General features: G+C 48.7%; 2 protein-coding genes across 2 annotated transcripts in view; one reads left to right on the forward strand and one right to left on the reverse strand.

The window, feature by feature from the left end:
- Positions 1–26,887: 26,887 nt before the first annotated feature.
- EN1 (engrailed homeobox 1) lies at positions 26,888–31,098 on the reverse strand. The gene is made up of 2 exons (XM_040070006.1): positions 30,429–31,098; positions 26,888–27,785 (listed from the first exon to the last, which is right to left on the reverse strand). The coding sequence occupies exons 1-2, from the start codon at positions 31,096–31,098 to the stop codon at positions 27,469–27,471; spliced, it is 987 nt and encodes a 328-aa protein (XP_039925940.1). The 3' UTR covers positions 26,888–27,468.
- Positions 31,099–65,879: 34,781 nt separating this feature from the next.
- The window catches only part of MARCO (macrophage receptor with collagenous structure), a 9,330-nt gene continuing 4,512 nt past the window's right edge, over positions 65,880–70,697 (forward strand). The window contains exons 1-6 of the mRNA XM_040070064.1: positions 65,880–65,994; positions 67,036–67,137; positions 67,528–67,764; positions 68,160–68,195; positions 69,112–69,147; positions 69,514–69,621. Coding sequence (XP_039925998.1) covers positions 65,880–65,994; positions 67,036–67,137; positions 67,528–67,764; positions 68,160–68,195; positions 69,112–69,147; positions 69,514–69,621 — 634 coding nt within the window. The remainder of the gene's footprint in view (positions 65,995–67,035; positions 67,138–67,527; positions 67,765–68,159; positions 68,196–69,111; positions 69,148–69,513; positions 69,622–70,697) is intronic.

Below are 70,697 nucleotides of genomic sequence, written 5' to 3' on the forward strand. Positions count from 1 at the left end.
TGAAAAGCCATTACCAGGCAGCATTTTTTCACCTGACACCGTTTGTGCGCACTCAAAGATCTTGTATCATTTACTTCACTTGATCTCATTTTTTGTCTTCCTCCTCTGCTTCACGCTGCCATCTCTGCTTGACCGACTTAGGTTGGCCGCTCTGAGTCCCCGTTTCAGCGCGGCTCAGAAATCCACAGGCTGCTAACGCTAGCACATCAGGGCAGAGCCTGGGAAGACAAGAGACGTTTGCAAAGATGAGTAACAAGAAGCAAATGGCGCCTCAAAGTCTCCCTTTATAAATTCTTTAATGAGATACAGTGCTTTTTTTTTTTTTTTTTTTTCATTCTTTTCTTGGGTTAATGCCTAGTGTGTACCAACCACTGGGCCACATTTTTAGGAAACATCTAAATCAAAAGTCAGAAGATTACACAGGGACATAAGAAAATCTTAAGATGGCAGGAGGCCAGGAAGCCCAGCTAGGCCTATCCTTTCCTTCGGTTAACAGTTGTTCTCCATAATATACTGTTTTTCTCCCCCTCTCTCTCCATATGCTTCTTGCTCTATTTGAAATCTGGTCAGATCGGTTGCTTCTAGAGCAGCATCTGGTAGTTTATAATATATACCCTCTGGAAAAAAAAAATGTATTACATTTGTACGGTGCAAGACCTCGCTGGAGCCGTGTCCCTCGTCCTCATATTTGACATTAGCTCTAATAACTGCAGCACTGCTCCCTGCAGTTCCCCCCAGAGTCCTTCACAGCTCCGCCAGGTCCCCTCTTAATCTTTTCTCTGTGCGAGGGATACAGACCTAGTTTCACTCAGCATTTTGGAGTCCCCAGTCTCGAAGTCATTATGGGACTCTGTTGTACCATTTCCATTTCTGCAATATCCCTTCTGTAATTAGGTAATCAAGACTGTGCATCTTTCCCATGTGGCCTTTTGAGGTCGATTTTATTTATCAGTTTATTTATCTCCTGTTACACATTTTAAAAAAGTCTGGTTGCAGCACCATCAGCTGGGCACATTGCTGGTCTTCACAGCTGTCTGCTTGCTATCGTAATTTCCTTTTTCCTCTTGCCCATCACTCATTTGCTCCTTCTGTCTGAATTTTGCAGCTGTTCATATTAATAAAGGATGTTACAAGTGTTTGAATGCATGGTGAATTTCATGAATAGTCTCCTATAGACACCAAGGGCAGCATGGCAGGGACTGACATGTGGCTGAAGGTGTTGGTGGGGCTGGTTTAACGTGAGTACTTCTGGACAGGGATAGTCCCTGGTTATGGGGTTAGATGATACCTCATCCAGAGAAGTCCTGCCCCTGGTTTTGGATGTCAGCAAAACCAGGCTGGAGATGCAACACACTGCTGTACAGCTGATTTCACATAGACAGGAGCTGCCAAGATTATATTAACACCATAAAGAACCTTCCCAAGGCAGCTGACTATAGCCTGGACTGTGGTGCAGCAGTAAAAGTCTCACTTCTTGTTTCCACTGCAGTAAAATTACTGCCTTTGTCTTATAAATACCTATCTGTACATCCAGGTCTTTCCTATCAACTATAAAAAAACACTCTTAAACCCTTTTCTTCATTACTCCTTGGAGCAATACAACTGGTAGCTGAGAAAAAGTTCTGTTTGTTTCCACACCTCTTATAATCTTATACCTAAATCTCACCTTCCAGTTTTCTGTAGACTCTGCCCTTTTCTGGGTGACCCTTTCTACTCCAGAGATTAGGGTCAAGCTCAAGCTCTAGTTTGATAACAAACTTCCTCTCTGTGCCTCTCCTTCCTGCTGCTCAAGACTGTCACAGTAAGAAACACCAAGTTCTGGCCCATGTGTGTCTGCATGTTTCCTGGGGACACCTGTGGAGATGACACTGCTGCACCAGGTCATTCTGGGCCACCCTCAGCCCTCATGGCACTCACCAGGCCATGGCACATCGCCTTGGGATAAAGGGAGGTTGAAAATCTACAGGGGTCCTTCTTCTGCAAGCATTTTACTGATGAGACACAAAAACTTGGGGATCAGGAACAAAATACTGCTGCGTATTGATGCCCTTTTTAAATGTTATCATTTTAAGCCTTTCTCTGCCTGTTTCCAAAGTGAGATAGTGCATAAGAGAAGGAGTCTTGGCAACATCAACAAAGGCTTCAACCAGAACCAGACACGGATAGCTCTGAGGCTTAAAAAAGTTTAATTTCTTGTTTGTTTTATCATTGCTCCTTCAGTGTTTCATGCTCCTTCTCGCAGTGGGCTGAATCAGAGCACAGGTGCCCCATACACTGCAATACCCTTGAAGGAAGATCCACTCAAAAATGCCCACTCTTGTGAAATTTTCAGTCTTCACTTGTTGACCCATGAGATTTAAACAACTGCATTTTATAAGGACAAAATAAATTGAGTCCAGACTTCACAGCATTTTATATCCCCCTGTGAGTGGCTTCAGTGTTTGTTAGCTCTTCAAATTTTAGCTTTCTGTGTGTTACAAACCCCATCTTCTGGCAGTTTATCAGGTGCCTCCAGTATTGCTTTCAAAATAGATATTAAATACTGCTCCCTCACCTTGTAGCTGCAGTCATTTCCGAATGTACTGAACAGCTTTTCTGCTTTCCAGCCGTCAAAGATTATACAGAGAGAATAAATTACTCAGCTGGGTGCGTTGTTTGTAGGCAAACCCAGGCAGTGACAGTATCAGTAGTCCCTGTGTTTAAAAGCATGTAAAACACTTTCTCTTTTTCTGCGCTTTACATTGTGGCTCAGATAGATTCCTGCACAAACAAGGATGCTGCTAAAGATGTGCTGAGATATCACAGCCGTCAGCCCATTTCCTCACCCTTTTGGCTGTGGATGGAATCCCTGGCATGGCAGCAGTAGCCTAGTAGGGGTGGGGTGCTCCAGAGGACATGGGGGACACCTGGCTGCCACCCCAGACTGAGGAGCTGTCCCCATTTCATTCCCCTGAGCTCTTTTTGAGTGGTGTTTCACCGATCACGACAACTTAGATTCCTTTTGCCTTCTTTTTCTTTTCCCAAGAGGACTATCATGCTTGCTAAGTAATTAATGTTTCCAGCATCAAACAGATTTCTGATATTTCCTTTTATTTCTTATTTATTTTTATTTTTCCTTTTGTAATTTCTTGTCACAAGACCTACACTGCCAACTGCAACTGTGTATAGCACTGCTGTCCTTCAATGTCAATGTAATTTCCTTTGAATTGTTGAAGTTCACAAGACTATTCACAAACCTAGCACCAAACCAGAAACCAGGCCAGAGATTATTTTATCTTTCCTTTCCACAACCCAGGCTTCCTAGGATATTTCCATACAAATGCTCCCAAACAGTGAATTTTGACCTAAAGTTGAAAACAATTTCGTCAAGTGTTGAAATTTGGCTGGGAAAGAAGCAGCACAGTTCATAAATACTCCATCAGTTTGTTGAGGACCAAAAACTGTATCTGAATTAATGTGACCAGTCACAAGATATCTCAGATATCTTTAATCATCAAAATTTTAGGCTCCAAGCCTGCAAGAGTTTTTCTATAGATAATAGAAAGGCACATACAAAGGAATTCACACTTTCTTCATCCTCAGAGGATGAAGCACATTTTTTGAAACACTGATTCCTATCCTTTGGTAACACAAGGTGCTCAGAAGATGAGTTTAGGTATATTCATAACTTTTAGCTACAGCAAATATCTTGCTATGGACGACTCACAAATCATCCATAATTCAAATACATTTCCAGGAACAATTTGTCTAATCATTTTGACAGAATGAATTTGAAGGGGGAAAAAATCTGCTTGCAGGCAAACTGCAAGCATAAAAGATGACTACATTCCTTTAATTAAAAAATCAGTGTAAATAGTACTCTTGTTGATATTAAGTACCTTTGTGAAGCAGAAGTAGCTTAAATCAAAACTTACATATAATAAGTACAGGGACAGGTTTCTCACTGCGCATATGATGCCTTCATTATCTCTAAATGTAAAACTGATTATTCATCTTTGAGTAGTAAGCATTGGAGAACCGTTGTTTTCTTTTTATTTTAATGCATCCTAAAAGTCAAGAAACAGGAATTTTCTTCTACTGCTTTGTCTAACTCTCTATTTCATGAGTCCTTTGGATATTCTTGATTCTGCCCAATACCCAAGACAACCTCCCAGGGTAGGAGTGGGGGAGATGTTGCATCCTCATTTGCTCTTGTTCTGTCCTGTAGCAGCTGTGGTTCTCCATTGCTTTATTATCTGCAGCAGATCAGAAGGAGAACAGAACTGACTGGCATGAGGTGCTACATCTTCCCTGATAGGTCAGGCATAAGAATAAGGAAACTCCCTCTCTTCAAGGAAAGTTTCCTCTTTGTAAGTGTTCCCTATGTTTCTTGAGGACACAAACACTTTTTGCAGGTCTCTCATGTCGCCACTGATCAGTGGTAGCTCGGCTTCTTGGAGAAAGGTCAGAACACTTTCAGGGAGAGAAATGACAGTATGCATGGATGGTTTGCCCTTTTTTAGTCCTTTCCTTTGCAGCTCAGCCTAAGAAGAAACCCAGTACTGCACTGCTGTCATGACTTATCTTAAATTTAGAGCAAAGGGATCCATTAAAGGTTTGTGGCTTCAACATTCACTATCAGTTTGTTCTCATTCATGTGAATACTGGAGATGTGAGGAGAGAAGTCCCTTGAAATATAGTGTTCCAAGTGGTGTCTCAAATATAGATGCTGCCATTTTTATTAGCAAAGTACAGAAGAAAGGGCAATAAAAAAATAAATTTAGAAAAAACACTCAGGTCATCAAATACTATTGAGAAATCCACTAAGAGTGGTCTAAGCTTAAAACACAGATCTGAGTTTAAGATATTTTGAAATCTTACATGGCAGAACAAATTCTCTTTCTCATATTAGTTGCTGTCTCTGTCTGTCTGTCAGCTCAGAGTTCAATCACATATTCACAGTAAAGTATGGGTCAAGTCCCCGAATGTCTGTCTTATACTCTTATTCTTGGCTGACAAGTGCTACATCTAAATCAGTGTATAGCATTAAGTTATAGCCTGAAAGCGGGCTGGAGTGGTAAGACCAGTTCAGATGACAAATTCTTCTTGCTCCCCCCCAACCTTCCACCTCTCTCAGGCCACTGTTGCTCAAAGACACAACTTCCAGTACCACTTATCTAATTGTAATTCTACAAGTGAAAGCAAAGCTCCATAGCAATACTGTAAGGGACTTACTTGGGCAAGTTACTATCATCTGGCCTGAGTCAAAAGACTACACACCAGTAATAGAAATTTATTCAGAGCAGAGATATCCTGGCATAATAAGACCATCTTGCTTCATGTAATTATAATTCATGCATCCAGAGACAGCTGTCCATCAGATATATTGTATTAGCTAGCTTTGATTTCTATAATGAGTTTTATTAGTATATTTATGAGGAAGAACAGTGGCATATAAAGAAGTTATGAATAAGTTATTATGTGTGCACAACCAACATTTGGGAATCTCTGAGTCTTGCAGAGAAGCTAAAGTCTGAATGGATACAGACTCCCAAAACATGATTCATGAAGATCCGTTTCATAATATATGGCATCGACACTGCCCATTGTTTTCTTTCACAGCCATGAGATCATGGCAAAATCATTCCATTATGCAAACAAGAAATCTAAAGGCGTCTGAAAGAAACAAAACTGTAAACAAGAATGTCAAGTTTAATTTCCCTTTAATATTAAATTAATGTGATATAAAAGGAATTTTTTTTAATATGAGAACTGGTACTGTTGGCCCTGGTTTCCCACATGCAGGAGCATTCAGGCTGAACTAGATGAGATACATTGAATTTAGAGAGTTTCAAGAGATGACTGTTGATTTGTCCAGCAAAAACTGTGGAAAAGGATGGAAATGTGGGACCAAAGTGAAAGTCACTGTTTATGGAGATGAAGAGAAAGTATCAACAGGAAGTGATGCAATAAAATGATGCAGAGCAAATAAAAGGGAGCAAGCAGTATCTCAGCAGCTCTGGAGACACATAGCAATGGAGACAATGTTCTCTAAGTCCAACACAAAACCACAGAATCATTGCAAAATCTATTAGATAGATAACTACAGCTAGCAGGTTTGAAGCCTGAAGTGAGACAGCTGATTTTGAAAATGTTTTTCCTGTAACAGGACAGGCTCGAGACTGTACCTGCTGATATCTGTAACCCTCTACCTGTCCTTCCTCAAGGGTTTCACAGTTCTGTCTTCTGCAAAGATAAATTGTCCGCCTCCTTGTCCCCCAGGTCCTCAGGCCATGCCCACACCATCCTTGTCAAAAACTTTTGGGAGACTTCTGACAACTGAAGCCAGATGTTGCAAGATCTAAGGGAATATTAACTCCCATGCCAACACTTCCTGGCAAAGAAGGTCCTGTTACCCAATTGTACCTCATCAAAGCAGTTTGACCAAATCCCTTGGTTTTCCTCAGCTACCAGACAGAAGACCAGATCTCTTGTGAGGCTGAAGACTGGACCCCACACTACCAAACTTCAGCTTTTCAAATTGCACCACCAAGAGCCAGTGCAGTATATTCCGCATGAAATGTTATCGCCTAGGCCAGCACATCACACATTCCTCACAAACCCTGGAGAGATAAAAAGATTGATCCTCATAAAAACTCTCTTTTTAAGGAGAAAAATATATAGGCAATCAAGGTGTGAATAACAGAGTGCCTGGCTTGCACAAGTAACAAGAACAAATGGATACTTCAAAAGCCCAAAAGCTCTTCTGTGTCCCCTAAATAGTCTCCACTAAGCAAGAAAGGAGATCAGGTAAAAGTCTTCAGTTGAGCTGCAAAATTAGCCAACCTCCTCTGGGCTAACCCACACTGACAAGTCCATCTACCACCTGTGTGTGTGTATCCAGCACCATATTTTACTGCCATGAGCTGACCACATTTGCTGTGGTGATGGCTGAGGGTGACATGTCCACTCATGTTTAGATTTTAGAACCAGTTTCTGCCTTGCTGGCCAAAAATGCCACATAGACTGAAGAGGAGTTCAGCATGCAAGAGCAGCTCTGTGTCACCATTACAGTTCAGGTTAGCCTGTCAGTGTCAGGGAGAAACGAAGCAGAGTCAAAAGCTATCCAATTATTTTGCTACAATCTTCTCAAAAGTCTTCCTTAAAGCTGAGAATTTTCAAGAAGGCAGGAAAAGTTGGTTAGGAAGGCTTTAACAACTCCTTCTTTCAAATAAAATCTTGAGTTTCTGGCAAGTGTTGGGTCCTGCATGATACCTGCACATATCTCACAGGAGTCTTAGTGTCCCAAGTATTGCATGACCTCCTGCAGGACCTACGGTCTAAAACGGCAGCAAAGATTGCATTTGATCTTCAAGAACTTATTCCACTTCCAGAAAGAAAGTAAAAGCCAGTGTGATGCTAATGATCCTGTCAGGACTGTAATTGGAAAAATCCCCACAGTAAGAGAAGCTCAAGTGTCACGGTTTGTGAAGAGCCTTGATGAGCCAGGTTGTTTACTGCTCACAACCCTTGTGCTACTCACGACTTGGCTGACACTCTGCTGAAGGGCACCGCAGCCCTTCTTGGCCTCGTTCCGAAGCACAACGTATTGTTTCCAGAGCCCTTTGTGCTACTATCACTCCAATTAGGAACTAGAGTGCCTTCACAAATGTTCTGTCCTCCCACTTTGTCAGACAGAGATGATCTGAATACCACAAAAAGTTTTGAGAAGGGGAAAATCACAGACGAGGGCGTTTAGGGATCATAATGGCAATGAGTGGCAAGAAGAGATGATTACAGAACTTCATAAATTTTAATCAAAATATCAAAAGAGGGTTCTGTCAGTGCAAAGATATCCTTCTCCTAATGAGACAACAAACTAAAGCAGTAGCTTTATAACATCCTTTGATGCCCTAGGATAGCAGGACCCCCGGAGTTGACTGTTGTGTCCCACAATAGTTCATTAGTATTGAAATTCCTAATTCCCTTTATTGGATCTGAGTTTTGGCTTCTGAGGTCTGACCCCTGAAGAGCCAGAAACTTCAGACTGCTTTTTGCTACACATTTCCTCACTTTGGGCATTTAACTCCACACTTTTACAAATACCACATGCTTTTGCCACAGTGAAGAGAAAATAATAACCTGTTGTCTTTTAGCAAGATATTCTTAGTATCACTCAGGTAAAGGCCTCTTCCACCAAATCATCCCTTACATTGCTGTTCTCTTGTAACTGTGGGAAAATATGTCTGTATTAGAGCTGAAAATTAAAGGCAGGAGGATGGAATTTATGTCTTCTCCTTCTGGCCATGCATTTGATTCAAAATTTTGTGAACATACTGTTCAAGTACCTGCCTAGAAGCAGGTATCAGCACAAGCCCACTGGTCCAATCAGCCACTCAGTCCTTGCATGCTGTTTATTTTTGCCTCACATTTCTCAATCCACCATCTCGTGGAAACTCACAAAGAAAGCCACTAAATTTTTTAAAAGTTGAAAAAGTTATTAATTTACTTTCCTCTTTTTTTTTTTTTTTTTTTTTTTTTTTTTACACACAAGCCCTCAATCCTCAGACAAAGAAAGAATAAGGAGATCTACCCATATATCCCTTAAAACCGGGACAATGTAGTGCACTTGGAAGAGAAGATGAGAAAGGGAAGAGTTAACTGGGTTTATAATTGTTTCCAGAGAGCAATTATTCAGTCCCTAAAAATGTTGGTAGAAAAAGAAAATGGAAAATGAACATGGTCCCAACAGACAAATGATTAATATTTAGGGAAGAACTATAGCAGGGTTTGATCCAAAAGAAATGGAAAAGAGCATTTTAATGAGATTGGTATTCAGACTGTACAAACTCATTAGATTTGGGTTTTGCCATCTCATAAGAAAAATGAAGGATGTTTTGAAGGCAGGTTTCGTGTTTGCACTCCCTTTCCCACCACCGGTGTCTGTGAGGAGGTGCCCACCAAGCATCGGCAGCCCCGGGCAGCCTCACGACCCCAAAGCAGAAACACAACCTGGAGCAAGAGCCAGGCGAATAACTGGGAACCAAACATGCAGCTGATTAATGCTGCCAGACAATCTTTATAGAGAATGTTGTTTTTCTTTCATTTTCCTTTCCCTGAGCAGCTTTCCTCAGAGCAATATCTGTGAGTAATCTCCTCTCTCCAGCTGATCAGGGTGCAGCTCCCTGCGTGCAGCTAATATTGGCACGGTGACATTTCGGCTGTTTTCGGTGGACACGAGCAGGTGCAAAGCAGAACCCGTGGGGGCAGCACAGCCTGGCCCTGCAAGGAGGATGTGGAAGTGCTGGGGAGAGTTCCTGACCACACCACGGCCCGCCTTTGGCCAGGACCGATAGCTCCTGCCCGTGCCGTGTACATCGGCTTCCACGTTTAATAAAGTTGTGGACTCTTGGCTTCACCACAGCACGGCTCCCAGTTTTATTTCCCAAGGGTTCATAGCAACAGTAACACACTGTAGTTATAATGTGTCATAAAATAAATATCAGCAAAAGCACACTGAGCCTCCCCCAGTTTGGAATTTGCTTGGCATCACACGTCCCCTAAAGCACGCCTCCAAAAGCCAAAGTTGCCTGCTGCTGGAGGAGGTTTGTTTGTTTGCCTCAGTTCTGCTTTTTCCCTCAGCTGGCTGGACTTACGCCACTGTCACAGATAATAAAGGTAAGCACTGTACAGCGCTACCTTGTGCCTTGCCCTAATCACATGGCTCTTGAAATTAAGTCTGTCAGCGCTTCTGCTGTAAACCCGTATTGAGAGAGCTTAATAACTCCACTGTGAACAAAAGAAAATTACTTCTAGACTCAAAACCAGTGTGCAAGATTTCTGCCTATGGGGCGACATTTTATTTGTTGCTGGGAATATAAACAGCGTGCCCAAAATGGTTCGATAGATCAAACACAGGAGCAGAAACACGATGTGTGTGTGCAGCACACACACACACCGACAAACGTACACACACGTGTAAGTAACCTCGTGTGATATATTTTACAAGCTCTGCTTGCACAGGGAAGAAATAAAACCATCAGGAGCATCAATTTCCTCAGTTTTAGACAAATCTCAGCCTCTACTTCTTTTTCAAGGGTTTTTTTTTTTTTTCCTTTCTTCTAGAATAACAAATTTACACTCAATCACCACACAACATGCTGGCCTGAAGCTGAGGCAGCCAAGGTGAAACTCCATCCTAGAGCAGTAGCCAGATTTTTTATGTATCAAAGTGTCCCATCTTTGAAGTTGAGTCTTAATAATGTCTTGCAGGAAAGCCCCAGGGCAGAGCCTTTCTCTGCCGCAGGTTTCTTGTGTTACTTTGAGCAAATCATTTAGCTCTCCTATTCCTCAGCTCCACTGCTGAAAAATGGGAATAATTAAATTGCTCTACTTCATCAAACACCTGTAGTGATGAATACACTACAAAATGCACTGAAGTGCCTGTGATGAGTATTACCTGCTGGAGAGAGACATACAGAGATAGAAAAGGGAGTCTTGTGCCCCTCTAAATTCATGGTGTTTTGAAGTCCAGAAGTGCTGTTCTAAACCAGTTTTAAAGCTTGTTTCCTTAAAAACACAGTGATCAAATAGATTTCTCTATACAAACACTACATTTTTCTTTTCTGTTTTCTCTTTTCTTATTTATTTCCTGTTAAATAATAATATAGACCACATGTGTGGTACAACACACATCTTTGACCACAGAGTTGGGAATGGCCATGCTGGACCTGATGGGGCTCCTGTGATGGCTTTGAACAGCACAATTGGAGACGTTTTGCTCTGTCAGGTCAAGATTACCATTGGGTAATACCTGTACTCCCAATTCAGATACTGTCACACGAAAGTTGTCCACCCTCGTAAGGAGTGGCAGGAAATAACTGCCTGTGGCTCCTGACCCCACCACCAGGATGTCTGTCTTCATCCTCATCCTCATGTCACCAGGGAGGCTCTGGTCCCAGGGCACGAGAAAGGGAAGGGAGGGCGTCATGCAATAGGGTACAGGCCTGGAAGTTCACCCTGTCCCTCAGATGGCTCCTGCACCAGGAGATGACCCCCTCAGTGACCACAGCTGTGGGAGTGCAAGAGAGCCTGTGGAAATGGGCACTGCCAGGGGCAAAGGATCTCTCTGTGGAAAGTGCAGGGGAAATTACATGATGCTGCAGCAGATGCCATGGACAGAGGGAAAGAAAATGGCCAGTGCTGGATTAAAAAGAAATTAAGCAAAACATCAGCACATGGTGCAGTTGAGCTCAGAGGAGTGACCATCACAAAGGGATGAGCTGTCCCAACAGTAAACAGTCACCAGTTCAGATTTTAGCCATCAAATCTTCTGCTCCCTCATGTTCCCTTTGCCTCATCTCCTTTCTTGTGTGGCTCAAATTCTGAGCCCAGGGAGAACTCATAGCATTTATCCTCTCACTGCTGTGTGCAAATCCTACCTCCCTCCATCACCAGCTCCCTTTGGGACCCCATGCAAAAAGCAGTAATGTTGGGATCAGCCAGAAAGGGTTCCCACGGCTCCCTTGGCTCCATTTTGGCTGAGGACAGCCACAGCAGAGCTGTGTGGTCTGATGGTGCCCATGGAGTGACACGCCTGTGTTTGCTGTGCTGGCCATGTATGGGGCACCAGCTGGGAAAGCCTGGGGTGCCAGGGCAGGGTCTCCCAGGAGCTGGCTCCTATGAGTCCTCCACCCATCAATCTTAGAGCAGTATGCCGTCATGGATAAACAGCAGCTGTCGCAGTAAGCTCATCAGATAACAGGCACATATATTAAAGTACCTTTAGCACACTTACTAAAACATATATTTAGCTAGGGAAAATAATCTCGCCCTGCCTATAAAAGTCAAAGTTTGCCTTTATAAATAACTCCTGGAACCCTGCACGCATCTCAGGAAATGGCAACGGCGTTCATGCTCAGCCTCCTGCCCTGAAAAGATCTCTGAATAAAATATAAACACGCTGAAATATAAAGAACATTTTGGTGAAGATTATGAAATCTAGTGAAGCCAGTAATTTACTCTGTAAATCATATAGCTACTTCCTCCTTGCAGTTGCCTGCCCTGATTTACATCATGAACCTTATATCCGAGTTTCTCCCCGCCTTACCGCAAGCATGGGAGCACAGAGTAAAGCATCTGTGTGTCTTTGTGGCAGGTAAAAAAGCATTTATTTATACTTGTGAAATGTTCCGCTCTAAATATGCCAGTATAAGTGTGTTGGCTTGACATACTTGTTTCTCCAGCCTTCTCTGAGAACCCAGGTCTTCCTGAGAAGGGAAGAAAAAGCAGGCAACCTAAAATGCCTGTTTTGCACCCATTCTTGTCACAGCAGCTGGGAATGGGGGTGATCTGAGTGCTGTGTTGGTACTGGTTACGGGGAGCTGCCCCCCGAATCTCCCCCCTCTCCCCGCCGACAGTCTCCAGCATCATGTGGCCCTTTCCCATTTTATTCATGGCATAAACCCTCTTCCCATTAGCATGCAAAGGCTTTGAACTTTGGAGTTTTCCAGTACTGCACAGAATATCTTGAGAAGGGGCTGGAAATAATTTGGTGCTATCGCTTCCAAAACAGCACCGCGTACACTTGAGCGTGTGGAAACCCAAAGTGGCACGGAACACGCAGGGGCAGGCAGAGTGCCACAGAGCTGCTGCACAGGGCTTAGCCCCAGCCTCATTCCTCATTCACGGCTCTCCTTTAAGTCTAACAGCTCTGAGGTGAGGCTGAATCTCTGGGAATTCAAGTGGGTTTCTCTCCCGGTGTGTGCCTGTATATTAGGGAGGCGTAGGCATCGCTCTGGCTGACTCTGTGCAGGAATAGAGACTGCAGGGAAAAAATTATATCTAGATGAGTCTTTATGATGTGTGTTCCTTCACTATTAAGATCTCTTCAGGCCTTGTGTATCTGGTAATATTGCTCTCATTTTAAATTCTTCTAGTAATAATTTTAAGGGAAAATTCTTTGTGACAACTGCCGTTGATTTAAAACTAATGTTTAGCCAGTAATGGGTAATTGTATTAGACTAAAAAAAGCTGCTGTAAAGTCGACCCCAGTCTGATTTTTAATTTACTGCATCATCAGCTACTTTTATGATACTATTTAATCTGCGGAAATAAAACTATTGCTCTATGAATATCTCTAACGTTCAAGAAAAATTGTTTTTAGCTGTTCTGCTCTTGGGGCTGAGGAGTTGTTAATTATTATATGAATAACTTCTGTGAATACATTTATTTATATTTGTTTTAATCGTCACAACGCTCCGAGAAGTTGCATGTTCTATTTCGCTATGAACTCCCTTTTAACCCCTAAACAAGGAAAAGGAAAATGCCCATCATGACTTCGCAGATGTTTGGAGCTCACAAAATGCATTCTGCATTTCCATGGGGCAGAAGGAGGGCGGGGAGGAAGCAAAAAAACTTCCCTTTTTTTTTTTTATTTTTTTTCCTCCGTAAGAACCTGCATCTCCCTCAGCCGGGACGATCGTGCTCGCAGCTGCGCTCAGCACAGCAGCTGCAGGAGCGGGCACGGCTGCTCTCACCACCAGCCTGGTTTGCATTTCCAGGACCCTTTCCCACCCCGTGGCAGCCCAGGAGCCTGATCCTGCTCTCTCCTGCCCAGAGCTGTGCCCCTGATGAGCGCAGCTGTGTCACAGCCCTAGGTTTGCCTCTTGCAGAGTCAAGAAATCAGCCCCACAGGGCCTCTTCCAGCCCCCCAGCACTGCTAGAAAGACCCCCACTGAATCCAGAGGGCTTTGGATGGGTCCCCACAGCCTCTGCATGGGTACAAAAGAGGCTAGTGAGCTTTATACAAATCACAAAAACTAGCATTACAAGAGGGCATTTCTATGTTTTTTCTTGCTTATTAACGTCCTGCCGAAACAGCGCGCATCGGGGTCATGCAAAACAGCTTTCTGTCTATGCCCAGCATCGGTGACCTTCTCAAAACAATACACAGCCAGATTAAAACAGCGTCGAAAATATTGTGCTGCTCCTTTTCAGATGGGAAAGAAATCTTCATTGGGGAAAAAAAGAAAAAAAAGTCCATCACAACAAACAACCTGCACTAGTGAAAACCACATTTTTTTAAAATTTGTTACTCTTTTTAATAAATGCCAGCCTCTCGTAAAGATTACCTAAAAGATAAATTGGTCTGTTGGAAGAACAAAGATTCGGAGTGTGACCAAAAATCTGTGGCACATGAGTTGCTGATTTTTAATGTTACATTTATATTGTAGCTTTAGGTTTTTTTACCCTGATAAATACTTGATTACCTGCCTGCAACCACAGCGGGAGAAGGCTGTTGTCAAATCTGTTCTAATATGATCAAGTAATGGTTACAAGATAAAGTAAGGTAAAACAAATAATTCTTAATGCTGCGCAACCACCTATTATTTTATCCAAACAACTTCTGTTATCTCCTTATGGTCGAATGCCTATTCCCTAGAAAGAGAGAAGAAGTCTCTTTTTACCTCAGTAATTAGCTTGTTTGAAAGCTCCCACAAATTCTTCCTATCATAAATTTTGCATTGCTTCATGCACAATAATGCACATAAAATTAAATAAACAGTTTAATTAATTTAATTAAAATTAAATATTAAACATATTGTGTATAAGAAGCCCATGTCTGTGATTTAATTGGGCAGGAGTACCCAAAGCAGTTTGGGTAACAGTGAAAAATAATTAAAAACAACAAGTACAGTAGCCTCTGGGTACGGAGAGTAGTTGGGAGCTTTCTCCTGAGAAAGGTTTATTTAATTAAAACCAAACTAATCTTTGGAAAACACTTGATAAGCATTTCATAATACAAATCATAATCCAAAAATGAAGCTTATACTTCGTCTACATGACACTGGAAAATAATATTAAATAATTCAATTCTGCCATGAGCTACTTCCCCAGCACACACAGAATAATTCAGCAGACAGCATGTTTACCACCTTTAAATTTTCAGTAACATTTAGTTCATCTAGATAAATATTGGTAAATTATATGAAGGCATAATGGATCCGTAAGCGATAAGGCTGAGAATTAATGCTTTATTTAGACTGTTTATTGCTTCTTGTAGATATTATGCCAGACAAGGAAAGCACAGCTAACTTAGGGGGCAAGCTGTGCCTGTGTTGGCAGGTAAGCCTTTTGTCTGTGTTCACGTTTTCTAGCCTATTCTTCAACACCTTTCATTCATAATGAAGAATATAATTTCCAAGATCCCTTATAACTGAAGGTGGAATAGATTATTTATAGGATGGTGTCTCTATCTATACTCCATGTTGCCAAATGCTTGTATTTCTATACTGTCCGGTGATAATTTCAGCTCCCTGAAAAACTTGGACCCTGCCCAAGGTCGCAAACTATCCGCCTGGACATCAAACAGTCTGCCTTGCACAACGGCTCGCAAGCTGGATTGCAAATGCTGACAGGCTTTATAGGTCATTTCAAAAACAAATGCTTCATTTTAACACCTTAGACTGCAGCAGCTCCTACAACAAGCTGCTGATGCCAACTGGCTTTTTCAAAAGTGAATGTATCCAAAGAGATCCTAATTGACACTTTCAGGCAAGTGCCCAGCATAACTGAATATTACTCAGGTTTCTGCAGAGCAGTTTTAAAGTGACCATATAATTTAAGTGACCTTTGAATATAATTTAAAGTGCTACTGTAAAGCCCAGTTCCTCTCTCACTGAATGGGCTCCATCAATGGGGAAACTCCCATTGATGTTAATGAGGGCAGGAGCGGGTACTTCCCCACTGGCTCCCATTGAATTATCCAGGTTCTTTTTTTTTTTTTTTTTTTTTTTTTTGATACATTCCTGGGAAGATCCTGTTAACTGACTTGGAGTTACTCTGGTTCATATCATACCCATAGCTTTTTAGCAGAGAACCCAGATATTTAACAGAGATTTCTGTCTTTCTGTCGAGCAGAGGTACAATAGAGCCCTTTACAGGGTGTGGGAATTTCCCGCATGTTGATTAACTTCATACTGTAAAAGACCATAGGCCAAATCCTTCAGTCCTCACGCAGACAAAAGTCCACATTGACTTATCCGAAACCTGCCTGCAAACGCTCATTAAAGTCAATGGCATTTTGCTTTGCTAAGGGCCGGGGATTTGGCCCGCTGGTTGTCTTTGCGATTGGGCATCACCAGGAGAAGGGGATTACCCCGGCACCGAGCCTGCAGCAGGGTCTGCCCTGCCCCAGACCTCGGGCACTACCCTCCCTTCAGCCCCAAAAGCTCGTGGTAAAACCCCACTTTCAGTGCCAGCCCCATGTTACAGCGTGCAGTGCTGAGGGATGTTCAGCATCACCGCTTGGGCCACCACCCTGGTGTCTTCACAAAGCCACCCCAGGTCCCTGCCTTTTGCCCCATGGAGGCCACTGACCCACAGGGCTCCTGTCCTCCCCACTGCAGCTACTACCCAAAAACAGTCTGCCTTATGTGCCTTCCAGGAAAAGGTAGCCAATATTTTAGAACCACCTTAAAGGAGGGTACCTCTATCCAGAAAATAATAAATATATATATATTTAAAAAAAAAAAAAAAGTAGGCTGCTTTCTATTTGTTTGTTTTAGCCGTATCATAGCTCAGACCTTCCTTGCTATTGTGGTTCAATATTTACTGATCAAAAATATAGACTAGCTTCAGGTCACAGCATTTGCCAGAAAGAACGATTATCATCAGAAAGAAATGGGCATTAAAAGAACAGCTCTTCTATTTCCAGAATATAAAACAGACATTCAGAAGAACAAACAGAGCAGAGAAGAAATGATGGTCATTTGCAAGTAAAATATTACTAAACAATATAACATTGGATTAACTGTTTCATGTATTTATTGTGGAAGAATATATAGAACTTTACATGAGAAACTATCAGTACAAGCAAGAAACAATGCAGCCTTTTAAACAGCTTGCTTTTAAGTTTAATGCTTCTGCACGTAGAGCACACGAGCTTGCTCGCACTGAAGCCCATGCAATAGCTCCTGTTCAGCTCAAAGGGGTCAGGATCAGGCCCTGAGGTTTTCAACTTTTCTCCTGCAATGTCCCTTTCAGCAATATTGCAGCCCCCCTGCTCCGAATGTGCTCGGGGTGTATTTATGGTGGGGAATGTGCAGTACAGCCAAGAGGCACCGTAAGATGCAATTTGGGAGGGGCTGATCCTGAAAACTGTGGAGGGACTTTTTCTTTTTACATACACTTAGAAAGAAAAGGAGGGGACAGAGGGGCAGGATAAAGAAAAAAAAAAAAAAAAAAGAAAAAAAAGAGCAGGCACATATTGAGTCCAGTCCTGCATTTGACTGAAGCAAACCATTGAGCACAGTAGAGAGGGCTGACTGGACCGGACAAAACCTGACTCCATTTATTGTCTTTTGTTGTGGTGTGCCAGGAATGCAGGAGCTGTAGTTATTCTGAATTAGGGCTGGCTCTGGGGATGGCTTTGTACTCTCAGGACCTGTGCATTGCTGAAAATTGGTGCAGCTCTGATCTCTGGCTTTAGAGACTTTTCTTCCTTCCAGGACTATTTAAAATAGTCATGTAACAATTTCAGTAACTCTGTGGCAATTAATTTTGTGAATTTGTAATTAGTTTGCTACTCCTACATAAACTTAAATTGGATTAATTTTATACTCTCTTACCCAAAATACAGTTCAAAAGAAGGATTTCTAATAAATTTGATATGCAAGTCTGTTCTAGTACTTGTCTTAGTTTACCCAGAAATCATTCTAAATTATTTACCATTCAATGCATGCTTAGCACTGACAAAAATGAGAACCAAGTTAATTCTATTATTTAACTAAATATTAAAGAGCTACTGGAATTCCTACCCCACTTTTTTTTTTTTTTTTTTAATCTATCTGACAAAAAAGTCAGTTTAACACACAAATATTTTCCTGCAACTTCTAAAAGAAAGAATCTTTGCAGAAACAGAAACATAAAAATAATTGCAGTGGTACAGTTGATGACAGCTTTCCTGGCAAGCACAATAACTGCCTATTGAGATAATTAAGGCACCAGTAGAGATGCATAAGATAAAAATGGAGTTTAGGGCTGGATTAGTACAACCTTTACGTTGTGTGATGCAAAGGTTGGGTCAGATGTCTCATGAAATTGTCTCCAAGTCCATCTTCTTTCATTCAATACATAGGGAAGAGCAGTATTTATTTTTAGTGCTTGAGCTTTCCTTTCAAGTTCACTCCATCCAAATTAAATAAAAACCTTAAGACTATTTTGAATTGCTTGGAAATGGATCTTGAAGCCCTGATTTAGCTTCATACACACAGAATTCCTGGTGATTTCAAGGATGACTTTGCCAGACATGAAAAAAATGCTAAGTTCAATTCTCAGTCACTACTGCTGTAAGTGTGGATTTAGGAAGAATCCAAAACAAAGGAATCCTTAAAAAAATAAACAAAACCGCAATCAAATTGGGCCCCTAATATGCATTAATAACAATAGTGATGTCATGTTCGATCATTTACATGTTCTCATAAATAATTTTTAATAATTTATTGGACCTAAAGAGGAGCTTGAAGTGTGACAAGCCACTTAATTTTAAATAAAGCTTACAAGTAGCTTTTCAGGCTCAGGGTAGTAAAACCTACTGACTGAGCAATGTGTATCCAAGTACAAAAACCCCTCAGCAGAGGTAGAAGCCTTCCTGAAAGGCAGAGCTGGGTGCTCTTTGCTCAGCATCAGCACTGCAGGGACCAATGTGGAGCTGGTGCAAGCCAGCGTGCAGGGGAAGGGAACCCACGCTGTCTGCATCCACCTTGTCACACAGCCGTGGAACCTGCAGGGCTAAACCACTTTAAACCAGCCCTCCATCCAGGACACTGCCTTCACAGCAATTCTGGGATGGGTTTGGGGAGCAGCAAGGGGAGCACTCAGGAGTTTCAGGGCAGTGATCAAGAGTTAGTAGATTAAAGAGGATCTGCAGGACCCTGAAGCTTTCCACAGCACCTTGGGTTTCACTCTTTTGGGGAAAAAATCTTTCATCTTTGCTACTGAACTCCCTGGGAAGTTAGAGCTTGTTGCTGACTTGTGACTGACCACACTGCACAACCATTTCACCGGGGCTCAGCAATCCCACGTGGAATCAGGGCTCAGGAATGTCCTCAGGTGGGAGGAGCAGGTGCTTGGCACTATGGACAGTAATTTTACCATCTCCTGGATATTCAGAAAGCTACAATATGCAAGGCAGAGAGGAATGCTGTACTTTCTTCTGGCATTGCTAAGTGCCTCTTATTTTTGCCAAGATTTATCCCACCTACAGCAATATTCAGGGCACTAGTCTATTGTTGTAGCTCAGGCTGAGCTGATGCTCATTTTTAAATTAAACCTCAGGTGAAAGCTGCAAATCCACACATGCAGATGGTTTGTCTGTGCTTGCAATCCTGCACGAGTGCATCTTAGCACAGCGCAGCTCCCTTGACCTCTGGCTGCTGGGGTTTTATTCCTGACAGGCTAGATGTGAATAAAATCATATGGAATTGTGTTTTTACAGTTCAGCCTTCTGAGTCCCATCCTGCTGCCATTGAAATCAATGGCAAAACTCCCAACTTCCTTAGTCATATCAGATTAGCTTTGTTCCACGGACTGAAACAATCTAATAGATACCAGGTGTCCTCCACAGAGCTTGTGTGGTCTACAAGTAAGTGGAACATATTTTAAAAAGTCAAATATGAAACAGCTACATCACAGAACCTGTAATAACCTCCAACTGATATTATTATCTATGGAGGACATGATCAGTATCTAAAATGTGACTCATTATATATTTATATGATGCATCCTATAACAGACATTCTGGGGTAAATTCAGCTGCCTGTTAAACCACTACAGAAATGGATCCATATTTGTGTTCATTTCCACAAGAAAGCAAGGGTCTCGTGTGTTTTTACTTAAGGGAGGGAGCCTTAAACAACCTTACATTAATCCAGAAATCCACTTTAAATATATAGCCCTGCATGTAAGAAGACCTATAGAAGTGAAAGGCTGCAAGTGAAACCAGTAGGTTGCTACTCCAACATCTCTTCCTGCTCATAGCTATAAACCTCCACCATGAAATTCCATACCTGCTTTTCTAGAGTTGGACCCAGAAAAGGACCTTCACCAGCTCCTTCATCTCCATGGAGATCACACAGTGCTATAAATGTCCAGACCTGGGCTGCACCAAGACATCCATCACTGAGCTAAGGGTGTAGCTGGAAAATGCGCAAGGAATTTCCTTGTGTTATCTCCTGGTGTGTAGGTGGCCCAGGAGCCTTGCCTGGAACAGCTGAAATTCTCAGTGCCCTGCCACTCTGCCCACTCCAGGGCCTGACCCTGATTCACACCACCTGCAGAGAGGAGCCTCAGTGCAGCTTCTCCTTGTCTATCTCAAGGGAGGACCAGCTTTTCCAGCCAAGGACCCATCACACAGGTACAGCCAAGTTAATAACTTAGAAACACAAAAATGCTATGATTCCAAGGGAAAAAAAAAAAAAAAAAAAAAAAAAAAAAAAAAAAAAAAAAAAAAAAAAACTTTTTCTTGGGAACAACAAAATAAAATATATTGGTCATTTTTCTAGTCCAATTAAGGGTCTTCAGATGTGCCAAGGTCTGCCCTGGTTCCTTAGCCAGGAGGATACACCTGGGGCCAGCTCTTGGGGCTGTTTGTGTGCAGGTGCTCAAGTCTGCTGCTCTGCTCCTGCCTTCCAATTCCATGTCTCCGGGGCAGATTCCATGGATGTCCCTGATTACAAAATTGGCCCGGGGCTATTGTGGGCATCTGATGGATGGGGGGCCAGAGTCAGAAAGCTTCAGAACACTTTCCACTCCCTTTCTGAAAGCTGGGGAAGCCTCACATCTGGCAAGCCTCCCTCTTCTATCCAAACCACTGACTGTTGTCTCCTAAGGGTTGAGGGGCAGCATGGGCTCTCCCCAGCCTGGCCTAATGGGAAACACCTCCTCAGTTGGGGTCCAGCTACTGCTGCAGCAGCCCTGCAGGAGAAGAGCACTGCAATAACCAAGGTGTGATATTCCCGGGCAATATTCTAGGCAGCAGAAGCTGCCTGTGGAAAGGGCCAAGCTGACAGTGCTCCTCAGCAAAACTGCTGCTGGAGTCGGTGTTTGGCCCCTGAAGGAAAAGGAGACAGCTTTAATTTTATTTTTTTTTAAGTGGCACCAGGAATACATCAAACCCCATTAAAAGGCGTGATCCAATCAGTATTTTATTTGTATCTGAATATCTAGTGCTATCTCTAGTCTTATCTTTCACCAGTCACCCTCTTTCGTTATGGTCTCCTTAAGAGGCTTACATACTTGTACTTTTCCAATAAAGATCTTGGAAAGTACGTTCAAGGGTAGCTTACTTTAACATTCATCACATTTAACAAGACTTTTACCAGAGCAGAGAGAACGCGTAACTAATTGTTGGAAGATCTGGTCAAGTTTATTGTGACGGGTAACTGTCGGGCAATTATGATTTATTTATTCAGGGGGAGATAAGGAACGCATTGTTCTCTCAAAGGAAAAAAAAAAAAAAATGGGGCTGATCTTAAAGTTAATATTATTTCCCATGCCTTCTTCCATCTTTTCATAACTGAAGGTACCCACCAGAGCACAGTCCTCATTGGAGCCATTTGCTCCAAATTTTGGGGTTTAAGCTCAGCTTCTCCCCCAACGTGTCCTGGGCCCGGCGAGGCCGTGCAGGTGCAGCTCCTCCACCACCTATTTCTTAAAAGATCTGTTGGCTTGAGGGGACCCCTGAGGGAGCCGATGTCTCCACAGGGTCCCCGAGCCTCGCTCCCCGCTGGGAGAGCCTGTGATGGACGGGGGCAGGGTAACAAGTGGGGTGTCCTTTTCATCAGGCCATCACAGAAAGGGAGAGGAGATGAAAATGCCCCATTGCTGCCACCGTTTCTGGGGTCCCTGCGGTGTTTTCTCGAGTGGCAGCATGCCCTCGCAAACAGAGGCGTTGGGGAGCGGGCGGGGAGCGTCTCCATCGGCACTGGGAGGCACGGCAGGGACCGGCACTAGGAGGACAGGGACCAGCCCCACTGCCCCACCCTAACCCTAACCCTAATTCTTTCCCACACCCCACCCGCGCCGGGGAAGAGCAGCGCCCGCCGTACCCCGGCAGCGCCCGGCGTCGGGGCTGCCTTTACCTCTGGCGTGACCCCGCTGATCCCCGAGCCCGGCGGAGCAGCACAGCGGAGGATGAGAAAAACCAACACCAAAACCAAAAAAAAAAAAGAAAAAAAAAAAAAAAAAGAAAAACCCCACCACAAAGTGCCCTGGCCCCCTGTATCCCCGCACGTCCCTGGAGCAGCGGCTCCTTCCGAGCCCCGCAGCAGAGCCCGGGGGCAGAGCGGGGCTGCCCCCAGTGTCCGGCCCCACGACCCCGCCGAGCCCCCATGCCTGCACCGCCGGCACCGGCCCGGCCGAGGTCGGCAGCGCCTTGGGTTCGGCAGCGCCTTGGGTTCCGCAGCCCCTTGCCCCCTGAACCACCCCCCACCCGACGGCTCTGCTGTTGCCGCAGCTACCGAAGTTTTCATTCGCATCTTCGTTATATCCGAACTGATCAATTGGCCAAGAACAAACAAGAAAAGTCTTTTTAATGTAAGGTTTGCTCACCTGATGTAGTAAAGATCAGTTCTCAGAGCAAAGGACTTCTACTTCCAGCAAAATCTGGTTCCCCGACTTACTCAGCCGGAAGAGCGAGCACCATTAGCTGCTTTACATAGACTTTTTTAAGTCTGTGTCAAAGGCATTTGATGTAGAGCATAAAGATGCACCTTGCGCGCTTCTGTCAACTGCCAGCCCGAGGCTGGGGCTCGGGTGCTACGTGTCCAACTCCCCAACAGAAGAAAAGTAAAGATTTTTTTTATTTTTTTTTTACTGAAAATTTATTACCTTTTCTCAAACTTTCAGCCCTTGGCCATTCGACAAAGCTTTTTCGAAACGGTTTTAGATTTAATCGAAAACCGTTTGAGTAGCGTTTTGATCTGACCACCGCTCTGCGTTTATTTCTTGTAAGACAAAATAAAAGTTACATCGAACTGGTTTCGCAGACAAGCAGTCGGAGCCCTGGGATTGGGAGGTGTTCTGGGCAGTGCTCCCTGCTGCCTGGACCCTCTCCGGGCGCGGAGGGGGAGTTCCCCGCAGGGACCTCCAGCCGCCTCCCCCCGGGACTCCGCCGGCGGCTTCGGACGCGGCTGAGCGGCTCAGGGGAGGGAGGGTGACCGGGACAAGGCCGGTCCTTCTGGCCCCCACAGCCGCGACCGACTCCGGACAAATGATCGACGAGCAGAGCTCCTACCTCCGCTCAGTCACTTGGTAGCGCTGCCTCGGACCTTACCCGATGGGGAGGGAGAGGTGAGTGCTTGGCAATATTCACTGTAAACCACTGTGGCATTCACTCGCTTAATTCCGGGGTGGCCTCGAACATCGCAGGGAAGTACGGAGGGAGCCCGAGGTCGGGGCCGGACCCCTGAGGCCCGACCCGCGGCACCGCCGTCCGGCTCCCAGCGCCCTTCGGCGAGGTGGACGCGGCGCTCCGTGCCCGGGGGAAGAGCATCTGCCCCCGGCCGAGCCGAGGCGAGAGCCCCCGCACCCAGGGCCCTCCACGCAGAGGGGAGGGGAGCGAAGCTCTCTTGTAAAGCTCCCAGCCGTCGGAACCCGCAAGATAAACATCATTAGAAATCATTGTAATTGGGATTGTGAAATCTGACCTCTGACCCTCCGGGCTACGTGTCACAACCGTGTCTGCTTTGATTCCTCGAAAGGCGGCACAAAGGAACAAGCTCCGTGACAGGAGGCAGCGGGATCTGTGTCCCGGCCGGAGGGGACCGACGGGGGGGACCACGCGTGGCCTTCCCCTCCTCCCCCGTGCCTCATTTGCATATGCAAATCAGCAGGCCGCCCAGCCGCGCCCTCCCGGGGGGTGGTCGTCGGGCCGGGGCTGGGGACCTGGAACGATTGTGCCCGATTCAAGGGGTGCCCCAGACGGAGAAATCAGCGTCGGTGCGTCCTTCCACCCGCAGAGGGAGGACGGGGGTGCCGGGGGTCGTCTGTTGCGTGTTGGTGGATATTCACATCCCGCAAACGCGGGGCTGCTTCCCGAGAGTCGGGGTGAGGGGGAACAGGTCCCCGAGGCACGCAGGAAGGAGGAGGAGGGGAGCGCTTTGCCTGCAGGGCTTTTCCGCCAGGGCTAGCGGGTGCTCCTCCTGGGACTCGGGCTCCCCAGCCCCATCCGCCCGTGCAGCCCCCAGCATCCCTCCCCGGCCGGGGCCCGGTGCGTGTCCCTCGCCCCCCCCCCCCGCCGCTCCGCGCACACCTGGTCCCTTTCTACGGGAGAATGTGGCGCCTTCTGCTCTTACTTCTCTACTGGGGCTGGTGCTGAGCCCCGGGTGAAGGTTTTCTCCCCCACCCGACTCCCGGAAAGGATTCCCCGCGGGCCTGTTTGCCGTCGGTACCCACAGGGGACCAAGGTCACTAGTGGAGCCGGTGAGGGCAGATCTGGACCTCGCCGGCCTGCGCCGATTCACCAATATGCCCCGCTCAGCTGCTCTCCATGAGAATTCCTAAAAGCGTAATTACATTAAAAAGTCTGATTTGTTTAAATAATCCTCCTTAGGCTTCCTTTAATCTGCCTTATATTTCCCTCGTCGGCTTGATTCCTGACTTGTCCGGCTCAACTGAGTTTGGCTGGGCAACCCCTGGCTGGGGAAAACCTTCCTCATCTTCTTCCTCCTCTGGAGCCCCCAAGCCTTCGGGCAACCCCAGCGCCGCGGAACCGGCTCCCAGCTGCAGGCAGGCAGCAGGTCCCGGGGTCTGTCTGACGCGGAGGGCTCGACCCACGCCGAGAGCCAGCCTGAGCGTCACCCGTGTCCCGCGGACAGGGGAAGCGAAGTGGCTCGGTGCTCCCTTCCCTCGGCATGTCTGGACCAGATCCGGCCCGGGAATATCCTGGGGAGGATCGTTACTCGATTTTTAAGGAGAAATGCCATTTTTCGCCTGTACAGCGCCAGGGGAGTGCAAGACGGCATGTACGGCAAAGGCAGAGGATTGAACTGAGACTGGAGCGGGCGGGAGTAGGGGAGCAACCTCTCTGTGTCCCCCCGACAGAGGCAAGTGAAGGGGCGGGGGGGCTCGGGGGGAATCTGAATGCTGCCCCCGAACCGTGCAGCTGCCCCCGCCGGTCCGGGCTCTCGCCGACCGCCTTCCCCGTGAGCGGTGGAGCTCGCACTTTGAAGGACGGCTTTATTTTCCTCAGTGCGGAAGATTTGAGTTCATGTTCCAATCCCATTGGAAAAAAAAAAAAAAAAAAAAAAAAAAAAAAAAAAAAAAAGGAAAAAAGGAGAAAGAAATGCACAACTTTAGATGGCGCTATACAACATTTATTTAAGCCCTCCGAGTATTCCCGGCTCTTCGGCCTGTAGAGAGAAAGAGAGAAGAGCCCTCGGCGGGCAGAGGCGGGCTGGGCTGGGCGGGGATGGGCATGGGGTGGGATACGCTGGGGTAGGATGGAGTGGGATGAGGCGTAGGAGGGCTCCTGCCCCACCGGCAGCGGGCTCGGAGGGCAGGGGGCTCTCTTCCCAGCCTGCGCCTCCATCCCCGGACGGTGATAGCGAACCGCAGCCCTAAGCAGGAAGAGTTAAAAAGCACGAAAATGGCAGAAGCCGCATCCCGCTTCCCCACTGCTCCCCTTCTCAAAGAGACGGAAAGCCCCTAATGCCTCCGACGGGACGAGGAGGGGGGAGCGGCAGGCTGCGCCGGCCGGGAGTGCTGCTGCTTGCCCCCTCCCGCCCCCCGGTCCCACTGACCTGGCCATGGCCTCGGCATCGCCCCATCCTCCGGGGGGATGCAGGAGAAAGGGTCCCCCGGATCCAGCTCTGCTCGCTTGTCCTCCTCGCCCCGCCGGCTGCGGGCCTAGGGCAGGGATAGAGAGGAGCAGAAAGAGAAGGAAAGCCGACAGACAGCCTCGTCGAGGGGGACGGGCGGCTTTCCACCTGCCTCGACGCCCGGTTTCACCAGGGCCATTGCGGAGCGGAATCCCGTCGCCTGCCCTCGGCTCAGCGGGGCCCCACGCAAGGCCCGCGTGGGCTCAGCCCCGGCGGTCCTCGACGGCTCGAGGACACGGCCATGGGCACGGCCCGGTCCGGCCCGTCGGCGTCCCTGGGCCGGCGGCGGAGAAAGCCGATCCGGGACCGGGCACGGCCGCCTTTTCACCGGGGCGGGTGGAAACCGGGGGCCAGAGCCGGGAACCCCGCCGTGCCGCCGACCCTCCGGCACCCCGCGCGTCCCACGCACACGGCAATGTGAGCCCCAGCCCCGCAAGAGGGAGCGGAGGGCACGGAGCGGCGCCGGGAGCGCTCCCGGGAGCCGAGTGCCGATCGCTCCGGCCCGATCCTCGGGAGAGGTCCGAGCTGCCAACAGCGTGGGAGCAGATCCTCTCGGAGAGAGGCAGGGACCTGTCAGATAAATATCTTTCCAACACATCCCGGAGCCCTAAACGTCCAGACAGTTTCAGGCAATTTTACAGCGGGAACTCGTGATGTATTATCACAATTATTAGGAGGTGATTTTAATTTCTGGTTAAAAAGGGAGGTTGCAGAAGGTGAGGCATAACCGCGATTGTCAAAGAGAATTAATTCTTTTTAAAGGGTAGATTTTTTTTTTTTTTTTTTTAATCGAAGGTCTAAGGGTTTTTAACAAGGGGTGAGCAGTTTAAAAATTGCTGGATCTATCAAAAGCAAAACCTAAATATGCCACCGAAAAGGTACTATGTACACAGCGTATGGTGTGTGTGTATATATATATATATATATAAAAAAATATAAATACACACATTTGTTTATTTTTTATATATATATATATATATACGTGCAAACATCCATACACTAAAATAAAGAATTACAGCCAGCCTGGATCCTGAACACAGTCTACACTTTATTTCAGACTACAGATTTCTGAACATAATAAAATCTTTGGCTTGTAGCGGCGGGTTCAGTCTCGCAGTCTGTGGATCAGAATTTTTTTTTCCTCGGGGAAAAAAAAAAAGAGAGAGACAGAATTCACACACACACACACAAAAAAAATTAAAATAAGATCAAACGACAGATGAGAAAAGTCCGACATTTACTGTAAAACAGGAGCAACGGACATTCGGGGGCGGGGGGGTGAAGGCAAAAAAAAAAAAAAAAAAGGGCAAACAGAACGAACAAACGAACAAAAGAAAGGAGAAACAGAGAGACGGGAAGAGAGAAACTGTCCAGCAAATAGAGATCGCTACACATATTTCTTACCTGAAATTAAATATATACAAGGTCATATGCTGTTTGGCTATATAGAGATAATTTTTCTTAAGTGTTCATATTTATTATTTTTTTTTTTCTTAATCGTAGTCCTTATACTATGGATAGACAATAGATCTGCTTTTAAATCGCACCTGTCCGCCTCCCGGCCGGCGGGCCGGCGCCGCGGCGCAGGGCTGGGCTGGAGCCGCCCGCCTCACTCGCTCTCCTCTTTGTCCTGCACCGTGGTGGTGGAGTGGTTGTAGAGTCCCTGGGCCATGAGGTGCAGCGCCAGCCCGTTCTTGATGCCCGTCGCCTTCTTGATTTTGGCCCGTTTGTTCTGGAACCAGATCTTGATCTGGGACTCGTTGAGGCTGAGCTCCTGGGCCAGGCTCTGCCGCCGCTGCTCCGTGATGTACCGGTTCGCCTGGAACTCCGCCTTCAGCCGCTGCAGCTGCTCGGCCGTGAACGCCGTCCGCGGCCGCTTGTCCTCCTTCTCCGTCTTCTTCTTCTTCAGCTTCCTGGTGCGGGGGCCTGCGGGCAGGGCACACACACGCCGCTGGGCAGGGCCGCGCCGCCGACCGACCGACCGACCGCCCGCCCGACCGACCGACAGACCGACAGACCGACCGCCGCCCCCGCCCCGCCGGCCGAGGAAAAATGGCCGACGGGGGATTTTGTGCTGGTTCCGTGTGTCCCCCCCCCAGCCCCCCGGCCCCCCAACCCTGGCACTGCCGCCCCGGCGCGGCGGAGGGAAGGATGGGGAAGGAAGAAACGGGGAGGCCGGGGCCGAGAGCGCCCGCGCATCACCCGCCGCTCCTGCCCCGCCGAGCCGGCCCCACGGGCGAGGGGAGCGGAGCCCCGCTCGCCCCCGGCCCCGGCACACGTCGGGGCGCCGCTCCGCCCGCCCTGCTGAGCCGAGCCGGTCTCCTCCCGCATGGCCCGGGACCGGGGCCCGCCTGCCGGGCAGCAGCTCCGCAGGGCAGCGCGGGGAGCCGCCGCCGCCAGCAGCAGACTGGCCGTAGGCCGCCCTGGTCTCCTTTCGGGGGACAACGACCCTCTCCGCAAAGCCAGCCCAGTCCGGGGGATCACTTCCCCGCCACCCCGGAGCCCCGCCGCCGCCGCCCGGGTCGCCGAGGCTCTCCGGCGGCCGATGCCTGCCGGGGACCTACGGCCCCGCTTGCAGCTCCCTCCGCGAAGCCCGGCCAAAAGCAGAGCCCCGCAGCCCCACACCCAGGCCGCAATGGGGCCAGCTAAAGTGCGATACAGCTCGCTGGAAAAGCCCCCGGGTCCCGGGGCGCATCCTGAGGGCAGCGCCTAGCCGAGGAGAGGGTACCCCCGGTCCTCGGCCCGCCGGCCTGGCCCGGCCATGAGGAAGAGAAGCGGGGAGGGAACCGTGAAGAATGGGATCTACGAAAATTCCCCGACAGCTGCCGGGCTCGGCGGGCGGTCCCAGGCCCGCAGCCCCCCGCCAGCAGCAGCCGGAGCCGAAGCCGGCAAGGCCTTCTTACCGCCGAGCAGGCCGAAAGCTCTTCTCCCGGCGCAGCTTTTCCCCGGAACGGGGGGAATTGCCCCCGGCTCGGCAGCGGCTGTCGCCCGGGAGAGAGACGGGGCCCCGTGGGGAGAGGGACGGGGCCCAGAGGGATGCTCCCGGGCTGGAGCGGCGGGGGCTGAGGGCGCGGGGAGTGAATCGCTGAGTCCCGGCACCTTGCAGCGGGGTGCCGGCGCCTCCGACCGCCGCAGCCCGCTCGTCCCCGGAGCCGAGAAAAGCAGTCGGGGCCGGCGGGCAGCTACGATCACAACAAAGAGAGCGGCCGAGCCCAGCCAGCCTCCCCTCGCCCTTCTCCCCTCCGGGATGCAGCGAGCAGGGAGCTTCGGGGAGGGGGACATGCAGAAATGATTTTTTGCCCGAAGAAAGGGAAGGAAAGGCAAATTCAGGCGCAAGTGCAGAACGCCGGGCGCTCGGCGGCCCTGGGAACCGGCAGCACAACACCCGCGGCCGGGCCGGCCGGGAGCGAGGCCGTGCCGTCTGACAGCTCTATCACCTCATCAATCACCCCAGTCAATCAAAGAGGCTTTTCTGAGTTTGAAGTCGCTGGACGTGTCAATAACGGGGAATGGAGACGGCTCGGCCGCACTGACGGCCGGCGAGGAGCACCAGGCCGGGCAGGGCGGCGCGGGGCCGGGGCCGGGCAGCGCCGCCTTCCCCGCACTGAAGCGGCCCCGGGCAGGCACAGGAGAGCCCATCCCGGCTCCGCGCTGGCCGATCCCTGGCTGCTGGCTGGAGGTGTCACAGGGGAACCCTATCTCCTCGTTCTCCGCTTCTTTCAAAAAAAAAAAAAAAAAAAAAGCCGGCAATTAAAGCCAGAAAGTAACGGTGATAAATAAAGGGGTGCCTAAGGGCACCCGGGGAATGTAAAGACGTAGAAGGAGCGGTAAAACAGGGCCGGGAGGGCCAAGACGGCGGCTCCCACGGGGACGACCTGGGGCAGAGGCATCTACCCACCCCGGAGCTGGGCCCCACACGGCAGCACGGAGCACCGGCTCACCGGCTCCGGCGGCAACGCGCGGCCTAAGGGCCTGCCTGGCTCGCTGCAGAGGCCGGGTAAACAGCCCCTCCGCCACCTTCTAAAAAGCCCTTTTTCCTTCGCCTCCAAGAAAACATCACCTCCTCCCCCTGCACCACCACCAGCCGCTCAACATGTGGCTCGGGTCTTCGCCCCCTCGCTTCTCCAGCAGCACCCAGGGAAAAAAAAAAAAAAATAAGGGGAGGAAAAGCCTCAGAACAAGGGAACGGCCCGACCCCGCTGCCTTTTTCTCGCAACGCTTTCACCCCGCGCCGCGGAACACCCGGGGCTGCGGCAGGCGGGGCGGGTGGGGGCCGCGGGAAGGGGTCGCTCCCGCCGGCTCTCCGCATCGAACCGCTGCCGAATCGGGGCCCGGCGTCACATTCAAATTTGGGAGACTCGGAGGAGGAAGGAGGGGTGGTGGCGGTGGGGGGGGGGGGGGACGCGTTTCCTCTCGCCCCGGTTGACCCAGGCCGCCCTCCCCCCCCACGCGAGGTCCTCAACAAACCGGGAGCCAAAGCCAAGGGGGGAAGAGGGAAAGAAGAAGGGGGGTGGGGGGGGGCGACCTTGTCACGATTTAACAGCTCCCAGATGCGCCGCGGTTCCTTACCCGAGGACGGTCTGTCTGAATACCTAGTGCAGTAGACCCATGCAGGCCACACCAGCGGCTGTTGCGAGTCGGGCTTTATAACAGGTCCTCCATTATTAGAGCCCATGAGGAGGATGGCGGGGCTGCCGTGTTCCCCGTACTTCGCCGGGTGAGTCTCGCCCCCGTCGGCGGGGGCCTTGGCCGCCCCCGACGCCGCGGCCGCCGCTGCCGCCGAGGCGGGACTGGCTTTGGCGGCGGCGACGGGCGGCGGCGGCGGCGCGGAGCCGTCGGGACGGCAGTTCGAGTCCGGGCAGAGGAGGGCGGGCGGGTTGGGCGGCCGGGCCAGCAGCGGGTTGACGTTTTCTCTACCTGAGCTCTGCCCCCGGTCTCCGTCCCGCTCCCGGCTGCCTCCTCCTCCGCCGCCGGCCGGTGCGGGCGGCTCCTTCTTGCAGCCGAAGTCCGGCCTCAGGATGTTGTCGATGAAAAAGTTGGTGGTGCGGTGAGGCGGCGGGGGCGGCGGCGGGGGCGGCGGGTGGCGGCGGCGGGGCAGGGGCAGGGGGCAGGGCGCGGCGGGGGAGGCGGGCGCGGGGCTGGGGGACACGGGCACGCTCTCGCCATCGCTGCCGCTGCCGCTGCTCGCCGGGCCGGGCGCCGCGTCTCGGTGGCCGTGCCCCTCCGGCGGCTCTTCCATGCTCAGTCCCCGCCACGGAGATCGCTGCTCTTTTCCCCCCCACCCACCCACTTTACGCCCACCCCACTTTGACGGTGGGTGGCGGGGTGGAAAGGGGGAGGAAAAATTAAAAAAAAAAAGAAAAAAAGAAAAAGAAAAATATTAAAATCCACTTGTTGGGTTGGAGCTGAGATTTTTTTTTTTCTCTCCCTCTCACGGATGGATCCAAAACCTGGGAGATACTCGAGGGCTTCTCTCCCCCTTCTCCCGATCAGCTTATATTTCCACCACCAAAAGTAAAAAAATTTAAAAAAAAAAAAAAAAAAAAAAAAAAAAAAAAAAAAGGGCAAACCCAAAAAGGTGTGCGGCGGCACCACGGCCCCCCTAAAAAACCCGCCCCCCGAAAACCCGTCACGATCTGCCCATCTCCCCGCCGCCGCCGCCGCGGCGGCTCCGCGCTGCCCCGCTGTCACGCTCCGCTCTGCCCACGCCGCGGGCTGCCGGAGCCCTTCCCCGCCAGCCCGGTGCTGCGCCGCCCGCGCCCGCTTAGCGTCCTTTTTAAAATTTTTTTTTAAACCCCCCCCTTTTTTTTAAAAAAAAAAAAAAAAAAAAAAGGCCAAATCTCTGACAGCGCCGGTCCGTGCACCAAACTCTCCCTAAAAAATCCCTCAGCCACACTTTTTTCACTCGCACCGGAAGCACGTGAGGTGGCCCCGCACGTGGGGGCGGCCAATGGCGCGGCGCCGCCGCCGCTGACACCCCGCGCCGCGCCCAATGGGCGCCCGCCGGGCCGCCGCCATAAATACCGCGTGGGGACCGGACGGGGCGGACGGCACCGGGCGGGACGGGGCGGGCGGCGGCGGCAGCGCCGCGACGGGGCGGGGGCACCGCGCCGCGCCCACGCGCCTGAACCGGGAACCGCCGCCCCCCTCCCCGACCCCCCACCAGCCCCGTAAACAACTTCCAGCCGCGCCGTGTCCTCCACGGGCGGCGGGGATTTGGTCATGGGCCGCTTTGCCGTTGTCCCAGCGATAATAAACACCCCCTGCTCCAAATCCGTGCGCTTTCCCCCCTCGTTTTCTTTTTTTGTTTTCTGTTCTCCAGCGGCGGCGTTGGGCAGCGCGGGGAGATGGCGAGCCGGGTGGAGGCTCCCCGGAATCGAACGTTTTTGGTTTTGAGGAATAAAAATTACAGTAATAATCATCATCATCATCATAACAATAAATAGTAATAAAGGCAGGACGTTCTGCCGGGATGAACTGGTCTTACGGCCGAAGCCTCTCTCTAGTTTGTTCCTTTACTGGGTTTGAGTTTTTGTTGTTTGGGTTTTTTTCAGAATACCAAACAGATCAGCTCCAGCTCACAGCTGAACTCGTATCGTGTTTTCTAGAGTGCTTTTTGATGTTTGCTTTGGTTTCGGTTTGTTGCCTTTTTTTTTTTTTTTTTTTTTTTTTTTTTTTTTTTCCCCTCCTATTCATGTTTGGTTTTGGTTTGTTTCGGTTTTTTTGCTGGGTTTTTTTTTTCTGCCCGACAGGGAACGAGCACTTCGGGACGTGCGTTGAGGCAGACGGAAAATTTAAGGATTTTAAGGGATGGGGAGAAAAAGGCACTTTTTCTTCAAGATTGATGCAGCTGTCTAAAAACTGAATTTATAGAAAATAAATAAAAATAGCCTGGTCCGAGCTCTGGTTTTGCTGGACTGCTGGGGCCGCAGCCGAGCGCCAAGGGGAGCGCGGCTCTGCCGCAGCCGCTGACTGCTGCCCCGGCCCCAGGCGCTCAGGGCCGCGGGAGCCGAGTCGCTGCGGGTGCGGGCAGTGTTGTTGCTCACACGGAGGAGCATTACAGACGGGGGTCCCAGGACACCCCACATTTCACACAGGGGAGCAGGGCCGGGCGGGCTGGGTGCCCGAAGCAGCGGCGCTTCCCGGCCGGCCGCAGGCACCTGCTCCGACTGGAGCCGCTCTCCGGCCCGCGGCCGAGTCGCGGGGCTGCGGGAAGGGCAATTCCGGGCGTTTTCTCATTCTGACGTAACCGAACCCCCCCATTCACCCCCTCCCCAAAACGGCGGCCGGGTGGCGGTGGGTCCGGGGAGGCCGCGGGGCTCCGCGCAGCGCTCCGCTCCTCTCCGCGGGGCCGGGCCGCGTCACGTGCCGCCGCTTATGTATCCTATATGTGCGCGGGTGCGGGCCCGAAACGCGCCTCTAGCTCTATCCGTGCGTGTCGGTATCTTCCTTGCGGGCTGAGCCGCGGTGCCGGCAGCAGCGAGGCTCCCCCGCCTCGCCCCGCCGTGCTGCACCGGCTGGGTGCTCTTCCCTCCCCGGAGCAGCCCCGGGGAAGCGGCCCGGCCCCGTGGCTCCGCTTTTAGGAGGCGACCGGCACCGGGAATCGAAGGAGACGTCTCCGGGTGTCCGTCTGCTGCTCCCCGGGTGCCCGGGAAGCGTGCGTGTGCCCGCACCTCCGAGGCACGTTCGGTTATTTTCTGTACCGGAGAAACATTACCGAATTGTTACCTCCAGCCACACAATAATCCCCTAAAATAATAGCTGGCAGAACACAATCAGCCCTGGAATCAAGAGCTTCATCCGCAATTAAATGAATGTTAAACCCCCCCTGCATTCACAATATCATATCATTTACTCGCACCGAAATTGGGTTTATTTATATTTAAGTTAGCAAAATTGAAATCTTTATCCCAAAAGCGAGCGTGGGTACTTAATTAAATTCTAATTAGGACACTATCAATATCCCATTTAGCCACGTAGCCTTTGTGAGCCGCGGTCCCTTTCAGAGCTGTAAATGGGGGCTCGCTGCCTTATCTCTCCTGCAAGAGACGCCTTGAGAAGGGCTGCAAAAGATAATTTATAGGTTTTAATTACTCTTCATTCCGCCTGATCAGCTTGGCGTTCATCACAGGACGGCGAATAAAACCTGGTCAAAAGCACTGTCACTATTCCCTGGCAAGACGCTTAATCAAAGTAAGCAGGGCCATATTACACGCTGCGAGCTTCTTCACGTAATTTCCCAGCTGCTGATAAAGCTAGTTGAATAATGCTGCAGTCCTTCGGAGACACCATTTACAGAAATGACTTTATTGACGGCTTAACGTCGGTAATTCATTTTACCTTTCATGTATTGGGAGCCCGGATTTGTTACAGTAATAGGATGATAAATGTCCTGGCGGCCCTATAGCTTTTATTATTGAATACAATACACACACCCATCCTTAAATGTTCCAAAATTGGGTAACAAAAGGGAGAGAGAGAGAAATCGAAGCCTTTAACTATTTAATTTGCCTTCCTGAGCACGCCCGGGGGGGGGAAGTGTGTCTATGTGCGTGCGTGTGTGTGTGTGTGTGTGTGTACGTGTGTGTGTAGGGAGGGGGATTATTTCATCTGGAGTCCTCCCTTCTTCTAGAAACTGTTCTGGATAGTAAAGGCTTCTCTATAAATTGAGTAGGTTTGTGTACGGAGGGGGTGGGGGATCGGCTGGATGGATGAATGAGGAGGGGTTGAAGGAAAAGACGATGTATATTTCCAGGCTGGGTATTTTTTCCGTCGCGACCCTTCCTATCTAAATAGATAAATATTACTCCCCGGCTCGCAGGTAGTTACAGTAATCGGGGTAATATGTCTATACACGGTGACTTAAGGACGGAAGCTTAAAAAAAAAAAAAAAAAGAAATCCCTTCCTAGGAAAAAGTTCCCTCTGTAACTTGTGGGTGCGGCTGGGTTTCGGGGCGCCCGTCGGGGGGGCCCGGTCCCGCGGAGCCCCGCGCACGCTGCCGTGGCGGGGGGGCCGCACACGCGTAGCCCTCGGCTCGTCCAGAGGGGCCGGGACACCGAGGGTTCCCCGGAAAGCGCTGCCGGGCCGGGGCCGTGCTGCCGCTCTCCTGCCCCTCGGAAGCGCCGTCTGAGTCTCTTGCAGGTTGGTGTCCCCACCGGCTCTCGGCGCTGGGGCTTGGCTCGGCCATCCCGGCTCGGGGAGGGAGAACATCCAGCCCGGGAGGCGGAGAGCAGCCCAGGGGTGGCGGAGCCGCGGAGCCGGCCTGGGACGCCCGGTGCTCGCCGTCGGGCTCTGCGGAGAGCGGCAGCGCTGCTCCCGCCGTGCGATGCCAGCCCGCGGCGCCCGCAGTCTCTTCGGAAACCGGGCGAAATAATTTCTCCGATTTCGTTGTATTTGCTTTTATTTTGCGGTTTTGGGGTTTTTTTGTTTGTTTGTTTTTTTCTTCTCTTCTCTTTTTCTTCTTTTCGAGGAAGGCCGCCGAAGGAAGTTATAAAATTGATAATAAAAAATAAAGTTAGAATGAGATCAAAAATACTTTGCATTTTTGTTTTCTCGGCGCCCTTATAGGAAGGAGGAAGTATAGAAACGTGGTTAATATACGCTGTGGTAATCCTATTTCTACGTCTAGATCAGATCTCATTGGGGCCTTTGCTGAAGGACATAAATGAGTTGTTCTAATACAATAGATTTCATCCTTCCTACAGGGACTGGCTGACCAGAGGTTTTGTTAAAAGTGAATACGAATAGATTTCTGCTACAAGTGCAGCATTATTATTATGAGCTGTAAGGTCAGACTATACATTCCGGGTCCCCAAAGCCTATAGACCCTGGGAAAGACGCGGGATATACCACGTCATTGTACCTGACAGTCTCTTCAATAGACTAATTCAATTATCGCTTGGGGATTCAGTCTTCATTGAAAGCAATAATAGCGGTGTAATTCGTTGGTAAATAGGTATTGGAGGCAGCTCCGCTCGAAACTTTTTTCGGGGCACAGGTTATCTCTGAGAGTCAAAATCTCTCCTGGTAGCAAAGCGGGGAGTGGGGAGAGAGGAAAGGATGGTTTTTTATGAAGAGCGGGGCCGGGCTGCGGGGAGCTCTCGGCGCGGCCGGCCGGAGCTGCAGCCCCGCACCCCGGCCCGGGCAGCGCGGCCGCCCCGCTCCCCCGAGATGTTCCCGGGGAGCCGGGGATGTTGTGCCCTGGTGTCCTGGTGGAGAGTTATGAATCAATTACCATCCAGGACCACCCCCACCCCAGCGAAGCAGCCCGGCTCTCGAGTCACGGGGAACTGTAGCAAAGATTTTATTTTGTTTACTTCATTGTCTGTCCTCCCTTCCCAAGTGAGATGGAGACGAAAACACCCTGTAGAAGTTTCTGAGAGAAGAGATAGATAGCAGACAGATAGGTTTCTTATTCTTAGCGGTGTTATTGGTTTGTTTCTTTTCTTACAAGGAAAAAAAAAAATAAAGGAAGAAAGGAAACGAAAAGATAAGACAAAAGAGGAAAGAAAAAAGGAGAAGAAAAGTGTAAGGAAAAGAAAAAAAATTTGATCCAGAAAAGGGAAAAAAAAAAAAAAAAACCAAAACCAAACACCAAAACCAAACCAAAAAATACAAAAAGGAAAAAAAATTAAATTAAGAAAGAAAGAAAGAAAGACAGAAAGAAAGAAAGAAAGAAAGAAACCTCAAAAGGTTGAAAAAAATAGGAAGATGATTAAAAAAAGAGAAAATAGATGGAAAATGAAGAAAAGAAGCAAGAGGGAATGAAAAAAGAAAGGAAACAAAAGGAAAAAAAGTAAATAAAGGGGAAAATAAAGAAAATAAGTGAAAATAAGGGAAGAGAAAAGAGAGAATATAAGAGAAAAGGAGAAAATACGAGAAAATGGAAGAGAAAAAAGAAAAGAAAAGAAAAGAAAAGAAAAGAAAAGAAAAGAAAAGAAAAGAAAAGAAAAGAAAAGAAAAGAAAAGAAAAGAAAAGAAAAGAAAAGAAAAGAAAAGAAAAGAAAAGAAAAGAAAAGAAAAGAAAAGAAAAGAAAAGAAAAGAAAAGAAAAGAAAAGAAAAGAAAAGAAAAGAAAAGAAAAGATAGAGAGCTCGCTGCTTTCCAGTGGCCTGGCTGCAAACCCCTTCCCATTTGCTTCCCAAGCCCCCTCCCGCCTCCCACCCACATCTGCAGCCCACCCTACCTCGCTGCGAGCTGCACAAGTCACCTGGATCGGCTGCCTTAAAAAGTCCCAGCTCCCGGAGATGTTCCTCGCTAGCCGGCCGGGGGAGGATCCGAGGAGGGCAGCGGCATCCTCTCGCCCGGCGAGCAGCTCCGGAGGCTGCCTCCGGCCCCGGCTGCTCCCTGGCAATCTGGTTTAAGTTACAGCGGATGTTTCTGAGCTCTGCTTTACTCCACTTCGGGACAGATACCCCTCGCTAAAGACATTACCAATAGGGGCCGAAAGTTCCGTGGAGGGTTTGGGATCCGCGCCCGCCTCAGCTCTGCCGGGCCGGTCCCGGCGCCGCCGTGCTCTTCGTCACCGGCGCACACACGGTCGGGCTGGCTCGGACCCGTTTACATTTTAAAATATGTTTTCAATTTCCTCCGGCTCTTCCCACCTATGTCTCGCCCTGCTTCCCTCTCGGCTCCGGGAGCCGTGGAGCCCAGGGAAGACACGGGAAAACTTTCGCCGCCCGACCCCGCGGGAGGCGGCGGGGCCGGGGCGGCCCCGAGGGGCTCTGGCGGGCGGAGGGGGTGTCCTGGCCCGGGTAAGGGGGGGCTCCCTGCCCGCTCAGGGTGCCCCGAGTTGGGAGCGACACCTCCGAGACCTTCCCGGCTCTAGTGGGTACAGGGCTGCCTCTTCCACTACCACTGCCTGTGGTAGTAAAGCTTTTCCCTTCACCGAATTCGGGGTGTTTGGGTGACAAAGGGGCACACGCGGGACTGCCGCCCACGCCACGGCTGGAGGGGCAGGGGCTGTCTGCGTCCAGCTCCACGCGGCCCCACCGTGTCTGCCAGCCCTCCTGCACTCTCCGCGGGCGCATTTGTGCAGCTGAACGCGGGTGCAGCGGGCGTGTGGGGGAATATTGCCTCGCACACACTCGCGTGCAAATGGCCGTAGCTGTTAGCTCAGGGGTCGCGCACGGGCACGACCTCGCTCCACCACTACTGCCCGGGATCCCCTTCTGCCCGAGGGCCGCCTCGAGGGGCTCCTCCTGCCAACCCCACGCCCGACCCCTGCCCGGGAGCAAAGGCTCCGCTGCCGTGGAAAGTTTGCTCAACTCTTGGCGTGGAGGAATGGTCCGTCACGGGGTCCTCTCCTCGGCTCCCCAAGCGCCCGCCTGCAGGGATGGCTGGGGTTCTCTTGCAAAGATCTGGTGGGTTTTTAGGTTTTTTATCCCGAGGTCCAAACCACAGCCCTGGTATCGGGGGACATGAATGTCACAATTCTCCCCTTCCGGTCGGCAGGCAGCTCAGGGTTTTCTCCCCCCGTCAGTGCTTTGGAGAGGAACCGAGCCCCATGCCTCCCTCCACAATATTTCACTCTCTGTTCTGTCTCTTCCCACCCCCGTGGCTGAGAGACGGGCCCGGGCCCGGGAGGCGACACCGGGCGGGAGGGTCCGGGCCTGCCCCGGGCCGGTGTGCGGCACCGGGGAGCTCGACAAGGGGAGAAAGGGGAGGTGTGGGGGGGAGAGAATCCTTTGTGTTTTTGTCATCCTTTGTTCCGGAACTAACTTGACCAGTGTGGCTGGGAAGCAGCACCATTTCGATTGGAAAAAGCAGGGGAGAGGGGGGTTCTTTTGATCCTCTTCGGGGAAATGATGTTCGAGGAGGTGTTTGGAGGCGCTGACACCGGCGCTGGGCTCACTCTGAGGCGGCTCACAGTAAAATTTCGTTGAAGGCACTATTTCTGCCTTGCCTGGGAACTTTGGGCTTTAGTTATCCGTGTGGCTCCTACGAGTTGGGCTTGCTCCTCTCTCCGCTCATCCGTTCCCAGGGAGGGAAAACAGTGTGCAGCGCTAAAATGCGGAAAGACAAAATAATCAGCTTTTAAAGTAGGTGCTGTCTTGGGGGGTGGGGGACAGGGAAAGGGGAAGAGAGTAAAGCAAAATAAGTCTATTGCCTGGAGAAATGATGCAATGTTACTGCTGCCCAGTGGCAGTAACCGGAATTGGGTCATTTTAGGGACAAACGCCGGCAAAATTCAAGTCACGTCCACTTTTGATATAAGGATGTGTCCTCTTTAAAAATTGTTATGCAAAAGACTCTCGTGCGTGATCTTCTTGCGATAAAAAGCAGCAAGCCAAATATTGGAGCCCGAGTCAATAATGTATGAACAGATTAAGCAACCTTTCTCCCAAGCAATTATTTCAGCAATTGAAAATCTCGCTCGCTCCAAATTTCAATAATAATAATAATAATAACAATAATAGCAAAAGTAAATAAAACCCAGCACAAGTGAGATGGTCTCCTGCTCCTTAGCCCTGGCTCGGGAAGAGTGGGTGGAATTTTCTTTTTTTTTTTTTTTTTTTTCTTTTTTTCCCCAGCCAGGAAGAGTAGCTGAGAAGGTATTTAAACCACCAGCAGCTTGAAAATCACAACAATTCATAATAATCTACGGATCGCGCGAGTAAACAGGCATATCGCTGGGCCACCGGCCTGCGGGGTTTATTTGTCTTTAAAGCTCGGGGTAAATTAAGTTTCCGGCTGTGTAATTTTAACAAAAGGTGATAGAAAACGCACTGGGGGAGTAATAGATGGTGGCACCGGGGATCAGAGGGGGGAAAGGGTTTAATGCTGATTTATGTGCCGAGGACCGGGGCTCGCCGCCGCCGCCGCGGGAGCAAGGCGAGCATCTCCGCGGGTGCGGGGGCTCCGCGGGGGCGGCCGGGCTCAGCCTGGCCCCGGGCACGGCCCGGAGCAGCGGCTTGTGGAGGAGCCGCTGCCTGGAGGCAGCTGGTCCCGGCACTCCTCGGGATGGAGACCCCTGCCCTGCGTGGGGAGGGACACGCGTCCCCCCTGGCAGAGGTCGCCAGGAGATCACGAGGGGGAAATAAATTCAGCTGCAGGAGAAGGGCCGCGGGTGCTGCCAGGGGGTCTGGGCAGAAGGCAGAGATCTGGGATGGGTTTCCCCGAGCAGCCTCGTGGCTAAAGTCGCCGCAAAACTCCGAGAGAGAAATTTCCCCGCTTTTACGCTTCACGTCCCCTGCCCGCACTGCCGGCCCCGCAGCGGGCGATTGCCTTTGCGAGCCTCTGCCTGGCTCCACCGCAAAAACCTGCCCTCGTCTTCACCGGTTCCGATCCTCGTCTTGAGTTTGGTCCATGGTGCAGTGGCAATAACCAGCCATTCGTTTCGGCTGAAAAAGCAGAGAGCAAGTCAAAAGCAAGGAAATTGAACTTTCTGGAGACAGCCTGGTGTAGACAGGGGTTTCCACCCTCTAGGAGAAACCGTGACCAGTTTTCAGGTGAGAGATGGGACTTCGGACCCTTTTGGGGGCTGTGTGAGAGAAAGATGAATATATTATTTGGGAACGATTCCTCACGGTGCATCAGAGCGAGATGTTGGAGCACCCAGCCCCAGCGACCTGCTCCAGCTAAAACCCATTTCCAAGCTGTGCCAGAGTACAATAGAAATACTCGTTAGCATGGCACTTCACCTGCACACCCAGCCCTGCAGCCAAATCCCACATCCCTCTCCAGACAGCAGCCTTACATTCCTGAGCTAGACAAATGATGAAAAAGTTCCAGTTACCGTCTAATGAAAGGCCTCCATCTCCCTTCCCCCAGAGGTTTCCGATGCACATATAATTAGCTCTCAATATTTCATGAATATGGGGTTTTACTAATTCCTTTTCACTCAGGAGATTTCGCATTCGCCGTTTTACCCTCTCTGTCATTTTGCACAAAGCCGTGGCTGTGGGAAGGGTGGTTGTGGGTTGGGGTGGGCTCTTTTAGCTGGATACACAACATCCTTCAGTCGCCTGAGGCCTCAGCCCAGACATCATGGGAGACACAGATCTCAAATGAAGGACCACAGCTTATTTTTTTTAATGCAGGAAATTAAATGTGCTGTGGGATTTTGGTCCTTTGGGGCAAGCTTTTTTTTTTTTTTTGCATGGGTAGCAATTCAGGAGCAGGTCTTCTGCTTCTGAGTTACAGCATGCTTTGGAGGGAAATTGGTACTTTCTGACCAGAAAAAGCAGTGATCTCAGACAAACCAGGAGGTAGAAGTCAAGTTAAATGTCATCAAGAAATGTCCCATTAAATCTTAGCGATCTTCCACAATAACAGCTTCAGACTGTCTAAATACTACACAAGTGTATTAGTAAGGACAACTCCAAGTTCCTACTCTGTACAATGAAGGAGAAGACTTTGTCAGCATCATCTTTAATTGTTTTTTTCTTCTTCATCAAATCATGCCAGAGATATTGACTACATTTTTTTTCCTTTTATTTATTTTTTTTCCCCCTCATTCTGCTCTGTCCAAATGTATGTGCCTCAAGTAAAGTGATATAATGATAGTACAGTCCTGGGAGAGTTTTCCTAAATACACTGCAAGAACAAAGTTTGGTCCTCCTGTTAAAACAGATTTAGACTAATGGACTTTTCACCACATCCCTCAGTGCTAAATACTGGCATTTGCAATGCAGTGGATGAGTTTCTGTAAAGGCAACCCCCAACCAGAAACAGCTCATTAAAAATCCCATTATCCCCATAACTCGCTTATTATTAGTTTAAATGACTGTCTTATGATTTGTAAGAGGGAAAACAAATCCTAAAACAAATTATACTCATAATCACTGAGCCTGGTGGGCAATGGATTTTATTTGCCACACATTTTTAGTTAGATGTTAAAGAGGTTTTCTAGTTTGCTATAATTGCTGTCTCTCTATGTGGTCCATTGAAGGATAGCTTTGTTTCCTCACATTAAACTTTGTGAGTCATTAGTTACTGTGCTTTGCCTATTTTCTTAATAACAACCTTACACTTACATGGGCCTTTTCCACCCTGCAATTCTATAGTTGTTTACTAGGAAGCCAAGAGGAGCTGGTGAAAGGGAGAGGAGTTCCCTGAGTGAGTGACATGGATGCAGGATGAGAACCTGCAGGCATTCTGCTGAGCTCTGAGTCACGTTCAACAGGATATTTCCTTGTGTCACAGACAGAATTCATTCCCACAATGTCTGTCTGTGGGTGTGCTACGGTGGGATTTTTTCTGTGCTCATCAATCCCTGGGGGTGGCGGTGCAGTAGTGAAACCCACAGGAGCTGGCACGTTTGCAGGTTATAAACCCAGGCCAATGCTGCCTACGGGAAACATCTCAGAAGCTGAAAGCATCTCCTTCAGCTTTCTGGGCAGTGACCTGCAGCAGAAGCAGGACTCTAAGGGAGAAAGGGATTATTCATCGCTGCCCTGGGCTGAGACAGGCAGTGCTGAGATCCCATCAGCTGCAGGCTCTGCTGCAAGGGATCCAAACCCCTGCAGACACAGAGCAGTGCGAGGTGTGCAAGAAACACGTGGCAGAAGAGCTCTCAGAGGGGACTGCCCCCATTTTTACCGTTTGCTGTGCACTGTGATAATTCTTTAATCCGGTTTCCAATGTGCACTCTTTGCTGTCTGTCCCAACGACTTCAGAAGTCAATACAGTTTTTGATCCAACAGCAATTTACAGATCCACGTTTCTCATCCACGCTTTAAGGAAGCGCCATATGTGCAACCTCACAGGCCAAATTCTCACCTGGAGTAAAGTGCTGTGGAAAGGAACCTTCAGCGAGCAGGGCTGTCCCTGCCCGGCTGCTCCCAGTACAGGCTCAGAGCAGCGCAGAGCCCAGGGCTCAGGGCTCACTGCAGATGGAAACAGCCCGGCCCCTTTGCTGGGATTATTAATGCCCTTTTTTTGTCCAAATGCTGGTTTCCAGAGACATCTTGTGGCTCTCATCAGCTATCACAGCTGAGCTGCTCCAAATCCCAGCACGCTGCTCTTCCTGCGGGGTTGGACAGCTAAAAGCTGCTTCCCAGGCTGCTTGCTGTTTGCACCCTGAGTGAGGTTTATCTTTTTTTAGCCCTCGATGTGTATTTTCAACACTGTGTGACTGCCTCTCACAGAGAGATCAGGTAAGGTAATGGGTGTAAGCACCAGAGCTGCAGGAGAGAAGATCTCTGCGGAGGTGCCACTGCTGTGAGAACCGTCCCAGACTGGTGTTGCCGCAGGAGATCAGTGTTTGCTCCCAGGGCAGCACCCAGAGCTGGTACCTCAGCAGCTGATAAAGCCCAGGGTTGTTTGGTTGCTGGGTTTGGGATTTTTTTTTTTTTTTCATAATTTCATTTGATGACAATGCTGCAAAGAGTAATATAAAGCAAAAGCGCTTTTGTGAGAAGCAGGGGAGGGACGGTGCTGGCACATGGCAGAACCTGGGGGTGGTTTGAATCCCTGTGTGCTGCAGGCAGGAGGGCTCTCTCCAGCCCTTGCAGCAAAGATTTCCCGGAGCAGTTTCTCAGCTGAAGTAGGAGAGATGAACCCCGCTGGAGTGTGAAAGAAGATCTGTTTCAGAAAAGGGATGGTAGGAAGCAAATAGGAGGATTGGATCCCATGGCTGTGTAGGTCCCATCCATCCACATGCTGACTGCACAGAGGGTGATGTGAAAGCACGGTCCTCCCAGACTGCAGTAAGCAAGGACTGTTGGGCTTTTAAAATGTTTTCGAAAGTAATGAATTAGCAGTAATTATTCAGAAGATAAAGAGAGGTCATTTAAGCCACCCAGTGTCAGCAGATCTCTTCTCGTAAACCTCTTGTTTAGACAACAAGCCCATCATTCTGTCTGCCAGGGTGGCTTGTTCCAGCAGGCATGGGCAGCCCTGCACCCCTGGGCACATGCAGCGCTGCCAGCCAGCCCCTCACTCATGGCCACAGAGCGCAGGAGGCAGCAGCCAGGTTCAGGCAAGGAGACCAAGGCTGTTCCTCACGCCTCAGGCTCACAAGGATTGCTGTGGTGCCACACCGTGCAGGATCTGTCTGTCCAACATCCAGCTAATCCTCCTCCCTCTCCGTGGGGAGATAGCAGCTACAGCTATGGCGTCAGAGCCAGCAGATTGCTTGTCTCCATCCAGCCAGGGATTCCCCTCCTATTGCACAAAGAAAGCTCCCCAGATGAGGGTGATTTCAAATGAGTATCCCATAGTCACACTGACTCTTTTTGGGTCCAGGCCATCTATGCAATCTATACTTTCCCACTGGTGTATAGTTTTCTTGGCACTTTCCTTGCAACAGGTGGACTGCAAAATAAGGAAACATAATGTGACTGCTTCACTCTTGACTAAGAAGAAAGATTTACTGCAGAAGACACACTGCTTACAGTTTTATGGAGATTTCTTATCTAAGGCCATGGTAACACCCTATGGCGGGGGGCCACAATGTTGAGAAAGTCTCAGAACATCCAAACAAATGTTTTCAAGCACAAAGGGGGCCAAGTTACCACGTCTGTGCACAACATCAGGACGCTGGGCTGGGAACTGTAGCTGAGATCACATGGTTCTCTAACCCCACTTCGCCTGTCTGGTGTCCAAGGAACCTTGTGTAATTCATCCAGCCCTGGAGGAGAGAAGACACCACAGATGAAAAATGACTTCCCAAGTGCCCAGGATAATGTGTCAATGTGCTGGCTGTGCTGACTCAGACAGCTTGCTGTGCTCTGTCCTTGAGCTAATCATCAGTGTCTCCATCCAAGAGGTGGCCAAGCCCATAACACAGCCTCTCACACCCGCGAGAGGCCAGGACACAGATCCTTTCACACGTGGCTGTGAGCAGGTCCACACCAGATATGATAATGTCTCCTGGCCTCTTACAGATGTGAGGCACCCCTTGAAGAGGACAGAGAGAGAGAGCTGCTGTCTCTGCCTTGCTGCTTGAGGTGGTTTTCCTGCGTGGGTCTGTACTTAGGTGCAGTGCCCAGAGTGAGAACCAGCCCCTCCGTCACAGACAGTGCTAAACACCAAGCATGTCGTGAGTTACAACTACTAAACATCAAGGCAACACTAATAAATCTTAATCTGAAGGCTGATAAACTGTAAAACACAACATAAAATATGATGCATGGGTCGGTGTTGAGAGTCCAAGCCTCTGATCTCTTCCCATGGGTGCAAATTCTGGCGGATTTTTACAGATGGAGCTCAAAGTGGGCCAGCTGCTGTCACCCAGGCTAAAGTCAGCCTCATGACTCTTATCTATGTAATTCCTGGTTATTAATAACTTTTATAGCTGATACGTGGGACTGAATGGTGTGTGCTTTTTCAGTGAGGATAAACCATTCAATCACGTAAAGCATCGCCTAAGACGTTGCTAGATGAATCATTTAGGTTGATTGAGGGCTGTGTAAGTGATATATTAAAGATGTGCCAAGCAACATTCCTTGATGGGGAAAATTATGTGTTTTCTGGCAGATTCATAAGCTGAGGAATTCATCTGCGGGTTGTTAAGGAGATTATTGTCTGGTATGTGTGTATATACATGGGAGCGGGAATACCAGTCAGTCCATTTTAACAGATACCCAAAATAAACTTGGTTTGCTGAAATGAAACTGGCAGCCCAGTCTAATGCTGGGTAAACTTTCGATTCATCAGATGAAAGTGATTCTTTCTGTAGTTCTTATGCTAAGGTAGAATTTGGTCCATGGGTTTCAGAGACAGAATCTGTGTGGGACACAACCAGCAGAGTGGATTCAGTAAGTACAGTTCCCTTCTAATGTCAAGAGAATTGCTTGCTAGGACCACTGAAAGGATGGCTAAATATTTCTGTAACTCCAGAAAACTTTAGGATGATGTGAAAAGAGCAATAGTTATCAAAACCAGTTCAAGTCCTCTTATTTTGATCCATACATTTAAAAAAAAAAAAAAAAAATCCTAGCAACAACCCTCGTAAGGCGGTCCATGCTGTGACTTCAAACTGACTTAACTAGGAGGAAAGAATCATTTTAACCCTGCAAGAAACTTTTGGAGCCTAAGATGCCATCCCAGGGCAAATCATAACGCCTCCAGTTCCACAGCCACTCTTTCAGGGAGATGTCCATCTGGGTTGGCAGGGCTGGGCACAGGGTCTGGCAGGGGGCAATGTCCAACTCTGCACTGCCACCAAAATGGCATTTTCCCTGAACTGGTGGCTGCTTGCCGTCCACCAACACTCACATCAAGGAGAAATGAGAAAAAAAGCATGATCAGAGAATATATTTTGCAATATCTACATGTTTGAAACATTGTTTTTCTTTACATTTTGCCAAAATTCAAGTGTGTCCCTGCCCCTTGGACTCCCACACTCTCAGCTGGAGTTCAGTATGGTCTTTGTTTGGATTGCCATTCAGTTCTTCAGGCTATCTTTTAAAAGTTTGCTTCAGTTTATGTAGTTTGTGCAAATCTATGTCTCTGAATCTGAATTTCACTTTAGAAACATGAAGACAGCACTGCAAATTGCAGTGTGCTGTACAATCTGAACTTTGCATCATCACTTTCAAAGCAGAGTTATTGTCTCATGATGTGTTTTGTAGGATTTCCTAGTTTATAGTTGGTACTTTTCCACGTGTTCATTACATACTGTAATTTTATCATCCTCCGGTGAAGGATTTTAAATCACTGCTTAACTTCTGTCCTGTATCCTCCATCCAAGGGCGCACAGCACTTTTCTGCAAGCTTCCTCCTATCAGTTGAAAAAGTAAGGGAAACCCCATTTTGGCATGTTTCTCCCTAATATTTGGTTTCCCTGCTTTACTCTGCTCCTGCCTGATGTGCAGCCAGTGATGGAAGGGGCTCTCCCCTGCTCTGACTCGGAGAACACTGTTCTCCACGGAGAGGAGAGAGACAATAATTAATAATATTAACTGTATGTCATGGACAAAACTAGCTCATGAAGAGCCCAGAGAGCTTGCAGATGGGGAGCTTATGGTCACATCAATCAGCTGAACAAGCAAATGAGAGAGGCAGGCCCTTAAGCCCATTTACTCAGCAGCTTGGTTCTCCACAGACCTCGAGTACTTTGGCCGTCTCTCTGTGTGCTTTATAAGGTTATTGTGACCATTATATATCTCACCTTCACATTACCCATAATGGCTTTGAGAGATGTTTAAAGTGAACTTCAAAGAAAGCTTAGAGTTGCTTAAAGCTGTTGAGGGAACTTTAATATCCAGTAGCTTGGGCAAGCTTTAATCCACAGGGAAGCAGGTGAGGGTACAACTCCCAGAGTGGGCTGCAGATCCTTTGCTTTGGCCTGCAAGGGTGGGCATGGCTGGATACTGCTCTGATGGGAAAACCCATCCTGGTATGGATGCAGCCTCGGCCACTGAAGGAATATTTTTCTGGCTTATACTATCGAGAGGATGCAAGGTGCAGGTAACATTAGGTCTGCCAGGTGCAGGTGGACAAGGCTTAGGTGGTGACTATTTCTTTATGGTAGTATAAGTATAAACATAGTGATTAAAGGCTGCATGTTTGGAAAGCTATGACTACCTGAATAGCTTCCCAAGCAATTCTTGGTGCTTTTCCACCATTAAGAAGGTGATGATGCCGACACCCTCTCCCCAAACCTCTCTTCTCAGCAGAACACAGTCCAAAGAACACTCAAGTCCAATTAAACACATCAACTGTCCAGTAAAGAAATTAGCTGTACACTCTCAGCTAGTCTCCAAGGAGCCTGAGCTCCTCAGCTGGCTGAACCAGATAATATCTTTCAGCTACTTGTCGGGAGCGCGCATTCCTTGGGAAAGCTATGATAAACCCGGCACTTAACAAGGCTCACAAACCAACTAAACAGCTGTGGGAGACATTTGGTGCATTCGACAGTAAAGACAGGAATGCTTTGAAGACCGGGCTTGTGAGGCAGAGCTCTGTCAAGCAGCTCCGGAGCAGCCCGGCGAGCGGCTGGGGCGGATGGAGCGAGCTCAGCCTTTATGACTCCGCAGCCCGGCAAATGCCCTCCCGGCCGGCGTGGCCGTGATTTATCCACCCCACACCCCCGGGCTGCCTCGCTGGTCTCGCTCCCTGCATTTTCCAGGGCTCTGTTTCACATTAACTCATCAGCAGGTTGCGAAGTTAGCGAGCCCGGAGAAAAGCTTTTTAAGAGAGACCCTGCAGATCGTCATCTCTTTGCCGCAGAAGGGAGCTGGAAGGGAGGAGGTCGCCTCCTGCTCCTTCCAGCCATCAGCTCCTCCGTCCAGCAGATGTGAATTGTCTTCACTCCTTGGCACACGAGGAGAAGGTGCAAGAGCAAAAGATACTCTGAGCTAGTCAAAGTCGCCCATGGGTTTATGCTTTTATACATTGTTCCTCTTGCTTGGGGAGTGCTGGAGAGCACTGTAGAAATGCAGCCCTGGCGGTACCAGGCATCTGCCTGGATCTGCTATGGTCAGTGTGAGCAGAAATAAATATTTTTTTTTTTACAAGATACAATATTGTGTCACCTTTCCTCAAAGAGAAAAGGACTGAAGTTGCTTCATCATAACACAGGGCAGGAAGATGCTGCGTTCCCACCCGTTTCCACCCTGCCCAGTTTCCCCTTCTGCCAGGAGGTGCTGAGCATTTCCTGTCCCCTTGGTCATGGGGCACATGCTGGGGAGGTCACAGCATTGACCTGGGAGTGGAGAGGTTGGGTCCAAGTTATCCTCATACAGGTGCTCTCAGAGACTGAAGAATATCCGGATCTTTGACAAAAGCATCAAGTTTACTCTGAGTCGTTACTCCTAATAAGAGATCACAGAACCATTTGAGTTGGAAAGGACCTTTAAAGGTCATCTAGTCCAACCCCCCTGCAATGAGCAGGGATATCTTCAACTAGATCAGGTCGCTCAGAGCCCAATCCAACTTGACCTTGAATATTTCCAGGCCCGGGACATCCACCACCTCTCTAGGGAACACTTTCACCTTACTACAGATGATGGATTATTTCACAATTGGTAATCGCTGTGATTTCGAAATATCTGGTTTTGGGTTTTTTTTTTTCCTGAAGACCAGTATTTACTCACAGCACTAACTGAGGATTCACAAATGGCTACATTTCTTTGGCTTGCCAACTGTGCTCTCAGTGAAGCCCACATCACCTCTGAGATCCTTTCTTGCATCAGCAGCAATGGCTAGCTGTAACAGCTCTGTGAAATCTACAGTGATATCTTGAATTTTCACAGTAAATATTGAGGTATCCCAACCGGGACTTTTACCATACCTTTTAGCGCCTGTCTAGAAGAGGCAGAGCACACGCTTGTGCATCCCTTGCAGTGAGTGCTTAGCCAGGGCTCGGGGGGAGCTCACGCTGCAGCCGCTGCCGGGTGTCCCGCAGCCCGGGGAGAGGCTCCGGCGCGCACCACAAGGTGGGGATGCTGCAATGCTGAACGGCAGCGGCTCGGAGCCGGGCTAATCACATCCATCTCTGTCTAAGATGAAGTTTCTAACAGCTAAAAGCCAATATTAGATAAGGTAAAGTATACTAAGAGAGCTTGCTTCGCGCCCCGGCAAGTTACCTTGCATTGTATCTCCTACACAATGCAGCATTAAATGTTTTGGAAAAAGTTGGTGCAAGTGCGGTTTGGCTGTGGGGTCCCCAGGGTTTTTTCTGTCACCTGGAGAGCCAGCACTGAGGCTGCTCCTGAGGCTGAGGTGAGTCTGCAAGACACAGCAATGCTGTGGAGAGAGGGGACATCTGATGTGCCTCTTTTTTTTTTCTTTTTTTTTTCATGCGAGAGCAAGGTGACGCCACCGTCGAAGAACGGTGATGGATTTCAAGTAATTAAGGGAGCTTCTTCCACTAGAGACTCAGCTGGGCTGGATAACTCGGTGCTCTGTGCTCCCACTCAGTATTACTTGTTTTCCAGAAGCAGGTGCCACAGTGAGAGCAATTCCTGCATGGATAGTGGATGATGGCTCCTTAAAAACTTTAAAAGACGAGTTTCAGAGCCTGGCCTTGCAGGGCAGTGTGCAGTCAGTGGGTGACACAGAGGCATTTCCCTCCTGCACATTGACCACCTCTACCTGCTCCAAAACTCCCGCTGCCAGGGGTGCCAGCAAAAGTGTGGCAGGCTCAGGGCTGTGCCTGTGAGCTCTGCTGACAGCACCTGCCATCCTGCTCTGCCTGCACCCCACGGGCTCCTGAGCATTTCAGCCTGGCTGAGAATGACCCTTCCCACCGGCTGGGAATGGGGCATCCAGCATAATGAATGTGAGCAAACAATAGCTGTGATACTTCTTGGAGTTAACAAAGTGTTTGAACGACTAGAGAAGAGAACTGGGATCTTGATTATAGTCTTCAAATATGCAAGAGGTTATTATGAAGAGGGCAGGAGTCAATTGCTGTCCATAGCTACTAAGGGGAGGACAAAAAGGAATGAGCTGAACATTCAGCAGCAGAGCTTCTTAGTAGGCATTTGGGAGAAAAATATATCCTTTCTGACTGCAAAGGTAATTACACATTAGGACAAGTTGTCCGTGGAGGGCTTGGAGACTCTCAGTTTTAAGAGCACATAGCATAAACATACATCAGGAATAATCTTAAGACCCTCCCAGACCAATACTTTTTACCTTTGTGTTTTCAACATTCTCCTCCTGCAGGTCTTGCTTTCACATTCCCAGGGATGAAGCTTGGCAGAGAGATACTCTGTGTCTGGGAAGAGTTTTCCCTAGTCCTCACCCATCTAGATGTGGTCCTTGGAGATTTTCTGACACCATTTGAGGTGTCTCAGCCTCTTCATTCAACTCTGTGAGCTCCTACATTGCCCTTTCCCATTTTGACTCCCAGGAGCCCTCTCTGCCCTGAACATCCCAGCTCCTTGTCCCTCTGCCTGCAGGAGCAGTCTCAGGTTTTGTCTGCAGTGTTTTATCTCTGTACAGAGCCGCCTCTTGCTGGACTAGGAGTGGGTGGGGGAAAGCCTCAAGTTTTGATCATGTCTCAGTGAGGCTAGCAGGGACTTTGCACAACATGTGACGTGGCCTTTTCTAAAGCCTCAGTTCAGCAGCAACCTTGGACACCTCAGAAAAGATGTGTGGGTAAACATGAACCCACAGCTCTGCTTAACCCACTGACTTAATATCAGTATTAAAGCAGGGTCAGGAACTGTGAAAACAGACCCTCAAATCAGGTTTCATGGAGCAGCTGGGCACCCCAGAGCCATGGCGACAGCGGCACCTGGGACTGCTTGGTCAGAGGAAGAAGATGGCAAATGCCAGCATGAGTTCATTGAAAAAAAGTACATCAAGAAACAGCACATACCTGGAAGTAACACTGAGTCATTTCAGGGAATCCCTGAGCTGAGAATGACTGGAGGCTCTGAAAATGGTTGGGAAATATCATAAATGTATTCTTATATCTCTTTTTTCTTCTCTTACCTAGGCATTCACTTTTCTGGCAAACCTCAAGCAGGGCAGTGGGCAAAGTAGGGCTTTAAACCATTTGAGCCAGTGTGTTCACCCACATACTGCAGTCAAAGGAGGGGATGAATCGGACTGAATCAGGCTTAGAAAATTACAGGATTTGTTCTTCTAAATAAGTAGGCTTTTCCCCACAGGTCCTGATGAGAGATAGGTGTTTCAACCTTCTGACCACTCACTATCTTTGTTTTGCTGTCTTTCAGGGACTCTAGGACATGGTCTGCAGATTCACAGGCTGAAGCCTGCAGGAAAAGAAAGTGAAGGAGTTCTGCAATAATTTACCGCTGTCCCTGGCCATTTTTAACCCAAATGAAGAGCTGGCAGCTGATATTTGACAGAAGAGGAAGGCAGTGCTCTGCTTAGAGGAAGCGAGTGGAGTTATAGCTTGGCCACAGTGAGAACAAGTGAAATGGGTGAACGAGGAAAGGTCATCAATATTTTCACAGGAACAAAGTGTCCATAGTTTTGAGGCTTTTATTTTTGGGACATAACAGAAAAGTTACACTCAAACAGCAAGGAAGAAATTCGGTTCTACATGCAATTTTATCTCCACACAGCTGAGGAGATGAAGGTGCTCATCTGTGGCTGCTTTATCTTTGGGGCTGTCCATCCCCAGATGAAGCATCATGTGCAGCAGTTTATCCTTTATCTCTCTATTCTTCCTCTCATTTGTGTGGTATGAAACACTACAGTCATGGCTGGAATTAATGTGCTTGGCAGGAGCTGGAATTTCTTTGCTACGCTGCTGTAAAGCTATCCCAGGCTATTTGTATAGATCAGAAAAATCAAAGGTGCTTTTCAGCTGAAATTTCTGCTCAGGAGGGGATCCCATGAGCTCATCCAAAGAAAGGACAGCCTCAGTCCTGCTCAGGCTGTGGAGCACTGGCAGACCTAGCTCCACCTGCCTGAAAGGATCCCCATCCTGGGAAGTCTCATCCTTCCCAAGGCCAGGCATGGCCATGAGTGGCCACAGTGCTGCAGCTCACTGCTCCCAGAGACTTGGGGCTTGCATAGACCCAAACAGTTCATTTTCCACCAGCCTGGGGCTGTCCCACTGTGAGCAAATCTCTGGGGAAACCTGATAGGAGAGGTAGAACTTTGCTTCTGGCTTGATCAGATGCTGAGGGCAGGACAAGCCTGCCTGTGTAATGGCAGCTGCAGGGATCTTGTCATTATTATAGAAGCTCGGGATTTGCTCCCTTGCTTAGAGCTGCCACGTGGCTGTTTTATTGCCAAATGCACAGAAAATCAATAATGGAAACATATGAGCACTGCCCACTGGCACAAAGCAGAGTGTGAACTGGTGGAACTTCCTTGCAGCTGGGCTGACCCAGAAACCAGAGGGCACACGATGGGTTTACTGAGCTTCCTCGCTGCCTGCAGGCAGCACCAGCAGGTGGGTGAGCGTAAGCAGCAAAAACACTGCTCAAAAAAATCGTCATTTTCACTAAAATGTCCACTATACCTCTATGTTTAACATGGGCGGGTCCCCTTGACTTCCTGGCTTCAAGAAGGGAAAATCCGAGCCCATGGATGTTTCCATCCCCTGTGTTGAGCTGTCCCACCCTGGGCTGGAGGTGCTGCAGGAAAAGCCACCGCTTCCAGCCACGGCTGCTGTGTGTACAGGAGCAGGCTGAGCATTCCACAGAGAAAGAGATGAACAGCTGGTGGAAAACAACGGCGAGTTCAGCTCTCCTTCAGCTCAGAGTGAGACAGAGCTGAGCCGCCGTCAGAGACTGCTCTGGCCAGTGCTCTGAAAGATGTCCGTGTTTAACGTGTGCCTGTGTCTGAGTTTGGCCAAAAGGATACAGAATGGCAAGTCTGAAGACTTCACAGCAAGGCAAATATTTGAAAGCAAGCCCAAGCTGTCACCCATGGCCAAAAGCTGTCACAGGTGTTTAAAAAGTCATTTGCAGGGGAGGAGTTATGCAATGAACTCACCTGGCTTTGGTTTATGAGACAGCTTCAAACAGACAAAAAAATAATTGTTCAACAATCCCACTACTTTAATTTCTTATCATCACAGCGCTGCAAATTTGGAGTAAGGAGGTCTTCATGTGCCCACAGATTTGGAAACCTGCGTGATGGACTTCCTCAGGAAAACACCATTCCAGAGGAGCTGCTGCTCTGGGAGCCTGGCAGAGGTGTCCTGTGCCCACAGCTCAGCCCTCAGATACTCACCAAAACTTCATAAAACCTCCATCTCTGGCACTGATGGATGAGAAGGAGCAAAGGAGCACTGGAGGAATACAAGGTTTAATTGCTCCCAACAGCAAAGTGCTGCCAAGCAGCTCAGAGCCACTTCCCCAGAGGCAGGAGAGCCAGGTGCCACACCCAGCCCACACCTCAAAAAGAGAAAGAGAACTGCCACTGGGAAAAGAAACTCTGTTTGCTGGATTTTTTTTTTTTTCTTCTTCTTCTTCTTCTTCCTCTTACTTCTCAGTATCGTTTTTTTCTGACAGATCCCAACGTGCTACCAAAGGCCACACCAATGACCTCTGCTCATCTCAGCTCTTTTTCTTCCTCACTTGGTGCTCAGGGGCTCAGGACAGTGATCACAGAGGCTTTTGTCCTCTATCAAAACCTTTAGAAGATAAACAGGGAGAAAACTAGGAATATAAACCAAATGGATTTTTTTTTTTTTTTTTGCTGATTTGCTTTCATCCTAAATCCTTGTCCTTTCTGAAGCTCTAGTAGAAATGTTTTTCTCCTATTGCTTTATTGGTTATCCATGGAGTACCGAGGGTACCCAGACCTGAGCCCCACTTACCTGGCCAGCATCTGACACTTGTCATCCAGTGACGGACAGAAATTCCCGTGAGACAGATCCTGGATGCTAGAAATCCGATGAGACTTGCATTTTCTTTGCAGAAAATTGGGTTATAAGCTCTATCCCTCCACGGCCAGATTTTTTTAAGGTGGCCTGTAAAGGTGCATTTTCCTCCATGGGCCTCTGTGCCCTTTGCACTGAACTAAAATGTATTTCAAGGAGGTTTTCAATTCTCATGTTATTTTGAGGCAAGAAGCATCTTGGCAGGGCAGGCAGTATAAAAAATAAGTGTATTAATGAAGAGTGGGAGGGAAGGTCATTGGCCTGTTATTTGTAGCACAATACCTGATAAGAGGCCATTAGTCATTCAAAACCACCGAATGACTTTAATTAAAATTTGATCTTTGAGAGCTGGGAACAATCTGCTGAACAGACTTTCAGGGCAAAAAGACAGAGAGAGGGAGGGAAGGGGAGTGAAGGATGACCAAAATGACAATAAGCTTAACCAAAGCCAGGAGGAACACTGGCAAACTCTCGTTTCTGGGCTCCCTGGTTGGGTTTTTATCCAGGTGCTCCAGATCTGCATCTTCCCCGGGTCTGCCTGGCACAGCCACGGCTCTGGGTACCACAGCCTTGGGAGCCACATTCCTGGCCTCTTCCCTGCAGCGCTGGGTGATTCAGCAGCCTGTACAAGACACTTCTTTTTCTCCCCCCAAAAGACTCTCTTTATTATTATTTTATAAAAATAATTGTATTTTTAAATATTATTTTGTATTTCGACATTTTTTGCTCTGTCCTCAGCCCAGGACAGAGATGGGGAGTATAACTGAGCCTTTCACTGGGAAAAATAAATGCAGGAGAACAGGACTGTGTGCCTGGGATGCACAAGACCAGATTTCTCCGAGGTGTTGACGTTTCCCAGCATTTTTCTCCTCAATGTCCACAGAGTCCTGCTGCTGGCAAATACAGCAGCTGGTCCTCCCTGCCCTGCTACAGGATGGCTGCAGGGAGGAGCTGGAGGGGAGAAAAAGGGGCAGCTGGTGCTTTTAGAGGAAACACCTTACAAAGAGCTGTAAGCAAACTTGTATTTTAAGAGAAGGAAATCGGCCTCCGAAAGAAAGAAGACGATTTTGCACCGTTAAGGGTAAAATCAGGTCTTCCCCTTTGCAGCTTCTCCCTCCAGGGTTGCATGCCCAGCACCTCTGCCTGGGCTGGGATGCTGAGCCGTGTTGCTGTACGTGCTCTGAACAGCTGCAAGGCAGACACAGCCATGCCAGACGGTGAGAATAAAGGAGGGGGCTTGTCCCCTGCTATTTGGTATATGCAACATATCATAATTAAGTAACGTGAGCTTGCTGCCAGCCTGGGGAGCTGCCACAGGCCTGGGATGTTTTATTTCTTAGGACAGGAGATATCTCTACATGGGTTTTTTTTTAAAATAGTTCTCCTTTTTTTTTTTTTTTTTTTTTTTTTTTTAATTCTTTTGCCGTGTGACAAATGAATCTCGAAGGCCCTTATTGGTACTCTGAGGACTTGAACTTTGAGGCTACACAACACTGCCCATGAGCTGCTGATTGTTGTCCCCTTCCCTTGATGGAAGCTCACTCCTGGAGAGCTTTCCAGGGATATTATTCACGTGCCAAAAATCATTAGGACTTATCCTTGCTGAGGGCTTTATCTCTGACAAACCAGACAAAGGACCCCATCTCCTGCCCCACTGCCCGTGCTGGTACCAGGGCCCAGAGCTGAGACACAAGGACAGGGTGGGTTTTCCCTCCTCCTGCCTCCAGCTGCTCAGGCTGACTCCCAGCTCGAGGGTCCTCATGCAGACCACCAAGGAAGAGCTTGCTAGCAGGATAAATCACCTCCTGGTAAGGCCATGCTGCTGGAGACACCACAGCAGCCCTTTGCATGCACCAGCTGATGGTATTCTCGCCAGCAGAGCTGTATCATCTCTACCAACAGCGTTGCTAGGCTGACAAAACACTATCTAAACCAGAAGTTTTCTTGGCTCAGCTTTCCATGAGGAGCTGTGATGATTTGCTCTCCCCAGCCAGCTTGCCTCCACCAGAAACATGCTGCACTGCAGACCAAGCCCTGCTGCTGCTGCTGCAAAAGGCAGCCAACTTAGACCAGTGCCTAAGTTTCCATCTGCTTGTCATTAGTCTGGATGTCGTGCTCAAGCTGGAGAATGAAATCTATGACCTCGATCCACTTTCTTTTCATTTTGCTTCAGGAGTTTGCTAGTCTTCCTTTTGGTCTGGGGAATTGTTTTGGGACAAATCCTCAAAGGCCACTTCTGATCTTGAGTTTCAGGTAACCTATGGAGGGAAAGCAGTGAACAGTTAAAGAAAAATGTACATCCCAGAGTCTCTGTAGCCTTGAGATCCCCTCTGGATCTCATTCATGAAATATCCAGCCCTTGGCTGCTTGAGGGAATGAACTCTGAAGGTGAGATGACAGTTGGAAATTTGAGCTCATTTTTGCTTTGATCTTTTTTTTTTTTCATTTAATGATGTGAGCTACCAGACTGTCTCTCTCCCTAAAATAGCACCTTTCTTTAGCTTGTTCCGATGGACTAACATACAACGCATTTATTTCTGGCACACTCATTTATTGGCATGTTGACAACTTTTTTAATCTTCCCACCTCAGACCTCTCCATCAATCCACACTCCTTAAGCAGAGACTTTTCAGTGCACCGCAGAAGAAAAGTGAGGTTAATTTTTTTTTTTCATTACCTAAAGCAAGGCCATCTCTCCCAGGTTTCCTTCGCCATGTACAAAGGCTCATGCCAAGTCAATCTGAATTCCCTTTAAAAACTCAAACTGCACTTAATGGGAAAGGTATGATTTCATAAGGAGATCAGTGCACGACTGATGTTGTGCAGACAAAACCCCATAATGATTAACATGTGGCACCTTGGTCCAATTCACTCAGCTATGCACTTACAGGGCAGGGAAAGCTGCTCACCAGCTTGGAGCATCTTTGATTACAGAAATTAGGAAAACCAGAAATCCACTGCGATTGTCACATGGTTTATTGACACCCCTAGCTCTAATTTCTTACTAATATTTTTGGCAAGGACAGAGTACTGAAGCCTCAATCATAAGGTCTCTGCAAAAGCCTTTCAGATGTGGCTGGGAGAGGAGCAGGAGCCAGGCTGCCTGGCTTAGCATCCCTCTGACCTCCCTTTTCCACCTTTGCCCAGTCCAGTGCGGCAAACACAGCGAGCCCCAGGCACACTCATGACCCTGGATTTCGGCCCCAGAACGTGGGTGGGGTCAGCCTGAGCTTCTGCCAGAGCATCCCTGAGAATGAAGGGTGTCTGAGGTACCAGTCCTGTCCTTCTGTGGCCCCAACATTACTGAGGAGGTGGCTTTGGGGACCATCACAGTTCCAGGGCTAGCCAATGTTCTCCAGCTCCCCTGCCCCACTGAGCAACCGCAGACACAGAAATGCTCTGCTTTGTCACCACGACTTTTTCTCTTGACTTTCCCTGGTCCTGCTGACCTGAAGCTACATGGCATCCCAAAAGCAGCTGGTTTAAACCAACACCTTCTGGGTGAGGCCCTAAATCTGCACACACCTTGGGAAGGTTGATCAACCCATAGTGTGGACATTTTCACCACCTCAGCTCATTTGAACACCAGCGAATGTAAATCAGTGGCTTCCACACAGAATTTCTCAATGCCACCAAGAATGCTGTATTGAACTAAAGATATCCAACTCATTAATAAAGCCAAATAACAGCAAGCCAATATTACTGTTTTACTGAGCTAGAGTTAAGTATTTGGCTATTAATGAAAGCCTCTTTCTAACTGATTTCTCCCTTAACTCCCCTGTTTCTTTTAAAGTACATATACATTTGTGGTTTCAACGTTCAGTTTATCTTAAATTGTGCCTTCTGCCAGATCCCCTGGTGGTTAGAACAGAGGGAATTTATTAAGAACCATGATTTTTTTTGTTGGTAATTACCATCTCTGTATTCAACCAGCCTTCAATGGCACTTGGTTGTGCCTTTCTCCAGCACTGCCACCTCTCAGCATTGCCACATGGACATATTTTCCCAGGCAATGTGCAGGGGACACGCAGGGGCTGTGGCATGCCAGCCCCTATCCACAGAATCACAGAATGGGGCAGGTTGGAAGGTACCACAGCGACTCACCTGGTCCAGCCTCCTCGCTCAGGCAGGGTCATTCATCCCGGAGCACATGGCACAGGGCTGCATCCAGATGGTTCTGGGATGTCTCCGGTGAGGGAGATTCCACAGCCCGTCTAAACCTGTTCCAGAGCACGGTCACCAGCACAGTTAAGTTCTTCCTCATCTTCAGGTGAAACTTCCTGTGCATCATTGCCTCTTGTCCTATTTCTTGGCACCACTGAGAAGAGTCTGTTTCCGGTCAGGTTTCTGTCAAAACTCTGCTCAAGCACTCATAGGCATGTGAGAATAGCAGTACTCCTGAATTAATGGTGTCAAGGTGCGAATCCTCAAGGCCCACTGCTTCCAGTTATTTTGGTGAAAAAGAAAAAAAAAAAAAAAAAAAAAAAAAAAAAAAAAAAAAAAAAAGGCATTTCAATGAGAGATGTTGGAATTGGGCAAGAATCAAGGCTGTGGGGCAAATTCTAGTTTTATTCATCAAAGCGATCAAAGCAATTCAGCTGTGCTTGATCTGTCATTGCCAGCATAGCAGGAGGAAGGGAATTCCCAGCTAGCTCCCAAAACAAGGTGTGTGTTCATTATGGAAAGAGGCAGAGAGCCTGAAGGTCAGTATAGAATTACTTTTTACCCTAGAAAAACATACCCACACCTCAGGCAAGTTAGCCACTGGCAAGATCTGAGCATCGTGTAGTTCTCCAGGGATTTGGACACTTGCACTCAGTTTCTTAAAAAGAAATAAAACATCTGAAAGCATGAAAACAAAAAGTAATTTTTTTTTTTTGCTCTTTTATACACCATCTTTAGTCACTCTTGCTACTAGCATTAGGCCACTTTGGGAGAGGCTCAGAGGAGAGCGGTGAACCAGGGCTTTGATTTGTTTCTGCGTGGGAAAGAAGCAGCAATGGCATTTGCCTTTCAAGCACGGTAGAAGACAGGAACCGTGAGGACAACCCACCTGCCGCTGGCAGGGGAGAAGGTGAGCCCAAAGGTTTCACACACTCCAGCGCTAACCCGTGGGTGCTGTGCTGGGACTGGACAGGATCAAGCCTTTCTTTCACGTGTCCCCAGAGACACAGACCTGTTCGCAGCGCTGTGGGACTGACGGGCTCAGCCAGCAGCACCCGCTGCACTCAACTCTCCCAGCCCCTCACTGTTCTTATGAGGGTCTCTGCTCCACCCTGATGGGTGCTTCAACCCACTTCTGCCATCTTCCACAGGTTTCTTGTTCCCTTTCCCCGAGACACCTCCAGAGACAAACACCTCCATGCTGAGAAATAGCAGAGAGTCAAAAGAATGAAGAATTAGTTATCATTGCTAAAGACCATAATGGAGAAGCAGCAATCAATTGTTGGCTCAAATTAAGGGGAAAAAAACTCGCTCTGGTCTAAAGGTGAGATCTGTAGGGAGCGATGCAGTGATTGCAAACAGGCTGTGGTTTCTCGTGGGTGCTGCGCTTTGGAGGATGGCAATGAAGCTCCCAACAAAGGCACCTTTCCCTTTTCTGTTGCTTTCCCCACCATGTGCTGATGCTGGGAGTTTCATACCCAAGCTTATCATTTCCTAGCAGGGGATGGAGCCAGCTCAGGCACACGAGGCTGTCACAGGCAAGCAGGAGAGTCACTGAAAGGGAATCGAGGTTTTGTGCAGAGCGGTGCCGAGCAGACAGGAGCTACGCTGTCGTGTCAGCAGCCAGAGAAGATGTACAAGAGCACAGCAAAGGGACGTCAGAACAGAGGGCAGGAGATGAAGGAAGGAAATTCAAGGGGAAAAGTCATGATTTCGTGTCTCTGAAGCACCCAGTGTCATCACAGCAATTACAGGAGATGATTTGAATAGCAGGGCTGGCTGTTGCTCTCTAGAGACAGCGGAAAACTGAGAGGCAGGGAAGTCTGGAGCATTTTCAGGGTCTGAGCTTTAGTGCTTAGCACTGCACACATGTTTTACAGGACAGTTGCTTTGAGTTAATTCTGTATGGACTGCCGTCAGGGATGGTTTCAAGTCTGTGTATAAAGCTGCTCACACACATGTTTGCTCTCCACATTCATTGAAAAAGGGGCATGGGGTGGTTACAGGTTAATGGATTTTCAAGCTGAAGTGTTTGCCAGTAGCATTCAGGACATAGGAATTTGTGCCAGAAACCTTATCAGAGTCAAACCATCCCATGGTGTCCTTTAGTGGAAGCCCAAGCATTAGCTCCTTAATATGTTTACCCTGAGATAAAGGCACAGTAACACATTGATGTGCAGGCAATTAATTGGGATGTGCCCCAGTGCAAGGACAATACTCAGTAATAAACCTCTTTAAGAATGTCCTTCTGAAAAATGTGCTGACTACCTGACTAGTTTAATATCTAAAAATACAATGACCCTGAGCCTCACATAATCCCAGAGATTTTGCTGAAAAAAACATCAGGGCAAATTAAATACCTTCTTGCCTGGTTGGGTTGGTTGTGGGGCAGAAAAGACCACAGCAATACCTGCAGCATCATTTGATATGGTTAATAGCTGCTTAGCAAATTAAAAATGACCCTTGGATTTTAAAAGCCCGGGAGATGGAGGAAGGTGGGAATGTGGCTACACTGTGAGCTGAGCTTAGGGAAATCTTTTTGGCCTTGTGGAAGGTGAGCCTTAGGGAGCAGCCGATCTCTCCCTACAGAACTGAGCTGTTAAATGCAGAGCAAGCCCTGGGAGATGCCTCCCCTCAGCTGTGATTGTGCTGTTTGAAGTAGACCATTAACAGATCTAACAGATCACCCGCCCTCCATGTGACTGGTTTTTTGATGTCTCATTATCCCTCCTGTTTCTTAGCCTGTCTCATCCAGTCTTTGGGATCAGCTCTTACCTGAATAAGGGACAACTGCCTTTGAGGTGAGGAGGAATATGGTGTATGAAGACCTTGAAAACAAACTTGCCTGTCAGGCGCATCATCCTTGCAGAACATATTTTTTGGTTTTGTGGGTGGCCTGCTTAGCCAAGCCTGACTATTTCACTGTGCTGCAGAGGCTGTCCTGGTATTAATTCACCTCAAAGAGCAGGTTGAAGTCATTAAAATATTTTGCAGGTGGTTCCTTGAATTCATGGTGCAGCTGGATCCAGCCTAAAGGGGGGGGAAAAAAAAGAAAGGAGGAGAAGAGGCAAGTTCTGATGAAACACAAATTAACATAACTCATAGAAGGGAAAGAAAATCTGTTTTCAATCTCTACAACAAAGCCAAGCAACACATCAAGCTAGAAAGGAGAAATGTCAGCCAGGCAGTGCTAGGGGTTTTATTGCTTTAGCACAAGTGCTTCTCCACGGTCCCAGAAGTACCCAGGTGCTACTGCAGCAGCCAGACCCCCTGAGCACAGGTCTGGCTATGCAGGGATGTGGGGGGCTTCACAACAAGGCCTCTGCTTCCATATGGGTCCAGACTCAGGATTTGTTTTAATGCCCTGGCACTAGAACACGTGTGTTGGCCTCAGTCTCTCTCCTACACGGAAAATCTCTATTAAATGCACCATTTCTTGCCCTTGGAGCTGGATACACTTTTTTTCAGAGAATGCTGTCCAGGGCTGAGCTGGGCAGTCCATGGGACACTCACAAGATCCGATACCTCCATGATCTACTGGTGGGCAGATCACCCACAACCTGCCTTGGCATCCCCTGGATTCAGCAGTGCCTCCTGATGTCCATGGGCATCAAATCCTTGCTCCTTCCTCGGGGGGAACAAGACATTTTAGCATAAACACCGTTGCACTGGAGAGCTGTACTGGGTCTGACAGGGATGGGGGTACCTTTCTCCACAGCATCCCAACAGAGAGTGGGGGTGTGCCTTGGATTTGGGGCTAAGCCAGTGCTGCTAACACGGATGGTTTGGCTATTGGTGAGCAGAGCTCGTACAGCACTGAGCCTGGGAGCAGGCTGGGGTTGGGCAAGAGACTGGGAAGGGACACAGCTGGGGTTGTGACCCTAAGCGACCCCAGGGATGTTCTGCACCATATGATGTCAAACTCGGAGATTAGAAGTTCAGGGGAGGAAGGAGGAAGGGGAGATGTTTGCAGTTTGCGTGTCTGTCAGCCCAAAAAGCCGTCACACATGATGAGGCCCTGATTCCCAAAAGCAGTTGCCTATCTGCCTGCTGATGGGAAATGGAGAATCAGTTCCTCTTTCTGCTTTGCTTGCAAGTGCATCTTTTTCTTTCCATATTAAACTGTCATTATGTCAACTCACCGGTCTTCTCACCTTCCATTTTCTCCCCATCCTTTGCAAAAGAGGACTGAGACAACGTTCGTGTGGCTGTTTGGCTGATGGCTGGAGCAAATCCACCACAACCACTGGTGTGTCAAAATTCACCAAACTTGTTCATTGCAAAAAGACAAAAGACTGAAAAATCAGGTAAAATAGGGGGAGGGTGGGGAAAGAACAAAGTTATTCTGCTAGCAAGGCAATGATGAGGCAATTGTACAGCTCTGGTCATTGTTGGCTTTGTGGTGGACATGTATGGGATGTGCCACAAGTCAAACCACAACTACTCGCTTTTTTCTGTGGGAGAGCAGTGTGGTCTGTGGCAGGATCATGTTCTGGTGTTTTGAAGCCCATCTGCAGAAACATGGGTGCAGGTATTAGGATAAGGGGTAGACTGTCACCTTTCCTGGCTGCAACCCTCACTTCAGGCTAGAGGCAACAGCAGAAATGGTGAAGGTTCCTGCACCAGCCTACCCAATACTGGGCCTGTTTATGCCATACACTTCCTTGGAGAGGAGTGAAAACCTCCTGAATGCTGCACATTTATTCCTGAGGCAGTCTGCAATCAAATAGGTGAGTCTGGAAAAATTGCCATTCTTGTGGATAAATGGAGAAACACCTGTGAGCTAGGATGCCTTCTCACCTGGGGAAAAAAAAAATCTTTAAAGAACCACAAGTTCAGTTCTTTCAGGATAAGTGGTTACCCTGAGGAGGTTGATGTCTGCCCAAGCTCCCTGGCAGAATCGCTGCTGGGAGGCTGTTGATGCGTTTAGCTATTGCCAGGCTGGAGTTTGGTGTTGCTCCCTTTGCTTTGCCATGAGCTCTTGGTGGTGGCAAATGCCTGCAGAGGACAACAGTGATGAAAGATGAGAAAGGCAGCGGGTATGACCAGGGACTTTTTGATCCACCAGCTACTTCCAGGCCACTTCCTTTTCCCTCCACCAGCAGTTCCCCCAGGCCCATGATTTTGAGGCAGCTGTGGTCAGTTTATAAAACTTGGTTCACTTGTAGGCTGAGAACATGAGGAGCATCTTCTGTATGACTGTAGGAAGGAAAGGGATGAGCTGGAGGACTACAAGCTCGTGTCAGCAGAACATGTCGGGGAAGCAGGACGAGCAGCAGGAGGAGAGGGACCAGGGCTTTCTCACAGATAGCCCGAAGGATAAGGCTGAGGACCCAGCAGATGTGTCCCATAAAGAGCTGGAATCTGTTATTCTATAAATAGCCCCATTGCTTCAGCGAAACATCAACCTATCGAGACTGCACGGAATCAGCAGTTTCTTTTCTTTTTTCTTTCCTGATTGCAAAATCAGGGTCGACCTATCGCTGCAGTCAGTGATGGCATAGTGAGAAATGAAAGGCAGCAAAAAACAGGACAGCAGCACACACAGAAGCTGAGCCAGCATGTTGGGACACGATCTCTGGCACCAGGGCGCGGCCCAGACCCTCGGCACCACGAGCACTGGGAAATCTGCTGCCTGTTTGCAGGGGCTGGCATCGAGCTAGAAATGCACCACGGCCCCCCAGACAGCCAGATGCTCAGCTGAGCAATGAGAATGTGGCAGTTCACGGAGCTGCTCGGGGCTGCATCAAATAGAAATAAAGGTTTGACCGGCTCGGGAGGCAACTGCAGTCAGAGGGATCGTGCCTTTCCTCCCAACAGTGGAGAATTGGACTTCAAAACCTGAAGCACTGCAGTTCAGGGGTGTCAAACTTGATGGAATCTATCCCTGGTTTTACACCCATGCCAACAGGGCCACTGAGAGCGGCATGGCCACAGCATGACCATGAATCGCACGGAAAATTATCCCTGAGCATCTTTCTGGGGGAAGGAGGGCACAAAGATCTCATTGCACCTTTTGTCTTTAGGCAGGCTTTTGAGAACTGTGTCTGCCAGCTTGTTTTTAATACTTTGTGATAAAATGGATTGGACTAGAAGTATTATTAAATGCCTCTCTGCTATAAATCTGCTCTCTGCATGCACCTGAATCAAATCCATCCCTATAAACCTCCATTTGGCAGCACAAACACAGTCATTCCCAGCTCATCACCCAGCCAGAGTAGACAGCTCCAGGCTTGTGCAGAGTGGTCAGCTGAACCACCAGAACCACCAGAAATGGGCTAGATATGAGCTCTTACTCCTATGAGGAGGTGATGCCGTGACGGGAAAGGATGCACAGGCATTTATTGTGGCTCAGCTGATCGGTGGTAACCTCTCAAGCCTCACTAATTCAAGGGCATATCTGAGACCTTCACAAGGAAGCAAATGATCCCAATTCCTACACAGAGTGTTGCAGAATGTTTAAAAATGGAGGATTCCTCTTCCTCCCCGCTGAGGACAAACCAGGTCACAGCTGCACAAGCACATTTGAAAGGAGAACACAGAAGTGGATTCAAAAATCCCCGTGTATTTGTGGTTTAAGGCTTTCAGAGATTTGTACATCAGGTGCAGGACAGAGGGCTTCACTCTGCAGCGTCAGGGTGTGGATCTCCAGCTCACCCCTACCTGAAGGTTTGCCACCCTTCATTCCATGGCCAGGCAAAGCGGCGAGGACCCAGCAGCCCCAGGGACGAGCACAGACGTGCAGCCCAGGACCAAACCGTGTGACAGTGACAGCCTTGCACCTCAGAGAGGGCAGGACGTGCTGGTGGCAGCATGGATGAGGAGGGCTTTGCCCAGCCCCTACCGACGGCTCCTGCCTGCAGACTCGGGTGAGTCACTTCGCTTCGCAAAAGCAAAATCAAACCCGACACCAATGGAGATGTCAAAATGCCAAATGACGGGGAAGTTTGGCCAGGACGAGGGCAAAGAGATGGTGAAGAGGTAGGAACTGAGTCCATGGGTGTGAAACACTTGTCAGGAGGGGAGTAGGAACTTGAGAGACCTTGCCAAGGAGGTTGTAAGTGTCTCTTCTCCATATCATCCCAAACCCATTTGGGTTTCAGCGTCCCCCATCCCACCATCATTCACTCGTCTTTGCAACTCCTCCCGATTCTTTGCCTCCTTGCACTTGAGTCATGCACAGTCACTGAGGCGTCACCTTGGGGCACATTACCGAGTGTTTCACTATGACAAAGTCCTCAATCTCCCCTCCCAACAAAGGGATTGCCAAGCTAACTTCGAACATGGAAACTTCTTGGCTACCTGAGGAGGTTTACTTGTGCTAGAAACAAAATGTCCATCTCATTCCTACCTCTGCCACAATGCAGAGATGCTGAACAACTCTGGGTTGCAGGTTTTTCAGAACCCTGCCCAGGGCTCCCTGGACTCCAACTGAGCACATGAGAGCAGCTCAACATCCTAGCTGCGGGATTTTTTGAGGAACTGTTCAAATTACCACATCAGAGTTCTCAGTAGTCTATAAAAGCTGAGCAGATAGGAAATGCATATCAAAAAGCATTCCAAATCAGGAAGCAGAGAGGAAGTACCTCCAGTTCTTTATTGTCCAGAATCTGACAAGGATTTAGGCTACCCACAAGAAATTTGTCATGAAAATTAAAGACAAACACGGGGAAGATGGAAATTCGAGTGATATGCACTCTTTCAGTGTTTCAGAAAAGATTGGGTTTGCCTCACCTGCTACCACAACCTTTCAGATAAGTGGTAAGATTCCTTTTTATTCAATGATTTATATGGATTTTATCTGGTCTAAAACAACACATAAAAATGAAATATTGAATATTAAATGCTTTTTGCAGTGATTTTGCTAGTAAATTAACTACCGTTTAAAAGTAGAAGTATGTCAAACTACACTTTCTAGCCAAAAGCTGATGCTGAGCATCAGAAAAAAAATTATTCTCCTGTTTTAGAAAAATCTAATTTTCTTGAGTAAGACTTTCATGCATAATAGTTAAGATACTAAAATTACCAGACTCAATAAAAAAATGTAAGTTTATGAATTTTTAGCTGAATATAAAAGCTTCATTGCTGACTAAGCCATTCTATTGTAAAACTAATTAAAATACTGTACTCTTTTAAAACTAAGACTTTAAACTCCTGATTACATTACTTTGAAGAAAAAAAAAAAAAAAAGAAAAGAAAAGCCTCCATTGGGGGTTGCTTACTGAATGTCTGACGTAGTCACCAATGCTTCTGAAATACTTTTTTTCTCCCTGAAGGCCAAAATTCAACAAAGCCATTTATTTCTTTTACACTTGCTGATAATGATTGGTTTTGCATCTTATGACTTGTTTCAGTCTGTCCTGCTGTTCAGTTTCTTATTGATTTTTCATTTATTTTGATGCATACGTGCATCACCGCTGGAATCACACGTATGTGGTGCTCTGGATGGAGAGGGGATTGCTTTGAGCAACCCTCCGAACGGCAGATGGGACAACTAAAAGCGATGGAAACGGGGAGTTTATTGATGCAGAAAGGGGAAAATCACCACATCCACACTGTTAAAGGCTGGATTAAGACTCAGTGGAACTGAGCTTGTTAAATTAGCTAAGGAAAAGACGGCCAAGCAGATTGCAGTGCCAAGCCTGGAGCAGAGGAAGGCAGGATCGAGCGCTCTCACAGAGGGCTCTTGCTGCTCCACACAGCTGGAAAGCACTGTGGCCAAGTCCAAAAAGGCTGGAAGCAAGCAGAGCTTGTAAGGGAGAGATGTGGGAGAGTGCTCACCCTTCTTCTCTTGGTTTTTAGAGCCTCGGAGCCAGAAAAAGGCATCCTCATGCTGTGTCCGGACGGCGCTCAGCATCTACCTGCTGCTGCTGACGGCCGGCCAGGGGCTGCTGATGTACAAAGGTAACGCCACAACCTCGCCACGGGGCCGGCATCAAAAGCCAGCTTTGCTGGGTGCTCCTGGGGGCACGGGCAAGGGGGAATGGGCACACAGATCTGAACCCTCTGAGGGACCGCAGAGGCTCCTCCGCACACCGCCAGGCAGAGCAGCCGATGTAGGGAACAATTCCCGCACCCCGTGCGTGTGCTTTGCATCTGCAAAAGCACTCCCAGCTGCCCTCCTGGCTGCAGCAAGGACTGGCACGTGAAAATCACCTCCTCGGGTCAAACAGGGTGGTCTTTATGCCCCCTTGCCCTCCCCAGGTGCTGAGGAACTGACTGCTCTGCCAAAGAACCATTTCCCAGCATGACCGGGCAGTGAATATTCATTGCATGGGCTTTTTGTTTCCTCAGTGTTTAAGATGCAGAAAGAGATATTGAAACTTCAAGAGCAAAATGCCTCCTATACAGAAGAGAGTCTGGAGAGCTCCTTTGCCAAAAATCTGGCCTTGTCAAGAAGCTCTACTGGGAAGAGCTTTCTCGTGAGACATGAAGAAAACTGGAGGAGAAGCTTAGAAGAGGAAATCAGCATAATTAAAAGCAACAATGCAAACCTGATGATGAGGATGAACAACATCACCCTGGTTGCAGGTATGGCTCTCCATGCTGGCTCTGCGGTGGGGAGACCTGGCTCTTCTGCATATCTAGCAAGGCCAAAAACCCAGTTTAGATGATCCAATAACTGGGGCAAGATTTAATCTTCCTGTCAGTTAGGGATGCTCCCATGCCCAGGACTGGAGTCAATTCCAGACCAGGGGGCACCTATAGGAGCTGTAGCACTGCCCTGTGCAAACCCCCAGATCCCCTTGCAGCTGCACATGTGGCTCTGGGCTCCTCTTCTCTCCTGTGACTTGTAGATTTGGACTCTAGGTGCCCTCCGGAAGGGTGGTGTCTCCAGCCCACACCTCAACCTCTCAATCCCATTCTGCTGACTTCCTCACTGACTGCTGTACTACTGAAAAATATCCATTAAATATTTATTTCAGGGCCTCCTGGACGCAAAGGAGATCCTGGTCTACCAGGTATGTTGGTGATGAGCCACAACTTCTCCTCTTTCCCTCCTCTTCTTTATTTCATCTAAGAGACCTTAAGTGAGGATTTGGGATTCCAGGTCTCCAGATCCTACCCAGTGTGCAGACAGCCAATGTTCTGGTCATGAGGAGATCTCCTGTCCATTTTCACTGATCCTCCAGGAGCCTTGGCTAGCCCAAGTGCTCCCACAGAGGTCAACACCCTCCCTGTCCCTAGGAAAACATTAGCACAGACTCAGGAATGAGCTGGGTGCAAGTTCTGCCCTCCACAATCTGGCACAAGCTGCTGCCCTGGGTACCTGAGGGTTTGGGTAGAACCACACCTGCCATAGGAGGTAAATATCTCCAGACTGTGAGGATGCAGTGAGTCCTGATCCAGTGCTGGCTCTGCTTTGAGCAGAGGTTGGACCAGGCAACAGTTTCTATGATTCTGGGATGATGATCTAAGATGTTAGGTCAGGTCTGAAACTCATCCATCCCTACTTCTTGGCTACACTGATGAGATTTTCTGAAGGGAAAAAAAAAAAATAAAAAATTTAAAAAAAAAAAATTGTGTTTTCATATCTTCCTGGCTGCACTTATGACATTGAAACAGCACCTCCTGCCAAGCAGTGTTATTACACATCAGAGCCCAATCATTCAGAGCATTTTCATGAAAGATCTCCCCAATGGTCCCCATGAGCTGGGCTTGGCAGGGAGACAAGCTGGCCCCTGCCCAGCTGAGCACTCAGCTGAGCTCCAAGGACTTGACTCAAGTGGTTGTGCTGGTCCCTGCCAGCTGAAGATTGGCCTCACTGGTGACTGAAATTGTGTGAGCAAAGGATGATTAAAAAATTCATCTCCTCTTCTTGGCCATTACCGTGAATAGATGATGTGTGTCAGCTGATATATGTATTTTACATCCCAGGGTTACGGGGACCACCGGGGACAAAGGGAGACCAAGGTAAGGCTTTTCTGACACCTGAATTACTTCTGTGGATGAGCATAAAGTGGCTTTATGGATGATTTTATGAGCAATCTTGTCCTCAGCCAAGGTGTAAGTGGGTAAGAATGTCACTGGAGTTGAAGGAAATAGGCTTATGTAAAGCTAATGTGAGCAAAAGCAAAGCTCAGCTGGAAAAAAAATCTTATTTTAAAAGTCAGTGTGCAAGAGCCACAGTGGGCCAATTTCCCACTGTCACCAGCACCACTCTCCAGTGCACAGAGTGGAGTCTGGCTTATGCTCACAGCTGTGGTGGGTGTCCTGCTGCTGGCATTCGCTGGACATGGCACCCCGTGAAGCATCAGAAAAATGGTGTTGTCCTTGCAGGTGTACATGGACCCCAGGGTGAGAAGGGAAGCAAAGGAGCTCCTGGTCCTGCTGGCCCAAGTGGTGGTCCAGGAGTGAAAGGAGAAAAAGGAGAGATGGGGCTTGCAGGTAAGGTTTCTTCACTATCTCAACAATTTTAATGTCCTCGCACATATTTCTGTTTAAACTCATTCTACATAAAACAGCAGAAGAAGTCTTCATGGGTCAGTATTCATAAAAATCCAAGCAGCCCTGAGCAGGGTTTGCCAGTCAGTGAGGGAGCTGGATAAACAGGACACTTGACCCGATCTGAAGGGGTTTAATTTCATGTCGTGCTTCAGCAGTTCTCCCAAAGGAGGGCTGGGGGAAGGGGCAATGCGAAATGTTGACTCTGCACCACGACAGTCTCTTTACAGAGTGACCTTTGTCTAATGAAAGCCACAGATATTCAATTATCAGCCTACCCTAGATTAAAGCAGTGATATTTGCAGTAGGATTTCCGTGGTATAAAATAATACAATATAATTTATATGCACAGGCATGTCATTTTAGTGGAACCTCTTTCTGAGAGCTTTATGTCTTACATAAGCCAGGATTGGTACACCTGAAGTGGAAGAGTTATATGGTGTTTCTCCCACGTAACTTGCATCATGGAGAGCTGTTACTCATTGGTGTCACATGGGCTGAAAGCAAGAGAAGGAAAAAAAACAGGTGATGTGTATGGTGCAGGGCAGGGAGGACAGCTGGACAGGTTGATAAGAGCTTTCTTAGATCTCCCATCAGATCCTGAATGCCCCAATGCTCTCATCAGCACAAGGTGCTGCAGAAGAGAAGAGTGACTGTAGGAGGAACACCAAAAGGAAAGGACTTTGGGATAATTCTGGAGCAGAAAGATGAGGCCCTTTCAAGAAATTCCACTCTTTTGGAGCATGCTGATCACCTGTTCAGAGGAGAGAAGGTTAAGAGGAGACGGCAGAACTCTCTGGAAGCACAGGAGTGAAACGTGCTGCCTTGTACCTCCCCTGTGCATGGCAGAAGGGAAGCATTCAGGCTGCAGTAAGGGATATTTAACTAGGGGAGAAAACACACCAGTAGCAGGGATAGTTTGGGGAATAGATTGGAGAGGTATCGTGGCACCACTGCAAGCCTTCAACAGCAGGCCAGACAAACATCTGTCCAGGGAGGCTGACAGAGCCACAGGTGGA

The sequence above is a fragment of the Hirundo rustica genome, chromosome 7, assembly GCF_015227805.2.
Source record: "Hirundo rustica isolate bHirRus1 chromosome 7, bHirRus1.pri.v3, whole genome shotgun sequence".
NCBI lineage: Eukaryota > Metazoa > Chordata > Aves > Passeriformes > Hirundinidae > Hirundo > Hirundo rustica.

Excerpts from the sequence above, each read along its gene's own strand:
- EN1 (XM_040070006.1), bottom strand. The coding sequence starts at position 31,098 with ATGGAAGAGCCGCCGGAGGGGCACGGCCACCGAGACGCGGCGCCCGGC. Across the intron at positions 27,786-30,428 it reads TTCAGACAGACCGTCCTCGG|GCCCCCGCACCAGGAAGCTG; the intron begins GTAAGGAACCGC and ends CCCTGCCCGCAG.